We start from the raw sequence: 72,089 nt of genomic DNA on the forward strand, positions 1-72,089 counted from the left end.
CCAGAGCTCAGACCCACAGGGGCACTCGATGAGCTTGAGAGCCCGAGCTGCGGCCAAGCCATAATGTCCTCTATGCAGCTATCTTTAGCTCTCCAGCTCAAGCTCCAGCTCTAGCATGAGTCTGTCCAGGGCTGGGAGGCTTGCTTCCAGCTGAAGTGTAGACACACCCCACAAGCCAAGTGGATCTTGCAGTTAACACCCCAGTGAGCTGCATGGGGCAGTTCATACCTCTCAGAGCCAGTGCAACTGAGCTTAGCTCTGTTACTAGTACTGTGTCATCAGCTGTTCCCTGAACAGGCCTTTGCACACTCAGTTATTTTAGGCCTGGCCTACTCTACAAAGTTAGGTCTAGCTACTACATCACTCACGGTTCATGCCACGTCCAGTGTAGTTGAGCCGACCTAAGTCCCAGTGTAGACACCTCTAGGTCAACAGGAGAATACTTCAGTTGAGCTAGCTGCCATCTCCTGGACTTACCTGGAAGGATCTTTTCCATCACTGTAGTATGTATCTACACTACAGCAGCACAGTTGCATCATTGCAGCTGCACCCCTGTAGCATTTCTACTGTAGACATATCCTGGCTTAAATACACACAGTATGAATTCTATTGTGCACTTGTAGCCCAAGGTCCAGTGTACTTCAACAGCAGCCATGGGACCTAAAAGTTGTGGACTATAAGCTGCAGCATGTTGGGAGAACTTCCTGGTTCCTGCCAGGATGTACCTTCTGCCCCTCCCAGGAGGAAGTTTCAGCACTGACTGAAGCTGGGAGCATGAGCAGGCAAGCAGAGAGGAGGCTGCTGGTCTGTAATCCTGTTCTGTGCTTCCTTATGGAATAAAACCTTGTTCCTGGTGGTTTGTCTGAGTGGGTCTGGTCTGAGGTGAATACACACTGACACACAACGCAGAGCACACAGAGGAGCCTCAGGCCCAGTTTTCCAAAGTTGTGTAAAAAGTCACAAGGCAGACTTTCCCTATCTTGAACAACCTCATACTGGGCCAGTGAATAGGAGTGGGGCGACACACTCAGAGGTGGATGTTTGCAACTTTGGGGAAACCATCGCATAGGGAGTTGAAATGACTAGACCTAAATGTGGTGTACATGTCCATGTTATCTTGTGTGGGTCCAAAATGCAGTGGCTCTTGGCAGTACCAAATGCTGTAGTGCCATTCAAAGGATGTAGACAGGACTAACTGTTGCATCTGCAAAAAGCAACAAGAAAAACAACTAAACTAGGGGTGAGAATTCACAGGACAGGTGATAAAAGCAGAAAGAAGGGTGTGAATGAAAGAAAAGTATGGACAAAGAGCACCCTAGAAGAACAGAGCAGAAAGGCATGGGCTGTGTAAAACAGGTATCTCTTCCCTAATGTAAAGGGCTGTATTCAAAGAGATACTTTGCTATAAAGCTAGATAGAGCTCCTGATCCAGGGCCCCCCGCTTCCCATAGTGCCCTCATCACACAGGAAGTGCTCAGCACTTTACAGGATTAGGCCCCAATAAATCAGAGAGAAAATCCTGAATCTTGTTGGGGGGTTGCTTTCTCAGAATCCTTTTGTTGGTACATCTAACCTTCTTGGCAGCAAAAATGCCTTATCTTGCAAATTTCAGGACAAATCCTTCTCCTGTCAATAGTAATTCTCTCATTGCCTATGGGGAGTTAGATCAGAGACTGCTTCCACAAATCTGGCCTCTCTCCAGCTCTTCTTGTTTAGCTCTTCCTGATAACTAGAAGCTCTCTGGGCCAGATTTTTAGACGTGCTTAGGTGCCAAAAAATGCAGACAGGCATCTAGTGGGATTTTCAAAAGCACTTATTGCCTAAGGTCCACTAGATGCCAACCTGCATTTCTCAGGTACCTAAATACCTTTCAAAATCTGGCCCTTCGCTCACACTGAAGTTAATGAGAGTTAGGCACCTAACATGCTTAGGCCCTTTTAAAAATCCCACTAGGTGCCCATCTGCATCTTTATGTGCTTAAATACCATTAAAAATCTGGCTCTTTATCTCGATAGTGCTTCCTGATTTTAAGCCATTTATTCCATTCTGATCTATTTCCCTCTATCAGGAGTGCTAATTATCCACTTTCTCAGGCATGGGAAGCAGGAGCATTTAGCAAGGATTGAACTCTCTGTTTGACAGTTCTGGTGCAGCATTTTCCCCCCAGAAATATTTGCTCGTTGTGGGTTTTATAAATGCATGATGGATATACATTAGAGAGTGCAACCAAGGAAGAACTAAATAGCTTCTTTTTATCTATTTTTGCTTTATGAATCAATAGCTCTAGCACAGTACTGTGTTTTAAACACCTAGCAATGCCTGACACTTCTTTGAGTAGGGAGATCTCCAAATATTTGCTTGGTATTGTAAATACTGACGTCCTCTAAGCACAAAAATTGCATCACTTTATTCTCTCTCAGTGTAGACAATAGTCTTATTTTCCATCTTCAGAATTTTTTGCGGTCTTCAAAATAGTCTTGACAATCCTACACATAAATCTTGACATTTCTTTTCTAGTTGCTAAATTTTTCTCACTAAGCCTTGTTATTGCCTCCCTGCCCAATTTAACTTAGCGAATAATATGAGGAGTTCGATGCAAAAGGAACAAACAAAAAGCCATGGGCTGGCTTCTATATTATGCTCCAGTCTCTTTATGATGTACCAATCTGTGGGAACTCCCTATGGGGGAAATACCTCTGGCATGTTTTCTGATGATGCAGAGCCGGTGGAATACTCATATACCAGCTCCTCTCAGAGTCAGGGCGCAGGCAGCATTCTGGGGCAGGCGGTGCATGTGATCAGACTGTGCTTCACTCTGGCTATACTTAGCTGTGCACTGGTTCTTCAGGAGCTGCTACAGCTTGTTGTGTTCATGGGATACACCAGTGGTTCCCAAATTTGTTCTGCCACTTGTGCAGGGAAAGCCCCTGGTGGGCCAGGCTGGTTTGTTTACCTGCCGTGTCTGCAGGTTCGTCCGATTGCGGCTCCCAGTGGCTGTGGTTCACCCCTTTTCCGAGGCCCTGCCCCCACTTGCTCCATCCCCCCCCCCTCCATAGCTCGCTCTTCCCCACCATCACTCGCTTTCACCGGGCAGGGGTTGAGGTGTGGGAGAGGCATGAGGACTGTAGCTGGGGGTGGGGGCTCTGGTTTGGGGAGCCCGAGAGGGCTCCGGGCTGGGGGAGGGGATTGGGGTGCAGGAAGGGGGTATGGGCTCTTGGCTGGGGGTGTGGGCTCCGGGTTGGAGAAGGGGGTTGGAGTGCGGGGCAGGGTGAGGACTCTGGCTGGGGAAGCAGGCTCTGGGGTTGGGCCTGGGATGAGGGGTTTGGGGTGCAGAGGGGGCTCTGGGCTGGGGGAGGGGGTTGGGGTCCCGGCGGGGTTGGGGTCCTGGCAGCGCTTACCCCGACTCTTAGGAAGCTTCTGCCAGGTTCCTGCAGCCCCTAGATGCGTGGGTGTCCAAGGAGGCTCCGCATGCTGCCCTCGTGCCCGCAGGCACCACCCCTGCAGCTCCCCTTGGTTGTGGTTCCCGGCCAATGGGAGCTGCAGAGCCAGCACTGGGGTGGGGGCAGTGCACGGAGCCTCCCTGGCTGCCCATGCATCTGGGGCTGCTGGGACCTCGCAGTCACTTCTGGGAACTGCACGGAGCTACGGCAGGCAGGGAGCCTGTCTTAGTCCTGGGCCCCTGCTGTGCAACCGATCGGATTTTTAATGACCCGGTCAGTGACCCTTTTCAACCAGGCATTCCGGTTGAAAATTGGATACCTAGCAACTCTATGAATAGTACTGGTCCCAGTACAGACCCTTTGGGGACACTACTATTTAACAAGCGACACCTGTCCCCATGTTTCTGACTTCACAACCAGGACTGCAGTAATTCCTGAACAGCAGCCACATGGTATTAACTCATTAACCAGAAATGAAGCAAAAGGTAACTCTAAATGTGGTACCGATCCTGCAGGTCTGAGCTGTTTCCATCTTATTAAGTCATCCAAGGAAGTATCTTATGAAACAAACACAAGAGGTCACAAATATTGCATTTTTAAAAAAGTGTAATGCATTTTTAAAGTGACATTTCAGTAGTACATGCTTGCACTGTTATAGCTGTGTTGGTCCCAAGATATGAAAGAGACAAGGTGGGTGAGGTAATATCTTTTACTGGACCAACTTCTGTTGATGGAGGATACAAGATTTCTAGCTACCCAGAGCTCGTCTTCAGTTCTGGGGAAGGAAGCAGAATGTCTGAGCTAAATACAAGTTGGGACAGATTGTTAAACAGAAGGGGTAACACGTGGGACACGGGCTCTTGAAATGAGGGCAGTTGAGGGTTAGATTGTTATGCATAAATGGCTTGAAGTGGGAAATTAAGAGTAGCAGGCAGTGATTTTATATTTACATACATATGGACAAAACTTCCAACACTGCAGGCACCCAGTGGTGGGACCATGTGCTGTGGGAAGGGATTTTAGGGTTTTCCTCTCTCTGCTCTACATCCAGACCTGCTCCCCTCCCCACAGGGTCCCTAGGAGGGAGTTGCCATTGCAGGCTGGAGCAGGCAGGAGCACAGGGACCAGGCACCCCTGCCCAGCGTGGTCAGCAGCACAGGTTCCCTCTTCTCCCGTCCCTCCCCAGTGCTGCTGGGCTGCTAGGGGTTCATTTCAGTACTACCAGCCCTTGGGTGCTACTGCATCAGAGACCAGCCTCTCCACAGCCAGCTCTCTGTGCCCCAAGATAGAATGGGACCATGAACAGCCTCCCTTTGGACAAGTACAGCCCAGCTTGAGTTGGTGAACTGCAGCATAGGGAAGGCAACTGCTTCCCTCACTCTGCTTCTTTCCCCTCGCTGCTGGCTATGGCTTTCCATGGCACTAAGAGGAGCTGCTGCGGGTTCCAGCATGAGGGCAAAATGGGACCAGATGCTGGCTGAGCTCCCTCCAGAGCTCCTGCCTCTCCCACCCCTTTCCTTACCCCTTCACATCACAAGAAATTTGCTAGAAGTTACAGAACTGGGCCACGGTGGGTTACTTCAACAATCATCAAGGTCACTGGTCTCATCTCATACAAGGTTCAACTGACAAGTTTGGCATCGCCATGTCAACCAGCTGAGAAGATGCTCATCTCTGAGCAATATTACTCCAGAGGAGCCTTCAGATATGCGTCCTCTAGAGCCAACCATCATTACCACCTCCAGTCTCTGACACTACGAGTTCATCAAAGCTGCTACTCAAAGGGGATAACACTCCTGTCTCTCCAGGGGTTCATGCTGAATCAAAGTCACCAAAGACACCTGCCCCGCCAAGCATCCTAGAGATACCACAGTGCAGGTGAGAATAGCCAGGATGGCTGGACAAGTATTTTGCCTAAGGTGTCATGTGTGCATAGCAGGTGCTGTAGTTTTATGTAGGGGAATGCACTCACCCGGGGAGCTGCTGTTAGTTACCGCACGTTGCTGTCTGGAGATGAAGGGAATTGCTCAGGATTCAGTTCAGCTTCCTCCTGGCTAGGGGGCAGTTCATCTGTGGTCTTCCTGTTCATGACAAAAACAAAATAAGAGAGTTCATTATTACCGCTGACTGTGAGTGATTCACATGTGTTCCTCACCACACAAATACAACGGTAGCACAACTTTATCTTTCATAATTCAGAATGAGAACACAGGATGACACAGCTGACTGCTCCCTAAAGCAGAGAGGCAAACTCATCCCACCTTACTTTAAGTTGGTTCTCTGCAGCCTGGCTGCTGAAAGACTCAGATCACAGAGCTCCCTAGCCTGCAAGCCGGACCAGGAAACCCATTACAAATTAACGTTTTCAATACAACACACAGCAGAGCATAGGTTGCTCTGATTTGCACCAGGGATAGTCAGGCAATGACCACTGCCGAGACTATGAGAGCCGCACAGGAGGCTTTAAATCACATATACATTCCACCCCTACTTAGCACAGTTTGGCCAGAACAAAGAATCCAGCCCTCTGTGTTGTCAGTCTATTTCATTCAGATGTAGTAGTAGATTCCCACAGCCAGGCCTACTTATCTCTTTAAAGCAGATTTTTTTTTTAATCTAGGGCTATTATTGTGCTACCATCATAAGTCTCATAATAAGTCCATTGGTCCCATCTCTTACTCCGTGTTGTCTTTTGTGTGACAAATGTTGCTTACTTCTCACACTCATTTGACGAATCTTTTAACCAGCTCTTATTTGTATGTGCAGAATATGTGTTATGCATTCTGCTTTCCACCTCCACACCTCAGATCTTTCGCAACAATAATTTATATACTTTAAAAAAAAATGCTGTTAACCCTTTTCTAACCACAGCCACCAAAGTGGGAACAAGAAACATCAAGGGCTGGACTGCAGCTTTGCCATTTTACCTGTGCATAGGGTGGCGGTGATGCACTCACAGAAGGAATTGTGCCTCAGAAAGGTATGATTACCTCCCTGTTTCCCCCCTTGCTCTAGGGAATAATAGTATATTATTTGTCCACACCAGCAACACAGGTTGGTACATGATGGGGCGGTCATGATGGGTGGGACTGTCCTTACCCTGATACCGAAAGTGTGTAACCAAAAGGTGACCATGTCTGTCAGAGCATCACTAGCTCTTGCGATTTTATCATGAGTCCTATGATATTTGCTGTTTTTCTTAACGTCTCAACTCCTGGAGCCCTCTTGGTTGTGGAGAAAAGCTTGAAACATGAACCCCAAAGGCTCAAAACACAAAAGGAACCCAACATTTACTTTCATTGTTTTAAATCTCATGACTTTTAAATCTCATACGTTTTGGGGGCCTGACTCATGGTTGCTGACTGCTCGGGTTTGATAATACTGCTACCCACAGGGATATTATTGGATGAGTGGGAGACCCCATAGCCCTCACTGAAACCTAGAGGAACATTTTGGAGCGGAAAAGTGGCTCGCTGCTGTTGTTACTTAAACAGGGAGGACTGGGTAAATGGCTAGTGTGTGGTGGTTCAAGTTGAACAGAGCCCCTTCCCTGGCCCTCTCTCTTGCCTCACTGCAGGCAGCCAGAACAGTCCCCTTGTATAAAAACTACATCTCCCAGAAGGCAGCCTGGGTGCCCCTCCCAGCCGGCACGCTCTCTCCTCTTCTCCCTCGCCCCCTCCCCAACCTCCGGCAGAGGCTGCAGGGCGGCGGAACGTGGAGGGCTCCAAGTGCTTCTCTATCAGACTTTCACAGAGCAGCCTAGGAAATGCAACAATCATCCGCCAAATGGATGCAAACAGAAGAGAGAGGTAAGTGCGCCGGGAATGTGAGCATTCTGCAGGGAAGACGAGCTGCGGTCTGTGCAATAGGGCTGGGTTATCATGTCTGCACTTGGCAGTTAAAACCCTAAAAGACAGTACGTCTAAAAAGATGCTTTTATCAGTTGTGTCACCCAAATATACTTGAATCCAAATACTCTTGGATTATGTAGCTTGCGTTTTATAACTCAGTAGATTCCTACTTGGACAGTGCAAAGCCCCATGACTGAGCACTGTCCAGTAGAGATTTTTAAAACAAAAACAAAAAAACAAACCTATATATATATTTAGTTTGTAGCAGAAATTTCTTTAACAAACAGAGCATTTGGCTACAAGGTTTTTTTTGTTTTTTCCTTTTCTTGTTATAATTAATTAATCGTAGATGGAGAAGTAACATCCGTCTTTGAGTCATCAGTCTTTGAGGCATAATTTCATTCCAAATGCTCTTAATCAAACTGGAGATCTGCTATAGGAAAGCACTGCTTTCCCCCGGGATTATCAGATTTCCACCAGAGAATATAGATCCTGGATTACTGAGCTACATGGGATTTGCCTGTATCTTTCTAATTACATTGTGAATCTGAATTTAGGCTTCCTTTTTAAAAAAGAAGAGAAAAGAAGAAGTTGTGTGCTTTTTATAAATAAAATGATAACTCTGTGCTCTGACATTTTTATAGATGATAACTATGATTCTCCTTTTTTTTTTTATTTTAGATGGCTTATTGCCTTAATTGGATATTGGTGTCAAAGGTTGATTAGAGTCCCTAATAGATTTTGGATCTGCAAGAGGATTGCAGTTTTAAACACTTGATTAAAACAATCGCATTTGCTATTTTCCCCTTGAACAGTTGTGAGAGGAAGAATAATATATGATGTTTGTGTTACTTTCCTGTTGGTTTCTTAATGCATCATGAGGTGTTTATTTTACCCCTTGCTGTTTCATTTGCAGACTGAAAAGAAATACATGTCAGAGGGAATTTGTTTAATCATTTAGCAACTGAAACAAGCCATATCCCTAGCAAAAATATTGGTTAGTGGGTAGAACATTGCTTTGAGGCAACAACTCGTGTACCATGTTATCACTTGATTGTATTATTGACAGAGTTTCCTGAAGCATGGCTTAGATTAAAAGCCGCAGCTTGCTAGAGAGGAGTTCTGATGGCTTGTATGGAGCTTCTGTACCTCACCAAGAAGGGTAGGCGATCGGATCTGTGCAACAACGTGGACTGGAGTTTGCAGACCCCTCCCTACGAACAGCAGAGAGATGGGGACGATATGGGGGCTAGAACAGCAGCTGCGGTGGCAGCTCTCTGCTGCGATAGGCACTGCAAGTCTACACAAAGGGCAGCCACAGCAGGTCCCACCCAAGCACCCCTTTCCTCCACTCCTACCCCCTCCTTCTCCTGGCAGCATGCAGCAGCATCAAGCAGCATCCAGCCCTGCTGCCAGCCAGCTCACTTGGATGGAGAAGAGGAAGCAGAAAAGAAGAGAGCCTGCTGCTGTGCCCAGGAACTGGAGACATCGTTTACTTATATGGATGAAAATGTCAATCTGGAGCATACGAGAAATGCCCCTTCTTCTGTGAAGAGTTGCTACCAGGTTCCCCCTGCCCAGCATAGCTCCTGTACAGAGATCCCACCCGAATGGGCTCATGATCCTCCCTCCCTGATCGCTGAGGAAGAAGATGATACTGGATCAGAAGCTGCTTCAGGGAACTCTATAGACTATGGGTTCATTAGTGCCATCTTGTTCCTGGTTAGTGGGATTTTGCTAGTTATTATTTCCTATGTGGTGCCCAGAGATGTGACTGTGGATCCTAACACTGTAGCAGCCAGGGAGATGGAGCGACTGGAGAATGAGAGCGCTAGAATCGGGGCTCACTTGGATAGGTGTGTGATCGCTGGGCTATGTCTCTTAACTCTGGGTGGTGTGGTGCTGTCCAGTTTATTAATGATGTCTATGTGGAAAGGGGAGCTGTACAGGAGGAACAGATTTGCATCCTCCCAGGAATCTGCAAAGCTGTATGGTTCTTTCAATTTTAGAATGAAACCCAGCACAAATGATAATACACTAGAGTTATCATTAGTAGAAGAAGATGCATTTGCCATAGATAATTAGCACTGTCATGATTTTTAAGGCAGTATTTCTACAGGAAAATATGTTCTATTAAAGAAAACAAATACAGCTAAAGATAGGTAGTAATGCAGTTTAATTGCCTGGCAATACATGTCTTTCCTTAAACTCTGTAACTGAATGTTTGCATTATATGGACATTTGTTTTTTAAGGAAAACCTGCTGGGATAATGTAATCAATATAAATGACACTTTCTTATCTAAACCACTGAATAAAAATAAATTGGTGATAATCAGGTTCCCCAGATCTCCTTTATACTGTTTTTAAAATATTTCCCCCTATTTAATTTCTTCGTACCCAATACAAAACACTATCATCCTGCCATGTTTGAAAGCTGTTAATTATTGCAGCCTACATGAGGATTATTAACAGTCTGCTTGGTAATATAGTAAGGGAGAGACCAAGTCTGGCATTTAATCCCAGCAATTAAGGGTGACAGTTTTTTATACTTTCTTTTTTAAACTGACCCCTTTTTTTTCCTGACATGAAAGCCCAGAAAATACCAGTAGTTCATCATGTATTCATTGAAAGCACAGATGTCTAATTTAGAATTGTCCACCTTCCAATTCACAGACCTTCAGTTTTCTCCAAGTAATTGTATAACCAGTGATGATTATTAAAAATGTGAAGTATGGGTGTGGTGCAGGGGAGTGAATAGCTCAGGCCATGGGTAATAGGATAAAAAGGGCCTTTCACCTCTACATCAGCAGTTCAACTTTACTCCAGATCGGCAGTGACTGAAAATAGTTAACTTGTGATGGCTTTTTTGTGGCCTTTGTGAAATAAGTCTAGTTCCAAATGGACAGATGCCAGGGTAGAAAAACTGCCATAAATTGTCACCAATTGACCTCCTTGTTGGGAGTCTCAAAAAAGCCAAAGATTGAAAGAGGATGAAGACAGAAACCTCTCTTCCAACAGAGGTTTGAAGCAAGTTGTTGGGCTGTGAGTGTGCTGAGGCTGCCTGTGTCAGACCCGTTCTCTTGAAAAATAGATTTTAATCCACTAAGGCTGCCAACTGTGCACCTTTCACAACCAGTGACAAAAGAAAAAGGAGCTGCGTTCTACATGGGTCAGAGCAATAACTTTCTGTGCTCCACCAATCAGCAACCTACTTGATATTTTAAAATATTGACTTCTACAAACAATTGTCAGAAAATAAAGGTTAGATACCTAGCAATCAGACTGCCTGGGCACTGAGTTCATAGAGTGTAGTAGCTGGTCAAAGAAAGGTGATGTTACCAGTGAAGTCTGTGTAGCACAATGGCCAACGATTAAATGCTGAGGGAATTTACTTGGATGTCTGACATCTTCAATGGAATGCTAAAATAGATGTGATTTTTGTACCTTTGCTTTAAGGGAAAAAATGAAAAATGTTGTTGGTCAGTAGTATGATTTTTTTTAATATACACTGGTTAGGTATAAGCTGATCCACTGGCAAGACCAAAGAGTAGCTAAGGTATCTATCATCTGTTCACATTGTCCCTGACATTTTGGCCATGGAGTTTTAATAGATATTCATAGCTTGACTGCCACAGAATTGCCTGCCCCATGCATTAAAAAATCATGAATCAGCCCCCTCCCAACCCCCCAAAAATCATGACATTGGTTTAAAAATGGAGGATTTCATCTTAAATATTTGAGGGATTTTATTTGCCTTCTAAGATTTGAGCCTTTAGGGTGCCTTCAAGTCACATTTTCAAGCTTCTCTCCTCAGCCATGAGGGACAGAAATTTACTTTCTTTTTTGAATGAAAGTGGAGATTCTCATGAAAACACTTGACTCCAGGAGCTAGGGCTGGAAGAAAAACACCAAATAGCATGAGACTCCTGACAAAATAATCAGAGAGCTGGCAACACTCTGAGTACTATAGTTCTTGGGCCTGATTCTCCACTGCTTTGTGATTTTGCACTGGTGTAAATGACTGTAATAATACCTAGCTCTTATGGAGCTCTTCCTCCCTAGATCTTAGTGTGCTTTACAGAGGTGGGCAATATCATTATCCCTATTTTACAGATGGGGAAACTGAGGCACAGGGCATTGACGTGATTTGCTCAAGGTCACCCAGAAAACCAGGGACAGAGCTAGAAATTTAATGCTGGTCTCCTAAGTCCTATTCCAGTATGCTGTTCACTAAACCACGCAGTCTGCGCTCCACAGGTTCAGGGTAACAGAGAATCAGCCCCTCCTTGTCGGATTCTGGAGTCTAAGATTTTTACATTGTCACCTTGGAGACTGGCCAACAGGCTGTCAATTCTCAATCTTGCATGACTAGTGAAGATCATGAATGCAACCCTTTGCTCTCACATGAATAGTAACCCACACTGATAGTTGCACTGTCTTTGCAGAGCATGTTCACAGTAAATATCTGCTTTGAAACACAAGATGTTCTTATAAGCAGATTGACAACAGTTTATGACTCAAAGCAGGAAAGGGGGAAAATAAACTTGAACTGTGCTCTGCTAATGGGCCTTCCCAGGCTCTGATTAATTATGTCTGGTGATCAGCTTGTCTTCTATGGTCTTTCTTTTAATGCTGCCCCATGTGACTGGAGGGAGGATTTAATTCAATATGAAAAGTATGGAAATCCCTTCATTCGCACCTCTATTTTGGTGGGTAGCAGAAGGGCATGATGAGGGAAAACACTGAATAACCTATCGTTAGCTGGCCTATTATGCCTTTCCCTCTGGCTGATCATGAGACAAATGCAGGACTTGTGTTTGGTATTCACTCCTTTGTGGTTCAGAGAGTTGTATGTGCTTGCTCTGGGATTCCCCTCATACAAATTTATGCAGTTAAAGGTTTGGACAGCCTAAGAAATCTATTTGAATTTCCAAGGTGCCCACTGATGTAGCACCCAGAAGGATTGGAACACATTCCTGTCTTCCGCTGTTTGCATACTGCGTATCTGTAAGGAATGCCATGTTGTGCCGATGCTTTAATGTTGGCCCTGCAGAGAGCTGGCACTTCAAGTCTCAAGCCATGACTGCCCTTCTGTGGGTGTCTACACTGCACACTAAGTCCAGGCTCTGACTCAGGGTTGAGCCCAAGTCTGTCTACCCAAATCTGTCTGGCTTGGGTCAGCAAGTACTCAAGACATCAGTCCTAGGACCCTGCTAGGCGGGTAGGTGAGCGCTTGAGTCTCCCGGTGACTCTGGTCCAAGTCCTGTCATTTTGAAGTGTGGACACGTGTTAAGCCGCAGACCTGAGTCAGAAGATCTGCGTAGCGCTGTCTGGATGCACTAGCACAGCTATGAGACCCAGTCCAACAACTGTAAATCCAGGTTTACAATGCAGCTTGGATGCTCAAATATGGGCTTGGAAACACTGAGTCAACACGCCTATGTCCCACAGACACGGACTTAGCGTGCAGTGTAGACTTTCCTCAGTTTCATTGCTTGGCACTTATGGGAGCAGATTATAATGCAATTGTAACGAATGCACAAAGGGAGGAGTGTGTGTTTGGAGAGCTTGCATTCCTACAGCCATGTGGATGTGCTATCATTAATCCAGTTCTTATCAGGATTAGCTTTCTAAACTCAAAAATAACTCTCCTTATGTGGAGGTAGAAGCTGTTTTGGCCCATTGGAATCGGGCAGAATGGTAAGTGGAGTCACTGAGAATTAGAAGACATACAAGGAGGCTGCTTCCCCTGCTCATCTCTTGCTCCAATCTGCTACTGACTCATACTAGTAGCAGGTAACTACCCAAACAGTGCTGACTCACCGTGATGGTTGGAGGTGTGGCATTCTGTCCGCCCCTGCGCTGCTTTTTAGGGATGGCCATGGGAGTAGTGTGGGCCCACAGGGCTCACTTACCCCTACGTGTTCAGACCTGAGGGCCAGTGAAGACTCAGAGGGAAGATGGGTGGAGGATTACAACTTCCCCTTACACTGCTGAGTGAGCTTCTGAGGACATGATGTGGCCCTTATTGAGAAGCCTGAGCAGGCAGACCCTAACCAGATTTCTTCTACTGTTATTTGTCCATAGATGGTGATAGGGTGAAGAAACCTGTTTTTTTCCCACTGATGCTAGCCACTGTAGTGTGTCACACTGAGTGTGATGAGAGCCCTTAGACTGGAGAGGAGTCCAACTGGAAGTGCTGCACTCTAACTTTTCAGTCTTACAGTTAAAAAGTCTAAAAGAGAAGCTGTCAATTTTGAGCTTGGATGGATATATTTAAATTTATTTTTTAACTAAACATGTGTAAAATTGGAGTGCATATTATAACGGCAGGAAGATCTGAAAAAGATCACCAATTTTTGAGGCTATAAAGATCACACATTTTTGTAAGAACCGTGGCAGGCCTTATTGCAGATTATTAGCACTAGAAAAGAAAACACTCCCTTTATTGTCAGCATATTATTAAGTGAGACGTTTTCTGACACTTTGTAAAAGCATTTCACAGATCATGAGTGAATTATTTTAAAATGAGCCCACAGGTTTTCCATGAATGTTTTAGGCAGAGAAGCCAACAAAATGGTGTCTATGCACTGCACAATTGGGAGAAATCTGGAAATTTAAATAATATAATCTATGTGGGTTTTTTTTTTTTTTGCTTTGGTGTTACTGTATAAAGGGGAGGGGAAGCTTCAGGAATAGGAAATGCAGGGGGAGGTAGGAAACAGAACTATTCGGATTTCCCCATGACCCATATTGAGATAGGCTGGAAGGGGTTGGTGGTGATATAAATGAAGCCTGTCACTTCTAGATCGCTAGTTCTAGTAGAGTACAGTATGGTAGTGACCCAACAGTTCACAATGGACAAATGTTCACATCACAAAAATAGCCACCACAATTGGCACCCTTGCAGGCAGACTCAGCAGAGGGTCCAGGGATTGGCTGGGTGAAGAGAATGAATTATTGCCCCATTACAGACAGAAGCGATTTCTCCTGGTCTGATTTGAAGCACATTGATGAAGCAGCATGGGGGAAGCTTGCTCTCTTGTTCCCCATGCTGTACCTAATGTAAGGATTGATAGAAAACTTCATTCTTCAGGGATGTAAATCTGGCACTTTTCCTGAGGGCCAAATTCATTAGGGCTGGATCTTAGGAGCAGGCCTGAGCAAAGGGTATTGGTAAATTTAGGAAGAATTGGACTCAAACAATACCCTCCTTGCTGCCTCCTCACTCTAAGGGTACATCTATCCTGCAGTCAGAGATGTGACTGCAGTGCATGTAGACATACTTAAGCTAGCTTTAATTTAGCTAGCTCTGGTACCAACAGAAGTGAAGCCTTGTCAGCACAGACTTCATTGTGGGCTCGCCGCCTGACTATGTATCCAGGGTCCCGGGTGAGCTTGTATAGTATGTCCTGCAATCACCATCCAGCTGTAAATTGTTACCCTCTTAGGGTATGTCCTAAGAGGGTAATAATTTACTCCTGGTCTACACCAGCAAGAAATGATGATACCTGCTCCCCCTCTCCCTCGTGACACCTCAGCTGTGCTGGCCATCTGTGGAGTGGAGTCAAGACTCTGCCTAGTCCAAGTTACTCCCCACCTACCTGCTTACTCCTGTATGCTCAGACCCAAGTAGCCTGTTTAAGGCATTAAGAAATTCTTTCTTCCCCTTAGTTTCCTGCGTGGGTATGTGGTCCAGACCACGATCTAACCCTGAAAAGCTAAAAGGCAATGAACACAAAACTCATTAAAATATTAAATGGCCATTAAAACAGTCCCTTGCTGGTTTTTTAGCCCATCAATTACAGACATGTACTAATCATTTAGAAACTGAATAACCCCTATTCCCTCTACCCCTATAGACGATCACCAAAGAAAGAACTAACACAAAATTATCCTTAATTCCATTATAAGTTTTGGTAACCTTCCTGTTTTTCCACAGACAACCAGCTTTACTGTCTCACTGCCATCCTCTATAGACAGAAGAATTAATTTTAAAATCTCTCCTAGGAATCTCTGTTGGGTTGTTGCTGTTTTTAATATGTTTACAGTTTTTAATCTTGATAATCCTTTTAAAAAACTGTCTGTAATAACCAGTGTTTACCAAACAGGAAAGTAACTGATTTAATTTTGTAAATCTGCATTTTGAACTGCTAAAGACAGTGTTAGTTATTGTGAGCTTTTCAGTAGTGCATCTGATGCCGCCTTATAACAGTAATAGTGTTCTGTACAGGTATAGAATAAAAAAAAATTGCAACATTAATCTTTCGTTACTATTGTTTCTGACCTTTGCTGAAACTGCATATAACAGCGTTGTTTTCTCTCCATGCTGCCAAACACATCTGGTTAAAAGGATTGTTTTCAGTAACATTCTTCCTTCACACCTCTATTTAAGGCATGATCCCACACAACTCCCATTGGCTTGAGTAATGTCACTGATTTCACTGGAAGCAGGAGTAGACACTTAAGCCCAGCACAAACAGATGCACACTGACATGTAACATGGGTCATGCCTTGTAACATTGCTTCCAATAATTTCTGTGGCTTGCCCAGGCATGGATGTATGGCCCTATCCTGCAGCTTTTACTCTACTAAAAAACCAAATAGGAGTGCCACTCCTTGATTTAGATTCAAATTGGAGCAGGGACTCTTCTTTGTTACTTGTTTGTACTGTTTCCCTGTTTTCACCCAAGTGGTTAGTCAAAGTTTGGAGCCCTGAGGATATTCCAGTTGGGAGTAGAAATTGGTGATAAATAATTCTTTGATATAGTTTTATTTACTTACAAAGAATGCAAAGTCCTGTTTCTTTGAATGAAGAAGGAATCAAATAGCAGCAAACAGCTTCTTTTGCTCACAGCACCAAAAACACTCTAATCAGCCTGCACCCTTGACCCAAAAAACCTTTCCCCAGGTTTCTTTCAGACACTGTGCTTTCAGCTGCTCCTTCCAGCTGTCACTCTCCCAGTTTTTGTATGTTCTGCACCCCCATCCACCACTCAACCCATAACTAGGTTCCACCTAGCTCATAAAATGATGGGTCTGTGATCCTTGACAGGGGTTCCTGGCTTCTACTGCAATAGATACCATAACATTATCCCCTGGTGTAACTCTGACCTCAGGAGAATGGCACTAGGGTTACATTTAGCTCATTTTGTACATCCTATGGCAATTAAGGGTTAAGGAAGTTGGTGTATTTATAGATATGACAATCCATCAGCTTAAAGACCTAGAAAGCTTTTTAGTGAGAAACAAATACTAAGTTCACTTCTACTGCTCATCTAGCTCTGGTCTCCTTTTTACATTTGAAGGACTTTTCCTAATGTATGCTATTAAATGGAACTCTTTATTTTCTGGGCATAACTGCTCCAAGGTCGGAAACACTGCAGACTGCAGTGACGTGAGCTATCTCTTATTCCTGTCTGAATCAGCGGATGTTATTAATTTGCATCCTTTTAATAAAAAAAGGCAAGACAGAAATCTTGTCTTTGAAAAGAATCTGCTTAATATTTTTTTTTAAAAAATATGATACTTTTTTCTGGACACTTAGTCAAATAATGCACATTTTTATTAATTTTAATACCGTGACTCTGCAGAGATGCATATAATTTTCTGCTCACTTCTGGGAAGATTCTTCCACCTTTAAAGATGCTACTCAGCATGAGTATTCTGAGCAGTTCCATTGAAATTGGCTGGGCTACACATTTGAGAAACTGCTCACCAAACTGAGAAAGGGAGTTGCAATCTGACCCAAAGTATTTTCCAAAGTCTGTGGTCCAGTTTCTGCCACCTTTACAATGACTTGTACTTTACTCTGCATGGACTCCCATTGGAATGTAGGGGACTACTCAAGAAATAGCATAAATAGCATCTCCTAGCTCTTATAGAGCACTTTTCACTAGTAGATCTCAAAATGCTTTACAAAGGAAGCAAATATCATTATTCCTATTATATAGATGGGGAAAATGAGGCACAAAAAGGTGAAGTGATTTTTCCCATGGTCACCAAGTAATCTAGTGGCTGAGTCAGGAATAGAATCCAGGCCTCCCAATTACTACTCCAGTAGTCTATGAAAAGGGGTATCCTAAGATGCCCCTAAAGCACCTGAATTAAAGAAGAACTGCAAGTATTTGCAATTTTTATTAAAGTCTTCAGTTTTCAGAGCATGTGCAGCAGCAAACTCTTCCAAGCAAAATCAGCCCAAATCATTAGAGTCCTGCACGGATACAAAATTTGTATCCACATCCAATCCGCGATCTGCAAACGTGGTCCACGGATATCTACAGATTTGCAGGACTCTACAAATCATGTCTGGCTAAAGCTTGCAGTGAACTTCTAATTAAGTTTTTCATTTGTATTATGATAAACTTTTAATATTTCAAAAAAATCAATCTGCTTTCGTTCCAATAGTAAAACCTGCATTTTTACATGAGCACATAAAATTTCTCTGTTCTCAGAAGTCACTACTTTGATGGATTTGTACACAGGAAAACTCAGCTATTGTTGAATAAAACATTTCCAGAAGCAAAATTGATTAAGTCCCTTTTGTAGAGAGAAAAATCAGTTCTTCCCATTAAAGGTATCTTAAAATACGTTGTTCAGCTAGAAATGTAAATAAAGTTTCTTACGAGTCCCGTACTGCAATCTGTCTATTAACAAAACAAGACTGAGCTGGTCTCTTTATAATGAAAAAAGATGAGTTCGGTTCAAATCAAACATAAAGCAACATCTGCCAAACTAAGCAAAGCAACTGCACTGGGATATTAATAATGCCAAGTAGCTTTTTTGGTGTTTTGGTATTGCCTTCTTCAAGGATTAGCTGTGTACTCAGGAAGAATTGGTAAGGTTGGTGTTGCGTCCTAACTGATTAGGAGCTTCTGGAATGAATCACACAGATGCTGTATGTAGTTCTAAAGTAAGATTCCACAGATCACTGGTTGAAGCCTGGAGTTAAGGGAACACAGCATGCATAAATGTCTAAATGACAATGAGAACATCCCCATGCTACAGCAAGAGCTTCTCTTTCTGTTGGAGAGTATTGTTCAGCAAGTGAAAGAACAATGCTGGCATAAGCAATGGTGTAAATTTGACCACATTGGTCAACCTGTGTGAGGACTGCTCCTAATCCAACAGGTCAGGCATCTACTAAAAGTTCAGTTCTTTTTAGTGGAATCGAAATATGACATGAATATATCACAGGTAAGGGATTTCGTTAATTCCTCAAATGCATTTTGATGTTCATCTAATCAAACCCATATTTGGTCTTTCCTGGTTAACTCTCTCAGAAGCTGTGCGATAGTTGCTAAACTTGGAATGAATCTGCTACTGTAATTTGCAAGCCCTAGCAGGCTATGAACTTCAGTGGGGTTTCTGGAACTGAGGCGTGAGGAATGTCCTTCACTTTCTTAGGATCCACTGAGATGCCATCTTTGGAGATTATATATCCAAAAATTCTAATGTGGGTTTATTGTACTCACGTTTATCTGGGTTTAACATGAGATTCTGCTCCTGCAGTCATTCAAAAACAGCTGCTAGTAGAGTGTCATGCTCTTCAGATGTAGTGCCAAATACTAATGTCATCACTCACATTAAGAACTCCAGAGATTCCAGCTAGTACCTCACATATGGTGTTTTGAAATATTTCTGCAGCTGAAGAAATGCCAAAACTGAGTCATTTATAGCAGTGTAGACCCATGTGTGTCATGAAGGTTGTTATGTACCTTGACTCAGGATGGAGCTCAAGTTGCTCCCTTCAGATCTGCAATAATGTCACCTACAGTGTGGGTGATGTGTCATTCATGGTTGATAGATCAATTGGGTAAACACATATCCACACAAATTCAGATTTTGCCTAGTCGCTTTGGTTTCTGGGCCACTACTATAGGGGAGACCCCTGTTGTGGGGCCTTCCACTTGCTCACGGAGGTCAAGATCTTCCAGGTGTGCTAACTCTTCTTCCATTAGCTTTCTGACATGGAAAATAATGCATCTGTATGGTAGAGCTATGAGCTGAACCATGTCATCAATGTGTAATTTTTATTTCCTTTCTCTTCAAATTTCCTGTTTGTTTGAGCATGTCCTTAGGAGTTAATTTAGCCTGTTAGGCTGTACCATTTGGATCACCTGAATCAGTCCTCGCGCCCTTGCTGTGGCATAACTAATCAGTGTAGCTGTGATATTAGTCACCAGGTACACTGAACTGGTAACAGACCTATCTTAAATACAAAATGAGCTGAAAATACACCACAACTTATCAGTGAATCTGGATTTCCATAGGCACATACTTTTACTGCTGTCAGTTGTAAAAACGGTTTATGTGGTATGGGTTTAGACACACTTTGTCCTTCATATTCACGGATGCACCAGCATCAGTTAAAACTTCGGTCTTGTATCCTTGTATGATGATGTGGCGTCATGGCTGAACAATCACAGAATCACAGAACTGGAAGGAACCTCGAGAGGTCATCTAGTCCCAGTCCCCTGCACTTGTGGCAGGACTAATTATCTAGACCATTCCTGACAGCTGTTTATCTAACCTGCTCTTAAAAGTCTCCAATGATGGAGATTCCACAATCTCCCTAGGCAATTTATTCCACTGCTTAACCACTCTGACAGGGAGTTTTTCCTAATGTCCAACCTAAACCTCCCTTGCTGCAATTTAAGCCCATTGCTTCTTGTCCTATCCCAGAGGATAAGAAAAACTGTTTTTCTTCCTCCTCCTTGTAACAACCTTTTACATACTTGAAAACTTGTGGTACCTTAGAGACTAACAAATTTATTTGAGCATGAGCTTTTGTGAGCTACAGCACACTTCATCGGATGCATTCAGTGGAAAATACAGTGGGGAGATTTATATACATAGAGAACATGAAACAATGGGTGTTACCATACACACTGTAAGGAGAGTGATCAGGTAAGGTGAGCTATTACCAGAAGGAGAGTAGGGGGGAGGAGGGGAAACCTTTTGTAGTGATCATCAAGGTGGGCCATTTCCAGCAGTTCACAAGAACATCTGAGGAACAGTGGGGGCGGGGAGGGGAATAAACATGGGGAAATAGTTTTACTTTGTGTAATGACCCATCCACTCCCAGTCTTTATTCAAGCCTAAGTTAATTGTATCCAGTTTGCAAAATAATTCCAATTCAGCAGCTTCTCGTTGGAGTCTGTTTTTGAAGTTTTTTTTGTTGAAGAATTGCAACTTTTAGGTCTGTAATCGAGTGACCAGAGAGATTGAAGAGTTCTCTGACTGGTTTTTGAATGTTATAATTCTTGACGTCTGATTTGTGTCCATCTATTCTTTTACATAGAAACTGTCCAGTTTGACCAATGTACATGGCAGAGGGGCATTGTTGGCACATGATGGCATATATCACATTGGTAGATGTGCAGGTGAACGAGCCTCTGATAGTGTGGCTGATGTGATTAGGCCCTCTAATGGTGTCCCCTGAATAGATATGTGGACAGAGTTGGCAAAGGGCTTTGTTGCAAGGATAGGTTCCTGGGTTAGTGGTTCTGTTGTGTGGTGTGTGGTTGCTGGTGAGTATTTGCTTCAGGTTGGGGGGCTGTCTGTAAGCAAGGACTGGCCTGTCTCCCAAGATCTGTGAGAGTGATGGGTCATCCTTCAGGATAGGTTGTAGATCCTTGATGATACGTTGGAGAGGTTTTAGTTGGGGGCTGAAGGTGACGGCTAGTGGCGTTCTGTTATTTTCTTTGTTGGGCCTGTCCTGTAGTAGGTAACTTCTGGGTACTCTTCTGGCTCTGTCAATCTGTTTCTTCACTTCAGCAGGTGGGTATTGTAGTTGTAAGAATGCTTGATAGAGATCTTGTAGTGTTTGTCTCTGTCTGAGGGGTTGGAGCAAATGCGGTTGTATCGAAGAGCTTGGCTGTAGACAATGGATCGTGTGGTGTGTTCTGGATGAAAGCTGGAGGCATGTAGGTAGGTATAGCAGTCAGTAGGTTTCCATTATAGGGTGATGTTTATGTGACCATTGCTTATTAGCACTGTAGTGTCCAGGAAGTGGATCTCTTGTGTGGACTGGTCCAGGCTGAGGTTGATGGTGGGATGGAAATTGTTGAAATCATGGTGGCATTCCTCAAGGGCGGCATTTCCATGGGTCCAGATGATGAAGATGTCACCAATGTAGCACAAGTAGAGTACGGGCATTAGGGGACGAGCTAAGGAAGCGTTGTTCTAAGTCAGCCATAAAAATGTTGGCACACTGTGGAGCCATGTGGGTACCCATAGGAGTGCCGCTGATTTGAAGGTATACGTTGTCCCCAAATGTGAAATAATTATGGGTGAGGACAAAGTTCAGCCACCAGGTTTGCCGTGACATTATCAGGGAAACTGTTCCTGACGGCTTGTAGTCCATCTTTGTGTGGAATGTTGGTGTAGAGGGCTTCTACGTCCATAGTGGCTAGGATAGTGTTATCAGGAAGATCACCAGTGGATTGTAGTTTCCTCAGGAAGTCAGTGGTGTCTCAAAGATAGCTGGGAGTGCTGATAGTGTAGGGCCTGAGGAGGGAGTCTACATAGCCAGACAATCCTGCTGTCAGGGTGCCAATGCCTGAGATGATGGGGCATCCAGGATTTCCAGGTTTATGGATCTTGGGTAGTAGACAGAATACCCCTGGTCAGGATTCCAGGGGTGTGTCTGTGCGGATTTGTTCTTATGCTTTTTCAGGGAGTTTCTTAAGCAAATGGTGTAGTTTCTTTTGGTAACCCTCAGTGGGATCAGAGGGTAATGGCTTGTAGAAAGGGGTGTTGGAGAGCTGCCTAGCAGCCTCTTGTTTGTATTCCAACCTATTCATGATGACGACAGCACCTCCTTTGTCAGCCTTTTTGATTATGATGTCAGAGTTGTTTCTGAGGCTGTGGATGGCATTGTGTTCGCACGGCTGAGGTTATGGGGCAAGTGATGGTGCTTTTCCACAATTTCAGCCCGTGCACGTCAGTGGAAGCACTCTATGTTGAAGTCCAATCTGTTGTTTCGACCTTCAGGAGGAGTCCACCCAGAATCCTTCTTTTTGTAGTCTTGGTAGGAAGGTCTCTGTGGGTGGGTTAGTATGTTGTTCAGAGGTGTGTTGGAAATATTCCTGGAGTCGGAGATGTCAAAAATAGGATTCCAGGTCACCACAGAACTGTATCATGTTCGTGGGGGTGGAGGGGCAGAAGGAGAGGCCCCGAGATACGACAGATTCTTCTGCTGGGCCAAGAGTATAGTTGGATAGATTAACAATATTGCTGGTGGGTTAAGGGAACCACTGTTGTGGCCCCTTGTGGCATGTAGTAGTTTAGATAGTTTAGTGTCCTTTTTCTTTTGTAGAGAAGCAAAGTCTGAGGTTGTAAATGGCTTGTCTAGTTTCTGTAAAGTCCAGCCACAAGGAAGTTTGTGTGAAAGGTTGTTTTTTATGAGAGTATCCAGTTTTGAGAGCTCATTCTTAATCTTTCCCTGTTTGCTGTAGAGGATGTTGATCAGGTGGTTACGCAGTTTCTTTGAGAGCGTGTGACACAAGCTGTCAGCACAGTCTGTGTGGTATGTAGATTGTAATGGATTTTTTTATCTTCAGTCCTTTTGGTATGATGTCCATCTGTTTGTATTTGGAAAGGAAGATGATGTCTGTCTGTATCTGTACGAGTTTTGTCATGAAGTTGATAGATTTCCAATAAAGACTGGGAGTGGATGGGTCATTACACAAAGTAGAACTATTTCCCCATGTTTATTTCCCCCTTGCCCCCCTCCCCCCACTGTTCCTCAGATGTTCTTGTCAACTCCTGGAAATGGCCCACCTTGATTATCACTACAAAAGGTCTTTTTCCCCCCAGCTCTCCTTCTGGTAATAGCTCACCTTACCTGATCACTCTCCTTGCAGTGTGTATGGTAACACCCATTGTTTCATGTTCTCTACGTATATAAATCTCCCCACTGTATTTTCCACTGAATGCATCCAATGAAGTGAGCTGTAGCTCACGAAAGCTTATGCTCAAATAAATTTGTTCGTCTCTAACGTGCCACAAGTACTCCTTTTCTTTTTGCGGATACAGACTAACATGGCTGCTACTCTGATACTTGAAAACTGTTGTCATGTCCCCTCTCATACCTCTCTTTTCCAGACTAAATAAACCCATTTTTTCAATCTTCCCTATAGGTCATGTTTTTTAGACCATTAATCATTTTTGTTGCTCTTCTCTGGACTCTCTCCAATTTGTCCACATCCTTCCTGAAATGTGGCACCCAGAACTGGATACAAAACTCCAGTTGAGGCCTAATCAGAGCAGAGTAGAATGGAAGAATTACTTCTTGTGTCTTGTTTACAACACTCCTGCTAATACATCCCAGAATGATGTTCACTTTTTTTGCAACAGCGTTACACTGTTGATTCATATTTGGCTTGTGGTCCACTATGATCTCCAGATCCCTTTCCGCAGTACTCCTTCCTAGGCAGTCATTTCCCATTTTGTATGTGTGCAACTGATTGTTCCTTCGTAAATGGAGTACTTTGCATTTGTCCTTATGGAATTTCATCCTATTTACTTCAGACCATTTCTCCAATTTGTGTGAAGTATTTCTTCACACAACGCACAGTCAACCTGTGGAACTTGTTGCCAGAGGATGTTGTGAAGGCCAAGACTATAACAGAGTTCAAAAAAGAACTAGATAAATTCATGGAGGATAGGTCCATCAATGGCTATTAGCCAGGATGGGCAGGAATGGTGTCCCTAGCCTCTGTGTGCCAGAATCTGGGAATGAGTGACAGGGGATGGATCACTTGATGATTACCTGTTCTGTTCATTCCCTCTGGCGCACCTGGCACTGGCCACTGTCGGAAGACAGGATCGTGGGCTAGATGGACCTTTGTTCTGACCCAGTAGGGCCATTCTTATGTTTTTAATTTGTCCTGATCATTTTGAATTTTAATCCTGTTCTCCAAAGCACTTGCAACCCCTCCCAGCTTCATCTCATCTGCAAACTTTTAGTGTACTTTCTATGCCATTATCTAAATCATTGATGAATATATTGAACACACTGGACCCATAACTGATCCCTGTGGGACCCCACTTGACATAACTTTCCAGCATGACTGTGAACCACTGATAACTACTATCTGGGAATGGTTTTCCAACCAGTTTTGCACCCATCTTATAGTAGCTCCATCTAAATTGCATATCCCTAGTTTATTTATGAGAAGGTCATGCGAGACAGTATCAAAAGCTTTACTAAAGTCAACATGTACCAAGTCTACTGCTTCCACCCCCCCATCCACAAGGCTCGTTACGCTGTCAAGAAAGCTATCAGGTTAGTTTGACACAATTTGTTTTTGACAAATCCATGCTGACTGTTACTTATCACCTTATTATCTTCTATATATTTGCAAATTGATTGCTTAATTATTTGCTCCATTATCTTTCCAGGTACAGAAGTTAAGCTGACTTGTCAGTAATTCCCTGGGTTGTCCTTATTCCCTTTTTATAGATTGACACTATATTTGCCCTTTTCCAGTCTCCTGGAATCTCTCCCATCTTCCATGACTTCTCAAAGATAATCGCTAATGGCTCAGAAATCTCCTCAGTCAGCTCCTTGAGTATGCTAGGATGCATTTCATCAGGTGACCTGAAGACATCTAATTTGTCCAAGTAATTTTTAACTTGTTCTTTCCCTATTTTAGCCTCTTCTCATCCTACCTCATTTTCACTGGCATTCACTACATCAGATGTCCAATCACCATCAACCTTCTTGGTGAAAACTGAAACAAAGAAGTCATTAAGCACCTCTGCCATTTCCACATTTTCTGTTACTATTTTTCCCCTTCATTGAGTAACGGGCGTACCGGTCATTGGTCTTCCTCTTGCTTCTAATGTATTTGTAGACTGTTTTCTTGTTACCCTTTGTCTCTAGCTAGTTTGATATCATTTTGTGCCTTGGCCTTTCTAATTTTGTCCCTACATACTTGTATTATTTGTTTATAGTCATTCTTTATAATTTGACCTAGTTTCTACTTTTTGTAGGATTCTTTTTTGATTTTTAGATCATTGCAGATATCCTGCTTAAGCCAGGGTGATCTCTTGCCATACTTCCTGTCTTTTCTACACAGTGGGATAGTTTCTTCTTGTGCCCTTAATAATGTCTCTTTGAAAAACTGCCAACTGTCTTCTATTGTTTTTCCCCTTATACTTGCTTCCCATGGGATCTTACGTACCAGCTCCCTGAGTTTGTTAAAGTCTGCCTTCTTGAAATCCACTGTCTTTATTTTGCTGTTCTCCCTCCTACCATTCCTTTGAATCATGAACTCTATCATTTCATGATCACTTTCACGCAGTGTGCTTGGAAGACTTCTTTCTTTTGGGGAATACTGTGAAGACATAAAAGCCAACATCTTCTGTGGTGTCAGCTTCAAGCATGTTCACTCAATCTTGATGTCTTTGTCGAAAATTTAGCTTGACCTTTGGGGGAATACTATATCTACAGACTTTTGCTTAGCAGTTTTCCGCTGCTACGATATGAACCCCTTTGCTTGGCAATCACCTTGGTGAGGATATAGAGCTTCCAAATTTGTAGCATTTTACATTTGTCATCTTTGAGGTTGGAACCTGAGTTTTCCATGGTTGGTTACTGTCTTGAGAATGCCACAGTCGATTCCTGATTGAGTTCTTAGTGTGGAGTGCATGTGTTGTCTCTGTACTTGTTGGCAGGTTTCTTTGCTCTATTTGTTGAGTATGTATTTATGATATCTCATTTGCTTGAGCAGTGTCCTGACAAGTGTCATTTAGGGGTCTCAAATAATTTGTTTTCTCCGATTAGCTGGCAAATATCCTTGGCAAATATCCTTGTACTATCTCCCCTATTATCTCATGATCCACATTTGTGAACTCATATGAACTCGCAAGGCAATGCTGTCGGGGATAATACTCATCCATATTTTCCCTTTCTCACAGATGTGCTTGCTGGATTGTATATTGTTCATAGTCAACATTTGTATATGGTTTAAAGTATTTTGTGAGTGCTGTTTTTGATTTCTCATAGTCCTTCCTATAACTAGTGTTGGCAATGTTTTAAAATTACGGTGCACCTCGCTTCCTCCAAAGTGTAGGAGCAGAGCATGTTTAGTAGTAGAGTCATCATCCTTCATTGCAAGGAAATAGATTTTTTTAACGTTTCAAGCCAGTATTCCCATTTGACTCAGAGAGTGGAATGAGATTCATAGTCAGGAAATTCAGAGATGTTTGGAACATTTTTTTTTAAGTTAAGACTGCTGTCTAGCAAAGCATACTGTCAGGTTTCAGAGTAACAGCCGTGTTAGTCTGTATTCGCAAAAAGAAAAGGAGTACTTGTGGCACCTTAGAGACTAACCAATTTATTTGAGCATGAGCTTTCGTGAGCTACAGCTCACTTCATCGGATGCATACTGTGGAAACTGCAGAAGACATTATATACACACAGAGACCATGAAACAATACCTCCTCACACCCCACTGGTAATAGCTTATCTAAAGTGATCATCAAGTTGGGCCATTTCCAGCATAAATCCAGGCTTTCTCACCCCACCCCCCACCCCCGGGAGACACACACACAAACTCACTCTCCTGCTGGCAATAGCTCATCGAAACTGACCACTCTCCAAGTTTAAATCCAAGTTTAACCAGAACGTCTGGGGGGAGGGGTAGGAAAAAACAAGGGGAAATAGGCTACCTTGCATAATGACTTAGCCACTCCCAGTCTCTATTTAAGCCTAAATTAATAGTATCCAATTTGCAAATGAATTCCAATTCAGCAGTTTCTCGCTGGAGTCTGGATTTGAAGTTGTTTTGTTTTAAGATAGAGACCTTCATGTCTGTGATTGCGTGACCAGAGAGATTTGAAGTGTTCTCCGACTGGTTTATGAATGTTATAATTCTTGACATCTGATTTGTGTCCATTTATTCTTTTACGTAGAGACTGTCCAGTTTGACCAATGTAAATGGCAGAGGGGCATTGCTGGCACATGATGGCATATATCACATTGGTGGATGTGCAGGTGAACGAGCCTCTGATAGTGTGGCTGATGTTATTAGCATACTGTGTAGCTGTGGGAGATGAGGTAGACCCTGGATAGATTTGTTGTCACAACACCTGGTTAGCAGTATTCTGTGTATCCTGTTGTGTGGTGTTCTTTTTTGTTTTTTTTTGTTTTTAACTTAAGACAGATACGTTCAGGCTATCTGATACAAACCGGAGGATATGCCACGCTCAAAATGGCTGCCACAACACTTCTTGTTTGATACAGCAGAATATGCCACACTCAGAATGGTCGCCACTGCACTTCTTGGTTGATAGAGTAATGCACAATCACTACAAACTGCTGATTACAGCATGGCAGGGAGACTATTGCTTCTGTGGACAACGTTGTACAATCTAAAAATTCAACAGCTAGAAAGAGCTAGTATCTTTTTTTTTTCTTTTTGGTGTTGGTCTCTTTTGTTCATTTGTTTTGTTTTCTGGATCTTGTTGATCCTTGTCACAAGTGTTGTGTTCTAACTGATTAGGAGCTTCGGGAATGAATCACACAGATGCTGTATATAGTTTTTTAAAAGATTTTGCAGACCGCTGGTTTAACCCTGTAGTTCACCAAACACAGCATGCAGCTTCTCTGTTTGTAGCTCACCGCATGCCCCAATCAAAACCAAAACTTGAGATGGATCAACATGTTGGGGACACTGGGGCATGGCCACTAGGTAACTCGAGGGGATGGAAGACCACGAGTGTCGATGAAGCCCCCTCGCACTAGGCCCAAGTGTCCTTGGCCCTCCCTCCCGCCTGGAGGCACTCGCAGCAGCTCTGCGTACTAGGCCCAAGTGTCCCTAGCCCCCCCGCCTGGAGGCACTCACAGCAGTTATGCTGAGGATCTGCAACAATATGTTGCAGAGTCAGACTGCCTGAAACTAAGCAAGGCCAAACAGGGCAGATATGGAAGAAAAATGCTGAATAAAGCAGCTTTATGTATGGTTTAACAAATGATACAGAGAACAAGGGAACTAGCTGGGAACTGGATTGGCTGGCTATATGGATACTTAGGGCAGCTTGCTATTGGATAAGTATGCTGGGAAAAAGGATGTATAAAAGCCTGTGTAACTTCCTGCTTTGTGTGCAGGATTTGAGATTTTATTCTCCCTGTACCTTTTTGCAGCTGCAAATAAACTTTTCTGCTTCTCCACCCCGTTGTGATTATTGGATGTAGCACACCGGGTAACGAACCAACTCCAGCTGTTGTTTAGCCTCTCGGCACTGGGTGCCGGCAACAAACATGACCCAGCTGTTATACTCAGTACTCTAAGAGACCTGTATGGATCACTGAATGGATTCTCCACCAGCACTACAGTTGGTAAGAAAGTACCCAAGCTGTCAAAATAAATAAATAAATAAAAGGAGGGGAAATAGCAGAGTGATAGAAAGAATATGAAGAGATTCAGTTTCTGTTTATTGTCTTTTGATCTCTTGGACTAAAGAGCAATCTCAGAATATCTTCATCAGGAATTAGTAAAGGGAAGACCAAGACTTTGGGCCTCTCCTTCAGTAAGGTGCATCCAGTAGTTCCCCCACCCCAGGGGCAACCCAGAGAAACAACTGTAAGACACCAAGTCAGTTTTTTCCCTTGTTCTCCCCTTCCCCCACCTGCTTGCTCCAGGGGACAAATATTCTACATCAAGACAGCCCTTTACCAGGTGTAGATTTTTAATCCTGCACGAGTTCAGCAGTACTGGCCAGCCTGGTGAGGGGGAAAGGACCAAGACACCGCCCATTCCCTGCTCCATCTGCTCACTCCTGCCCCAGCTACACCCTATAGCGCGCACACACACACATACTAGTGATCCAGGAATATCTGAAGTAGCGTTTGCCCCCTTACTCCCCTGTGTATTGTTGAAAAGGTGAGTCAGGCTCCACTTTCAGCTCATTCAAGGATCGCCTCTGACCCTCCCCCACTTCTTCCCTTTACACCAAAGATGTCTGGGAATGGATTTACACAGTGGAAGTGCCCCTGTGCAGGGGAACTGAGACATCTCTGTCATCTGCATGAATGAAGACTCTGGCCCTGAGTTTTGAGCAGCGTGTTAGTTAATGCAATTTCACAGCGCAGACAGGGCCACAGTGTTGCTTTTTGTACCACAATGTTAATTTTTGATTAACCACCATGCCAAATGGTGCAACAAGATATAGTCCATGCTGAATTGCAGATGCAATCTCTCTAATCCATGCAATGTACAAGATTCCCAAAAATAAATAAAGCCAAATCACTGCATGTCCTCAGATGGCACTGTAGTCTTTGACCTTTCAAAACACAACACCAGTGTGGACGCTATGTTGAGAAAATATCGCTTTAGCTTGCCGAGTGCATCAAAAGAGAAAACAATACTTTGGAGATTTGAAACATCTTTTCACTTCAATATCCTGTGCTGCGGGGAACTTGAAGTTTAAGAGAGTCTCAGCAACAAAGGGGGTTAGAGACAAAATCAATATTTCACTATGCTGAAATGCTTCTAGTTCTGGCTGCTGTTTAAGTGGCTTGTACAAACCTTTCAAACCATATTGCCAACAGACTGAGGAATTATATTTGTAAAATGTTGGAAGCTAATTAATAGAGAGTTTAACCCCAAGAGCTGCGCAACCTGCCAAATCAGCTTCATTCATCATATGGCCCTGTCTTATAGACTTATTCTGCAGCCCTTATGTTGAGTTGTGCTCTCTCATGTGAGTAGTCCCATTCGATACAATGGGAGTAAGAACTGCAGAATTAGGTCCTTGCTGAGCCATTGCGAGAGTGGAGAGAGAGCAGTGACTGTGTCCAGCCCTTGAGCAAAGATGGAGGGATAAAAGGAACCGTTTCCTTTACACCCTCGCACAGAGACCAGGCAAGTTCCAGTCCTGGGGCTCAGGGAAGCATAAGGACATTACAGGGCTAGTGCCCTGAGCTACCCAAAAGGGATAGGGATGGGTGGAGAGGCGTGATTGCTGGATATCTGCATTTGGGAATGTGTACTGTACATTCTTAAGGGGTGCAGCAGCAGAAGCAGTGATTCCCAGCACACTGGGGAGCTCTCTGAGGCATACTGCATCCCAGAGTTGAGCTCCCGTTGGAGCCACGCTGTTGTACACTGAGGGTACGTGTGGGGAGAGCACTCGGGGGTCACATCCCCTCCACGCCCAGATTTCTGGGATACCGCGCCCGCCCACCCACCTCTTCCTCTCCCTGCGTTCCACCGGAAGGTTTTTTTTCTTATTTATTATGCTCCATGCAGGTTGCGGGGCGGTGGCGGAGGCTGTATCTGCTATTCAGCTTCCTGGGTCCCTTGGACTCCCCATAGTGATTACTGATGAACCTGGGAAGCTGAGCAGTAAATACAGCCTCCTCAGCTGCCCTGGAACCTGCATAGGGCCTCAGTGTTCTCCCCAGCTGCCACTGCTCCAGTCTCCAGCACTCCATCTCCAACCCCCTCTCCGGAGGTCCCCACTGCCGGCTTGCCATTGCGGCTTCTTCCTCTCTTCCCCACTCAGCCCCCTCCCTGCTGGGCACCCCCTGCTCGCTGTGTGGTTTTCCTCCTTGCCCCGCTCACCTCAGTCCCCCTCCCCTCCCCCCCAGCTCACTGTGGGTGGGTTTTGCACGCGGCAAGCAGGGGAGGGCAAGCATTGAGGTGGGGGGAGGAGCGGACGGAGGCAGGCATGTGGCCAGTGGGGGAAGGAAAGGATGTGGCGAGCAGCAGTAGGGGGAGCCAAGTAGAGACGGGAGGAGAGGAGAGAGACATGGCGAGCAGGCCCAGTGGGAGAGGGGGCGGGGCCTGAGGGGGAGAGGGGGTGGAGTGTGGGCGGGGCCATGGGCAGAAGATGTGGGACAGGGAGCTAGCATTCCCAAGCTGAAACTTCACTCCCCTCCCATGCTCCTTTCCCTGGCAGCCAGTTGTGCACCATCTTCAACATAGGAAAGTGGCCTGAAACTTTAAACAACTATACTTGATCATTATGTTCAGTTCCCCAGATATCAATAGGCTTCGGACGTTGCCATATCATCTGTGAGAAGAGGAGATGTACTACAGAATGCACGTTACAGGTAAAACTATTCTGTCTCAAATGGAAAAATATCTGTGTCACTAGTGCAATCCTTGCATTGATTGCTGGAACGAGAAGTTCCTGCAGACATGTCCTAAAGTCCTAAATATTTACAGCATTGATTTAAAGAGGTGTAAAGCGGAATGTATCCAAACAGCTCTCTTTTGGCTTCACAGCTGAGGTGACTCAAGATCATAAATTATTTCTACTTGTACTGCTGCTGCTTTACATTTTTATCTCAAAGAAAGCCGGAGTGCTTCCTAAACAATCTATATATAGGACCACTTAAATGCAACCACCTCTGGGACAGTGGGCAGCATCCAATAAATTCAGGTGCAAGCAGGAGAATTATGAGCTCAGTTACCAGATTAAACCTGTATCCTTAAGAGAGTCAAAGGTTCTTTCATTTCCACATGGAACTCATTTTACACACTATCCTCGGAGAGCACAGGCACCAGCTTCCTTTTTCCCCCAGATGTGCTCCCCCCTGCTCAGCCTCAGGCCCTGCCCCAGCTCCACCCCTTCCCCCCAAGGCCCCATCCCCACCCCACCTCTTCCCGCCCCCACTCTTCCCCTGCTCTGCCTCTTCCTTCCCAGTTCCGCCCCCTCCCCCGAGAGTACCCCATCCCCACTCCTCTCCCTCCCCACAAGTGCCTCCTGTACACCACGGAACAGCTGATAGCGGCCGCTGGGAGGTGCTGGGAGGGAGAGGGAGTAGTTGATCAGCGGGGCCACTAACGGGCAGGAGGCTCGGGGGCGGGGGGAAAGCTGGCTGCCGGTGGGTGCTAAGCACCTACTAGTTATTTTCCATGGGTGCTCCACCCCTGGAGCACCCACAGAGTAGGCATCTATATCTGAGAGATCTACACTTGAGGCATGATTGTAACTTGGACTACATGCTAACACAAGGGAGTAAGAACTCCCCTTTTACTTCTACCCCTTGTTCAGGACTCTGGCTTGAGTCACAATAAACAGCTCACCATAAACAGCATAGTCCTCAACTAAATTTCCTTGCAAGGACATCATGTTGAATTCAGGCAGCGGACAACCAATGTGGAAAGTGAGTATCGGAGTCAAGGGCCTTTATGGAAAATGCTCTACTAGCAGCTATATTCTGTTTAAAATTACTACTGAATTATACAAGGTTATGGTCAAGACAGCTGTAGCAACCCAACTGTAAACTACACTCCTTTTGGTACCGATTTCATAGCTATATGTAGTAATTCATATATCTGTATGTAACCCACCGGTCAGTCTGTGCCCAATCCACAGAGGATGTGAGTGTATTATAGCCCTCAGCTAGAGAGCCTGGCTCTTTAGCTCAAGCTGTAGAGGTCATGCTTTTTGGAGGTACCAATGTAATCTCTGGTGTTGGCCAAGATGGTGGCCACCACATGTATATAAAAGGTGAGATTTGGGCCAGTTCCTATTTTAATCAAGCCACTTTGGCCATCTAAAATTTTATATACATCTTTCCATTTGCAACTTGGTGAAAAGAAAAACTATTTTGAAAGAATAGAAAAAAACCCTCATTTTTTGTTTTGTCTAAAGACTGTGAATGAGCCTACTGAAAACAAACTAGTGGATTGAGGAGCTAGTCAGCACATTATCAGTTAAATAAAGGAATTGCATAGTATAAATCGCTACCACGAATAATTTACTGGGCTGCTAGACTGAAATTTTTTGTGCTGATCTGAATTTAATTACTTTGACTTTGACTGAAATGGCTGTTGCAGTACTGGAGATGGAGTTAGAATATATGTCAAAAATAATCAAAAAATTAATTTAGCAGTACAGAAGCAATTGTTTATGGGACTTTTGCAGCTGTTTATTTCTTTTCTACCATAATAAGAAAATAAGTTACCAAAATAATGAATTAGTCATTCCTTATACCAGTAAACCAAATTATAGTCAATAGCAAAAGGGATTTCTCATCTTGAAAGCAGTGGGATCTAGTCAAAAGATATGTTTCCTCAACATGTTCTGCCCTCACTAGGCTCCCACCCTATTTTTATTGTGACTGATGGGACAATAATTCACTCAACGCCAATGCTTTCCTGAGCTAGAAACTATGGCCCCAATCCTGTGTTCACTGAAGTCATTGGAAAAGATTTCATTGACACTAGTGGCAAGAGATTGGCCCTCAAATCTCACATTTGTATCACGCTAGAATAAAAGATCAATTAGTAGTTAATTTGAGGATACTCTCTGGGCATAAGGTAATCACTTTATGCCAGGTTCTCCCACAGGCTCAAAGCATCCCCAAGAACCTCACCTTTCTGTAACCCACAGTCACCTGGTTGACAGGGCACAGACTAGGAAGCATGCTACTTCATCATATGCTGTAAGGTTCTCTGGCAAGGGAGGCTTTGAAGGGACTGAGCCTTTGGAGCGCTCTCTCAATCACTGCAGATCCACAGCAATCCCTCTCCTCCCATCTCCACTGAATAATTTATACTGTCTAAACCACTGAAAGGAGACAATTACAAGAAAATATTTTCCTAGTGATTTACCAGAGAAGATTCTGTTTTCTGTAGAGGTGCTGTATAGAAAGGACATTTCTTCAGAGAGGTAAGGATGTATCTACATCTTCTAAGCATAGGCAGAACTTACCAGAAAATGCCTACCCCTTCCGAAACAACAATTTAGCTCTCTATCAAACTGACACCTGACTTTTTATTTAAGGTTTGGATTAGTTGGGCTAAGTCAAATGGATATAAGATCAAGTGGCATGCAGACCTGTGATTTTAGTCTGTTCGCTGTCCCTTCAACACCTCACTGTGGGGGGGAAAGTGGTAGCTTATATAGGGAATTTGAATTGCTGTGGACTTCAGATGCTTGGAATAAGAAATCCCCAGCATAGAATGACTGTGTAACGTGGTGGCTAAGTGTTCTATGTCCCTGCTCCAGTGGCTCATCCACACAGGATAAGAGCCTACTACTGCCAACAGCTAACACAGCTAACATAGTTACTCCTTTAGTTCAAGTTTTGGAGACCTGTGTATTTGAGGATGAAGGTCTCAGCTCCTATCCCCATTGTTGACTTGTGATACCTTGAAATGGAACTCCTTGTGGGGTGCAGGATGTTTATTGTTCAGCATCCTGCATGTCTATAAAGGGAGAGAGAAGATTTAGCCCAGGCCTCTGGAGCAAGACACCACCGATGGCAAAATACTGTGGGATGTTTAGCAGTCATGATGAGCAGAAAGGATTTCAGCTTTTATGGTCTCCTCTGAATGATTTGCCCATGGTAAACTGCATAGTACTCAGTTTATTGACCTCAGAAAGGTGAAGATTGCTAAACCTTGTTACCAGTGCCTTCCCTTTCTTCATTATCCACAGATTTTAGCTTTTCTTCTCTATACCCCAGGCCCTTTGCCTCACTTGATTCATTTCTCCTTATTTACTCTCTCCTCTCATTTTGCATTCTAACCTTCATTTCTTCTTCAGCCTCTCTTCTCTTGCTAATTCTATATTATTACATTACTTACTCATCCTTCACCATCTCTTTGCTAGTATGCATTGCACGCAAATCCTGCACTTATTGTATTACATCATACACATCTGCTATCTTGATGAAATAAGTTTGTTCCTTTTGGTTTATTAGCTAATTAAACTAATCATCAGTAGACCTTAAAATGGCTATTAGCTTCCTTTCTTTTGTAGCACCATTCATTTACCTTTTGTAGCAGTGGTAGAACAGAGAGGAACATACACACTGCAGAGAAGTTGATTTTCAGATGATTTTGCAAGCACTGAACAGTCTCACAATAGTAACACAGAAGTCAGCCTCAAGTATTTTATAATATTTGGGGACTTTATGTTGAGATAAGTATGAACCCCACTTGCAGTTTGCCAGCTTCTGGAGCTACAGACTAAGTGACTAGGGGGTGAAGCTTACCCAAGGGACTACAACAATAATGACTATGAAAGCTCTCTGACATAATTTCCCAGCATGCTGGAGTCAGGATGGGGACACAATGGACTAGGAACTCCTCCTGAGATCAATAGAGAGGTCTGCCTCAGGTGATATGGACAGCAGTTTGATGGGTCAGTGATGAGAAAGGGTGTCACTAACCCATGCAAGGAGAGAGGAGAAGGCACTCCAAGTAGCAAGTAGAAGGGAGGAGCCTTGAGACATACCTTGTGGGAGGGGCTACAAGTGAATGAAAAGTGTTGGTTGTGGAATGTCACCCTCGAAAATGAACAGAGGAATGGTGCACTAAGAAATTGAAATTCCCCAAAGGAAGATGTATTCCACACTTAAAGGTGTATCCTGCAAACCCTCAATTCCTACTGAATAAAGCTCTTTTCCTACTAGACTGCATTTAAATCTTTTTTAGAACTTGCTTGGAGGGTGGTACTGGGCAATGGTGAAGCCAGAGCACGATGTGCTTCAGGAATCCTCTGCCAGCGGAACACTCCCCAGGGGACTCTAGCTGATGTAACTTGGAGCTGCCGTTGGCTGCACTTGAGGTTCTGTGCATATGAATGCAATGTAATCTCATAAGCCGCTATTTCGATAAGAGCCACTCTCGTTCCGAGGAAAGAGTCTTGAATTTCCATTGATCACACAGAGCGTACCATTTCACTAATCAAAACAATTAGCCTTTAGAACCATAATATTTTTACAGCTCAATATCACAGTCTTTCTACAAAAGTGCCAAAGATCTCAAATGTCCAAGCACAGCAGAAAGGACCTTGGATTTTAACATCTGATGCAAGAAACACATAGAACTCAATTTAATCTACATCAGAAGTGTACATCAGTGAGTATTTTGAACTTGGAACTTGGCTTCCAACAAATGTCAAGACAGGTACATGTCATATTTTTTTTCCTCATATTTTGTTCTGAAATGCATAGATACAGATGTAGCAGCCAACATTTTAAAACTCATGTGTAGAGCAAAGTAAAAAATTGATTTTTTGGTTTGCTGACTGAACCTAAAAAATTCCCTCCAAAATTAATTTACTTTCAAACCAAAATGGATTTTTTTCCTTTTTTTTTTGTTTGTTACCAAAACAACAACAACAAAAATCAAAATTCTGTTCAGGTCAAGTGTGCCATTTTCCTTTTGTTTCTAAATGAAATGGTTCATTCCGAAATGAAATAGTTCAACTTTTTCAAAAAATGTTTTTGTATTTTTTCCAGCTGAAATTATTTGCCAAATTTGACCCAATTTCATGAATAGTTTGTCACTCCAAAACTGCATTTTGGGGGGCAAATTTGCTATTTGACTGAAAAATCTGTCTGCTTTATTCATGTAGTAAATACAAGTCAACCCAAATCATTTGGAGACATGAACAGTAGAGGTCTTTTATTGTGAAGGATAACAAGCAAAGGTCCCAAGAATCTACTTGCACATATCTGTCTCATAACTTTTTGTTTATTTATGAACATCATAAATAAAGTACAAACACCGGGCGCTTTAACACACTGTGATTTGTTTATCATTCTTTTATCAGCTTCTGAATGAAGAGAGTCAGCTACAACAAGCATAGATCACTTCATGCCTCCTATCAGCAGTGGCATTTCATTATTTTGCTTCTTCCTTAGCTTATAAATGTTGTCATGCACTTTATGTACTCTTCAAAGTGCATGAAGTGACTACATGATGAAATCTCACTCTTTCCTGGAAGTTTATAGGGGCATGCCCTTACTTTCTGCTGCAGAGGCCTCTGTGGCTTTTTTGAATTGATAAGATTTCCCAACTTTAAAATAAAAAAAGTCTAAGTTAGCAAATGGCAAACAATAAAATCAATAGCCTTCACCTGGATTTTTAGTGTGCATTAAAAAATATGAGCTAAAAATGAATTACTGTGTGCAACGTGGCTTGGGGTTTTTTTAGCCCACCAAAAATTAATGGGAGCTTTGCCAACGGCTCTGCCCCATATTCTGAAACATTTAACCATTCAAGAGGAAGGAATCTGTCCTTTATTGCTGTGAAACTAGTCATAACTCAGACAAAATTTTAGGGCTATTCTGATATTGCTCTGCTGAAACTCAGACTTTCTAATCTATGGTTGTTTAAAATGAAAATGCTGCAAATTATTTAAAATGAATCCTGATCTCCACCCCTCACCCCCTCTAGCAAACCAATCTCTCTTTTCTGGATCATTCACTGGGAACTAATGTTAGACTGACGGTCAGGGGAATACAGCAAAAAACCTAAATCTAAACTGAAAACAGCCTCGACTAGAAGTGCCCTGGTAGCTGGTGAAGTGCCACGAAAGCAAGAGATCCAGCTCACCCGAGTTTGGATTACCCAGGTTCTGAGCCAGGGATTAGAATCCAATCAGAATTAAAATTTGGTAATGATTAGGCAGCTGTTGTTCTGAGACCACTGCCTATTATGCTAACCGTTATGGTTGCTTTGTGTCCTTGCGACCCACCTGTCTGTCTTTCTGTATCCACCTGTTAACTCTTGTCGTGTACCTAGAATGCAAGCTCTTTGGGACAAGGATTCTCTTTGTGTTCTGTTTGCAGAGCACCTAGCGCAGATGGGGTCCTGGTCTATAACTGGGAATCCTATGCACTGCTGCAATACCAGTAATAACTATTAGTAAAAGAATCTGTCCCTTCTCTTTCCTGGAAATTTTGTCTTGGGGGTTGATGGCATCTGTCCCTACTGCTGGGCTAGATTCTGCTACAGATTGAATAGTACCTTACTCCACAAGTATTCCCATGTATTTTGGTGGGACTTCTCATGGGGGAAGGTACTAGTCAGCATGAGTAAGAGTGGCAGAATCTCACCTTCTGATAGTATTTTCAGGCATTGACACAGTGGTCTAATTCTGCCCTCTTTACTTATATTGACTTCAGTGGGCCAACAGAGTAAGATACTATCCAGGACGAATAAGGGTGGCAAAATCAGGCCCAATCAATATTGAGTGAATACAGTAAGTGATTTTTTGCTGAAAAAAAAAAGGTTTTTGCTTCTGTATTTTGCTTGTATGTAGTGGGGATGGTTTTTTTACTCATTTTTCTGGGTTTTGTATGTCTTCATGGTTGTGTCTATGGTTATAATATTTTCACGGTGTTCCTAAGTCCTGGATGTCAAGGATTTTTAATATAAATTCTTGGTTGCGTAATATGAAGTTATCCTTTATGTGCACGTTGTCAGCATTTCCCACCTCTGGCAGGTCACTTGACTTGTTAATTAATTATTTGCAGAGATGGGGGCATACATTGCCTACAGTAATTACACATTAAAAATTACATCAGTGCTGACAGGGGAAAAGTACAAATAAAAATAAAAATAAAACCCTAGTTCTAAACCAAAGGTACTTTGAATTTCTGACATTATTCTCTCCCCTGAATGTTACAGGAGCATTAATGAGTGACTTTTGTCTCTAGAGGCAAGGCTGCACTTACAGCTGCATATAGAGTACAGACATTGCAGTCTCAGCTAGCATGAGTACAAATATCAGTGTAGATGTGAGGCACTGCTTGGGTGAGGAGAATACAGATATGCCAGACCTCTGCGGTGTACACCCTATACAGCGCTCTATCTACCCAAGCCGTGCCGCCCATGTTTACACTGCTATTTTTAGCAATCGAGTGCCCTGCTGCCTCTCTGGTGCTGGAGCCTTTTCCCACCTCTGTGAAAGGCTTTGGCTGCATGGAAAGACTCTGGCAGCAGGCAGCCAGAGGCTTCCTCTGCCCCTGCCAGAGCCTTTCGCAGGCGCTTGTAGCTACCCACTGCAGCGTGGACATAGCCAGTCTTTCACTGTGGCATGTATCTACACATACCCTACATCCTGCCACAAGGGTAGACAAAGCGTATGTTTCTGGGTATTCCTACAGTTCTATTCGCAAAAAATAAATTACAATGCCCATCCAGGTCAGGATACATTCAAAGTTCTGGTGTCCGTGAGTCAAGAAGGCTGTTGATAAATTGGAGAGGACTCAGAGAAGAGCCAGGAGAAGGATTAAAGGATTGGAAAACATGCCGTATAGTGATAGACTCAGGGAACTGAATCTGTTTCATTTAACAAAGAGAAGGTAACGGGTCACTTGATCACAGTGTATAAGTACCTATGTGGAGAACAGAAATTTGATAATCTTCGATCTAGCCAACAAATCTATAACAATCTCCAATAGGTGCAAGTTAAATCTGGAAAGGTTTAGAATAAAAATAAAGCACAATTTTTTAACAGTGAGGGTAATTAATCATTGGAGCAACTTACCAAGGGTTGTGGTGGATTCTCCATCACTGGCAATTTTAAACCAAGACTGGATGTTTTTCTAAAACTTATGTTGTAGTTCATAAATTTGGAATTAATTCCCTGGAATTAATTTGGGGAAGTCCTGTGGCCTGGGTTATACAGAAGGTCAGACACAGGTGAGAGGTTTATTGTAGGAGTGGATGGGTGAGATTCTGTGGCCTGCACTGTGCAGCAGGTCAGACTAGATCATAATGGTCCCTTCTGACCTTAATGTCTATGGATCTATGATGACAGTAGTCCTTTCTGGTGGGCGAGAAATCTGAAATCTGTTACTTTCTGTAGCCTTAATGGTAGCAACTCATGGTGCTCTAGTGAACTCAGCAAGGAGCTGGGAACCATTGTGTTACCTTGAGCAAGTCATGTAACCTCTTTGCCCCCATTCCCCACATGTAAAAGTGAGCTAATATACTTGTCTGACAGGGGCATGCTGAGGAATTCTTACTGAAGATCAGGTTGTGGCTGACCTCATGGGTTCATGGAGAGAGAAGGAGGATACAAGAAGCCTCTTCATTGTAGTCCCTGTGCAAGAACCAACCACAATTGTTGCCCCTGTGCTCCCAAGCTACTACAGGCATGGTGGAGGTGAGGCCATGCCCTGCCTTCTCCTCCACACCAGGCAAGAAGAGCTGGCCAGTTGTGTAGGCGAGCAAATGCTTCATTTCCTGAAGGACCTTAGCAACAAGTATACCAGAGAGCCCCAGGAAGCACTGTCCCTTGCATTGCTCCTCCGGGGTTAATGCAGCACAACACTGCCCCCAATACAGTGCTGCCATTAAAAACCACAACAGAACCCGTCATGTGGAAACTGACTGTGCTAAATAAATTCATGAACTCTGTGCAATGAGCTGTGGTTCCCAGTCTAAAATACATAATCATAGTTGGCATTAATTAGTACCCTTGTTGGCAGTCTCAGCAGACAGGTGAAGGACTGAATGGGCATGGAGACTGAATTTGTCCCAGAGGTAGAACTCCAGCTCACAGATGTGGTACATTGGTGGGAATTGATGGGAAGTTTGCAATGCCACTGGTCCTGCAGTTATCTGTGCTATGGATCAGGTGCAGGGTCATCAGTCATGCAAAATTCATAAAAACTGTTAAGTTGTAAGAAATAAGGGTATCTAGTGTAATTAGGCAGGGGAGGAACATTTGTTTTTTGTCCTCAGTAGAAGTGGGGGAGCCACGAGGCCCTGTCCCTCTTTGTGGCCCTGCCCCCTCCTCCTCCCCTTCCCATGTCCTGCCCACTGCCCAGGCTTGAAGCTGGAGTCGGGCCATGTTAAAAGCCACCCAGGTATCCCGGGCCACTGTGGGGAGCCCTGGACCCTCGACCTTCCCTGGGCGGGGCACTGGAGTGCCCAAGAGCAGCCCCCGGCACATGTCCCCACCCCCAGGACATGGTGCCTGGGGCAGGTGGAGAGTATGGGGCTCCCCAGAGCAGCCTGGGCTCCTTGGATGGCTCTTACCATGGCCCAGCTCCAGCTTCAAGCTTTGGCAGCGGGCAGGGCCGGTGGGGGGGCAGGGATGGGGCCCTAGTGAAAGACTAAAGGCAGAAGATCCCTGCCTTTGATCTTCTGCAAAGTTCATGGGCAACCCTAAACAGCATCCATGCAAATCATGACAGATGCGGATACTTGATGCACAAATGGAAAGTTTAAAACTCTCCAGTGTGTGACTGTGGTCACCCAGATCAGACCATGGAACATATAATGACTCAATGCCCAGTTCAGAGATATAAATGAGGCATCACAGCAATACGCTCTGCTACTGCTTACGCAATTCTCTGGCTTAACCACCTGAATGTAAAATTATAGTTGTTAACTCTGTATCTACATCAGCCATACAAAGAAAAAGTGGGCAGGGCCTGGGGTGAGTCGTGACTCCTCCCTGCTACTCAACAGCCAGAGTAGTGGGCCAGGCACATGCAGGAAATAAGCTGCCCTATAAAGAGTGGGGTGAAGTAACTTACTCCCAAAGCAAGAGGGTTACAGGGAGGGAATGATGACTTAGAGGGGTGGCTTTGTGTCACAGTGTGTCCTGGGGCCTCCCAAGGTTTGTGGAGCTTATGCACCAAAGTTACTTGAGGCTGTCGCTAACCTAAAAAACTAGCCCGAAAAGAATAAAATAAACAAGCAATATAGGGTTGTGCACTTTCCTGCTGAAATGTTTGCGGCCACATGTGCCAAGAGAGGCCATGCGTTGGTACAATAACTGCGCAGTGTGGTTACAAAAGGCCAATTCTTTGTGCTATTGGCAAGGGAGGGTGCCAGCTCCCATAAAACAAATTGTGTCTGTTCAAACTCGTGCAGAAGCAGCAGGAGAAGCTGCAGTTGAGTGCTTCAACTGTCTGTACACTCTCTAGGGATAACTGACTGCTATGAAAAAGACAGTTCCTGTATCTCTGCAATGCAGCACATCTGGTGAGTGGGACAGGTAAATTAACCTTATTTTACTTACACCAGAAAAAAAAATCCTTAGGCCTTAGTCTGTGATTTTCCCCTTGTGACCCTAAGAGGACTTCAGTGCCCACTGGCAGAGGGCCCACCATATGTAACTCATATCAAGCCTGATACACACCTCCTGTACGCTGCTGTCATAGTATGTATCAAATGTAAACTGGTGATGCACTGGTCAGGAATATCACTGTGTGATGTAGGTAGGGTAAGCATGTAAAGAATTGTGTATGTGTGCTGGAAATATGTTCTGACAAGGTGCTTTGGTGGCAGTGCATAAATCAAGCCTGTCCTGGACAAAGGAATATGACTTCATCTGTCTGATCAGGTTGATTACAGGCAGAGGACAATGAAAGTATAGTTACATATAACGTAAACAAAGCAATCAAGCTAACAAGCAGCAGAGGAAAGAGCTTACTGAGGAAACAGCTCACTAGAGAGACAGATGTCTGCACCCCGAGGAGGTCTTCCTGGCTCTTGAGACAAAGACAATGGACTTTGGAAAATATACAGGGAGCAAAGACATTCTAGTCATCCATCATGTAGGGGACATAGGGACCAGCATCCTCCAAGCCTGCAAACAGTAGGTTATCTTGGCCTGAAGGGCAGGAGCTGCTGATGATTTGCTGTAAGTGAGAACCTGTCCTAGGCAAAGGCATAGCATGCTAGAATGATGTTTTAGGCTCTAGAAAGCCTGTTCTTTGTCTCTTGTTTGCAACCCTTTTCTATATCCTTTATTCTTGTCTGATATCAATTAAGTCTCTGATCTGTATTAATAAACTTACTGTTGTTTTATTATAAAACCATCTCAGTGCTGTTATATTGAAGTAAAAGTGAGAGTCTTCCACTAAAGTAACACGTTGGCATGTGCGCTGTCTCTTTGGAGGCAGCAACCATAATAATTTATGTGAGTGTCCAGTGAGAGGAACTGGACACTGCAGGGAGACGTCCCTGGGAACTTGGTTTCACTGAATGTTACCTGCAAGGCAAGGTTCAGACTGGCAGAATCTAAGGACTTTGCTGGCAAGGCAGACAGTCTAGAGTGTCAGGGGGCTAACACACAGGTTAGCAGTAGCAAAGCTCTCACTTGCTGAGGTGAGAGGTAATACAGTGTGTCACAGGATACTCTATTCACTACTAGGGGTGCCTCCTTGTAGCCACATCTGGGATTAGCTCCACTTGGGTCTGATGCCTCCTTCTGCGGCTCGCTGCATGCTCTGCCTTCTCTCTCTCACTCCCTGTGACTCAGGGTACTCTGGCTTCATGGCTCGGCTCTCCAGCCAAGTAACTTTTGTCTTCCCCTTCCGGGATATCAAAGTCTTTCCATACCAATGGTCTCAAGCAGTCTCCTTACGCACTGTCCTGATGGTACCACTTCCCCAATGACTGGTAAGGGAACGCGGGCCCACCCACTACTCTGGGTTCAAGTCCAGGGACCCTGCACCTGGCAATTGTGGTCTGGTTTCCCTCAGATCCTGCTGCTCTTTCCCTGAACTCCTTCCTACAGCTGCTGGTTTTCCACTCCTCTGGGTGTGCCAGCTCTAACTCCCTCCTCCCAGGAAGTAACTGCAGACTACTGAACTTGGCCGCCTCCAACACCCCTCCCAGGGACTCAGGGAGTGAGTGCAGATACTTCCCTACAGCCCCTTTTTGTTGCCAGCTTCCTGTCTTTAAAAACCCAGCCCCATGCCTCCCCCAGCTGAATTTCATGAGCACATTAGGTAGGTTGCCAGGTGTCTGGTTTTCAACCAGAAAGTTCAGTCGAATGGAGGACCTGGCAGCGACCGGAAACTAAAAGTCCGGTTCCTGGAGTAACCGCAATCAGCCTCCCTGCCAAGAGGGTGGGAAGAGCAGCAGCTGCTCAGCTGCTGATGGAGAGAACTGGCTGGCTCGCAAACCTGGCTCCAGCTTCTCCAGTGGAAAGGTAAGTTTTGGTGCTGGTGCCGCCCGGTGAGACATTTAATGAATGCTCCTAAGACTGGAGTTTTTTTCTACATGATTTTTCTGTGGAGAATTTTGTTGTAGAAAGGAATCACGCATGAGAAAAAAGTTTTCCAAAAGGCAAAGAACAAACACTTCTTTTAAACCTCTCATGCTCCACCAGCTTGCTCTGTATCATTTTACCAGACTCCTGAAACATCATGTTCCTTTCTTCAGGAGAACATGGCTTGGTTCTATTAACTCTCTGAAGGACCTATGCCTTTGTATAGTCACAAATAAACAATATTCAATTTAAGCCCCTCCTCCCTGTGAGGAAAGGGTTCATGAGACTGAACCAGTTGGCTGAACCAGAAAGAAGGCCTAGCTAAAGCAGGCTCTCCTGTTAAACTACAATACCTCAACTGAACTTGAGGAAACCTTCTGTTGATCTTAGGTACCTTGACACTGAATCCCTGGTCTTGTTTAATCCCAGGAGTCCAGCCACATGAAGTTAATCACAGGTGTAATAGAGAGTAGTAGCAGGAAAGGAGCTGGGAAGGAGCTATACAGCATTTGGCTTCACAGTCTGTTTTTACTGCGTAGCACTATGCAGTGCAGGAAATGATAATCACAGAAGTGAGCTAAGGAACAGTAATCAAAAAGTAAGTTAAGTAATAAAATGTGTTTAATAAAATAAGACACATCTGTCAATTCAGTGCTTTGCTCCCCAAGGGCCAAAGTAATACTCTGTAGTGAACTACAGTAGAGGCAGTGGTTTTTTCTGTACTGCAGAGTGACTTGTAATGAGAGCATTTTTTCATGAGTTTGCATTAGTCTGTAATTTCTGTTCATTCCCGTAAGTTGAATTCATGGAGTCAAATAGCACTTGTATTTGAATGCTGATTTGAACAATGTAATCAACCTGGTGGAGCGGTCTGATGCTCTCCTCAAGGAACCCAGAACCATCAGACACTGTGTGACAGGGGTGTCCACCTCATACAAGGCCTGAAGAGGTAAATTAGGCCAATTAACCTGTAGGCTGCACCTGGAGGAAAGCCAGGGAGTGCTAAGGCCTAATGTTAGAGTTGCCAACTTTCTAATTGCTGAAAACCAGACACCCCTGCCCCACCTCTTCCCCGAGGCCTCTTGAGTCTAAGTTCTAAGTCTCATGACTCAGCACCTTCATCATAGAATCATAGAATATCAGGGTTGGAAGGGACCCCAGAAGGTCATCTAGTCCAACCCCCTGCTCAAAGCAGGACCAATTCCCAGTTAAATCATCCCAGCCAGGGCTTTGTCAAGCCTGACCTTAAAAACCTCTAAGGAAGGAGATTCTACCACCTCCCTAGGTAACGCATTCCAGTGTTTCACCACCCTCTTAGTGAAAAAGTTTTTCCTAATATCCAATCTAAACCTCCCCCACTGCAACTTGAGACCATTACTCCTCGTTCTGTCATCTGCTACCATTGAGAACAGTCTAGAGCCATCCTCTTTGGAACCCCCTTTCAGGTAGTTGAAAGCAGCTATCAAATCCCCCCTCATTCTTCTCTTCTGCAGGCTAAACAATCCCAGCTCCCTCAGCCTCTCCTCATAACTCATGTGTTCCAGTCCCCTAATCATTTTTGTTGCCCTTCGCTGGACTCTCTCCAATTTATCCACATCCTTCTTGAAGTGTGGGGCCCAAAACTGGACACAGTACTCCAGATGAGGCCTCACCAATGTCGAATAGAGGGGAATGATCACGTCCCTCCATCTGCTCGCTATGCCCCTACTTATACATCCCAAAATGCCATTGGCCTTCTTGGCAACAAGGGCACACTGCTGACTCATATCCAGCTTCTCGTTCACTGTCACCCCTAGGTCCTTTTCCGCAGAACTGCTGCCTAGCCATTCGGTCCCTAGTCTGTAGCTGTGCATTGGGTTCTTCCGTCCTAAGTGCAGGACCCTGCACTTATCCTTATTGAACCTCATCAGATTCCTTTTGGCCCAATCTTCCAATTGGTCTAGGTCCTTCTGTATCCTATCCCTCCCCTCCAGCGTATCTACCACTCCTCCCAGTTTAGTATCATCCGCAAATTTGCTGAGAGTGCAATCCACACCATCCTCCAGATCATTTATGAAGATATTGAATAAAACCGGCCCCAGGACCGACCCTTGGGGCACTCCACTTGACACCGGCTGCCAACTAGACATGGAGCCATTGATCACTACCCGTTGAGCCCGACAATCTAGCCAGCTTTCTACCCACCTTATAGTGCATTCATCCAGCCCATACTTCCTTAACTTGCTGACAAGAATACTATGGGAGACCGTGTCAAAAGCTTTGCTAAAGTCAAGAAACAATACATCCACACCTTCTTGCTCAATGACACCAGCTTCCTGGGAGGGGGAGAATGAACACTGGAGGGGAGAGTGCAAACCATAGCAGGAGGTGGGAGAGGAGCAAGTTGGGGAAGAGGTGGGGCAGCGGTGTCTGGTTTTCAGCAATTAGAAAGTTGACAACTCTAACATTAGTCAATCGGGAAGGGTTTTAAGCTAAACCGAAAAACACTCTTGCAAGAGCATCCGCAAGAGTGGGAGAGGGTGTAGCTTTTCTCTATAGATAAGGCATTAAGAGGGAAGTGTTACCTATTGAATTGTCAACCCCATGTTCAGCTCACAGAGGTCTCCGTGGATGTCTCCCATCTAATGACACACCAGGCCAATCATACTTAGTTGAAAAGTTCTGAGAAGTTAGTGGCTGGAGGTAGCATGACCACAGGGAGCTAATCTCCATGGAAAGTTGACTCAGAGTGTTCAGTTTTGTGCAGTATCATGTAGGCAGAAGTCAAACTCCTAATGATTTGCAGTCTAACACTTCGAATGCTGAGAATGAATCAAAAAATCGTTTTGAAGTTTTTATAAAGGAAGTCACCTCATCAGATATTCAGACAGCAGTTATCACAAGGCTGGTCTACACTACCACAGTAAATTGATCTAACTTACGCAACTTCACTCACGTGAATAACGTAATTGAAGTCGACGTAGTTATATCCCCTTACCACGGTGACTACACTGCATTGTGTTGACAGGAGAGCGTCTCCCGTCAACTTCTCTTACACTTCTTGGGGAGGCAGAGTACATAAATCGATGGGAGAGTGCTCTCCCATCAATTTAGTGTGTCTTCACCAGACCCACTAAATCGACACTCGCTGCATCGATTGCAGCAGTGCCGATCTACTGGTAATTGTAGACATGCCCTCAGAGGTGAGAGAAAAGCAACAGGGAAAGCAGAAAAATAACAAAGTAAGTTGGCAAAACATCCCCTGTGAACAGTAAAATGTTCACAGCTTTGTGATGTTCCCTACAACTTGTATTAATTCACAGGATGCAAGTTATAATTTATTGTTGTGTGATGCACAAATGTGCTCATATTTCTCAAACCTGTCACTTACTTTATCTAGGGCAAAAACAGAATGATAGAAGCTAGTGCTAGAGCTAAATCATCCAGTGCATTTCCTTGAAAATACAGAATGGTTCCCTTCAATACTTCTTCTAGTTCTGTGTCCAGTCTAGTTTTAAAGGACTCAAGCAATGAGGCTCCCAATAGCTATTATATCTTACTTCCCGGGAGTTTTTTTCCTAACACACAGCCTACATTTTCTCTATCTTAACTACATCTCATTATTCCTAGTCTGATACCCATGAATTATACTGAATAATTCCTCTCCTTCCTTCTTGTCTATATCCTTCAGATATTTGTAGAGGTCCCTCTATTCCCCCAACCTTTGCTTTCCCCTGAAATGAGTCCCTCCAGTCCAGGAATTATTTTTGTTGTTTCCTCTCAGAGCTTCTTCAATGTGTCCATATTTTCCCAGTAATGACTTAATGCTAGCTGGCAGGTTTAGGCCCAGTTCTAACCCGTAATTAACACAGCTATAGAGGTACCATTCTGACTGTACTCACAGCCTTTACCTCTTACTGAAGCCCAAATACAGCAGCCTTGACTCAATGAAAATTATTATTCTGGAGCTGCAGAAACAATCACAAAGACTTGTTCTTACCAAGGAGCAAATCTGTAATGACAGCCTCTTGTGGCATTTTGTTTTGTGACATTGTCATAGATAGTGAAACCTATCAGCAATTTCTTTTCTTGTTATGAGTCTGTCTCCAATTATACTGAGCTGTTTTGTTCCACCTTTATCACCTTTAATAAGCAGTGATTTAAGACAGGTTTCACTGGAGACACAGAATCGAAGTGTGCTCAGATACGACTGTGATCAACAGCAGTACAAAACCCTAAGATAGGTGATATAAAACCCAGAATAAGGAGAGAGGAGAGAACAAAATTTAGACTGTTTTCCAGAAGCAAAAATCCTATGTATTCCATAGACAATGCTCCCGCTAGAGGAAATTTCAATGTTAAAATCACATGTATTGTCCTGTTTAATATAAGCCATAAAACATTACTGAGGTGTTAGTAGCATGCAGGTGTTGGTTGTTTCTGATGGAAACAAACCAATGGAATTTGGCTGTCATGTTTACCACAATAGCCACAGAATCTCTTGATCTCCTTATAGGCTTAGACTGGAACTCACATCCACATGCTCAGCATTCATTCTCTTTCTCTTCCTAAAAGCCAAGCCCAGGAAATGTAAAAGAAAATGGGCTTAATTAATGCCAGATTTGAACTATTAAACCCATTAACACAGGACAATTTAGAGTTTTGCTCTCTGGGAAAATAGTTTGACTCCCCCATTTGTGTGTGTGTATGGGGAGTGGGGTTACACGTGTTTTGGGGTGTTTTTTTACTCTGATTCTGGGAGCCAAGGACAAAGCAGAGCAAGGAGTCAAAAGGGGAATGGGAATCAGGAGGCCAGCAGATAGCTGCTTCCCAGCATGTGGTAAGAGCTTGCTCCAGTTGAATTCAATGGAAGATGACCAATAGTGTGCAGGAGACTAGAGTTGGAAGTGGAAAGAGTGGGAGGGTGAACAAACACCAGCAGTGTCCCCAGATAGGAGAGAGTGTGAGCAACAAAGGGGCAACTGTAGAGCTACAGTGTGGCTACACAGGGAACCAAATTACAGGGAGAACAAGAAGATGGAGGGTGAGAGAAAGAAAGGGGGTCATGATCAGCATGTGCAGTGTCATGACAATGCACTAGCATTCATTTGTTTTCTGCTGTGTTACAGATCTAATGAGAGCCTGGCCTGTTGAACTTCAGGCCTCGATGTTTCCTGGATTTCAGCAAGGAACACTGGTCAGGCCTGGATTTGGTTTTGCTTCCTCCTCTGACTCTGTCTCCGCTGGAAGAGAACTTAATGTAACAATGGAACCTCACCTCCGAGCAAGCCTTTCCAAACTGACCTCAGGTGAACCAATGACTCTGCTATCATAGGAAAGAGCCACAACTCTGGTCTGGGAGTGGACAACAATCACCATCCACTTACGACCAAATTGGAAAGAGCAGCTAGACTAGACTTTCCATTTCCCACTTGCTCTCTTCTCTTTAATCTGGTTTTACTTGTCTGTGTTGGTTGAGGAAACTGACTGGACAAAATGTGCAGCTGGGATTGTACAGGAATGGTAACGTTAACATTCCATCACTTAATAAAAGGGTTATGAAACAAAGCTGCTTTTGTAATTCACCATTTTTCCTGTACACAGACAGTCTGGTCCAAAGCCCATTGACGGCCATGGAAAGACTCTGACCAACCTCAGTGGGCATTGGACTGGGTCCTTAGTAAATAAAGCAGAAATAAAGGAAACATTGTATGTGGCAGGCTGCAAAAGAGACTGCTAAATAATCCATAAACCACAACTGCAGGAGAAGGGGAGGAAGAAGGCGGGGAAGCAAGGAATGGGACGAAGATTGCTAGAGGTGAAGCCAGACTGCTGGGGCTGATGTCACCCAAGGCAAGAAAATCGTGGCAAGTAGTTAGGTACCGGGAACGTGCCCTTTATTGTAGACCTGGGCAAAGTTTGCCAGGATGGAGTGGTATTGGGGGGGACAGGTTCTAAATGTAGCTCATCCCTAATTCCTATGGAACTTTTTCTATCCGTATTTACAAGCAGATCTGACTTACTGACCTTCAGAGAACTATCATCTAATTGGCTGCATTACTTTAAGGACCCAAGTGTGAAAATTATGGCAGTGTTCATAAGTCTTTCCAGAAATACCTGTCCTTTGTTTCCATGTACGTATACACCTGCCCCTGCGACACACTCAGCCAGACCACAGTTGGCATGCATTTATTTGGCCACTGTAAAATGCTGTTCTGAAAGCAGAAGCAGTAGTTGATCGTGATAATATTTGGTACAGCAAAACCAGCGAACACAAATCCCAGGCACTGTAAAAATTTATATTGACCCTAATATTATATAATAAAATGGCAATAATTCTGTTCCAATGTTGATTCCATCCATTAGAGGACGAGGTTGGTGATTATTTTAATACATTTATTTATTTATTTATTTAATACAATATATTTTCTCTCAATTCCATTTAGCAAGCAAAAACAAGGAGCCACCTCAACACAGATGATGTTTTATCTGCAAATGTTCCAGCAGGGGGCAGCATTTATTCATTTGTGGAGCAAGAGTAAGAAAATGCCTTTTTAATTTTACTGAGTTTATCTCAACACAGCTTTTCAGCTGGGAAAAAATGGCATCAGACTTCTAAGGTTGATATAAAATATACAAAATGCTATATTATAAAATGTTTACAGCTGGATGGACAGCTAGCAAATGTGAGAGACAAAGGCGGGGATGAAAGGGTTAAAGCCCTAGCTCTAGACCTTCCTTGTCCTGTTCATGAGCATGATGCTGCTTTGAGCATGGCTTGATAGTCAGATTAAAGTGACTGGCTGTTCAGATTCAGTGTCAGCAGATGACCCTGATCACAATGTTCCCATTTCGGGAAGCATTTTCACTGCAGTGTTCACAGTGTTCTCCTTGGTTCAAGATATATTACATCAGGGATCAAATATGCTAGTGAAAATCCAAAATAAACTCCAAATAATAAAGAAACATTGTATTATTATCCCAGACCCCAATAATATTGCTTGTTTCTGCTACAAGAATAATAAAGTTCTTCATTCATTTAGACCACTGTTACACTGTGTTTTTTAAAGCTTTCTGTGGAAAGCAAATTTTTAAAATTGGATTGTTTCATATAATGAATTAATTTTAAATCCATGGTGGTTCACAGTTCAACACCTTCAAATGACACAATTCCAATCATCATTATTTAAACCTTGAGATAATCAAGGTATAATCCATTTTGAAGAAGAATTCTTCAGCTGTTGTAAAGTACAGGAAATTTATTTTTATAAACACATTTCTAGTTTTAAAATACATTTTTTTTAAATTACGGGTATCCTAGCCAAATTTGAATGTGGGTTATTCACACCTACCTATTTAGATTCCCTCTACAATTTCAACTAGGCCAATATATTTCTTTATTCCCTAAACTGTTGTGTAGCGTTGCTGAATCTCACCTCACAGATGGCTGCATTTCAGTGAGGGGTGGATTCTTACCTATCTCAGAGTTTGTGAAGCTTAGTTAGAACTATCTTGTACTTTCACTCTGCCCTATACTGATATTTTAATATGTGTGTCACAAATTAGACTACATTGATTTTCAAAGACCTTAGGGATTTCTTTTTTCTTTGTAGCTTTATTACGGGGCGGAGTCAAAGTTATTTGGATGCCTGAATTGTGTATTTCCATACTGTGGCATGTCTGGATTTCTTTTAACTATAACCTCAACTCTGACGTTCTTGGGTTTGTAATACACGGTTCTGATATAAATAAAGCATCCCTGTAATGTTTTTTTACCCTTACGTTTCTGATAAGTACTCTCAACCTTAACTCTATTTTAGTGCAGTTTTGGGTCTAGGAAGTTTCATTTTTGTTTGTTTTAATAATTTAAAAATGGATATATAAACACTAGATAAGAAACCCAAAGATGGTGCACTATTTCTGTTGATAGGAAGATATTTAGCATCAACCTTAAATCATTTTTTAAAATTTCAGCTTTCAAGGCCATATTCACTAGTACACTAGGGCCATGCAAAGGGGGGGCACAGAGCCCCTCTGGCTCTGCGGCTGGGGCAGGGAGAGCAAGTTTCTTCAGCCCCAGGGCCACGGTGGGGGCAGAGAGCTCCTTCACCTCCGGGCTGCAGCAGGGAGAGTGAGCTCCTCTGGCCCTGGGGCCACAGTGGGCCACAGAACATGCCCCTCCAAAAAACCGTCAAATTTAAATTCCTGTGCACGCTCCGGAGTACACTAGAGCAGTGCAAAGCATCCAGAGAGCACCAACCAATAAAGCTAGATTTGCAGCTGCTTTGCATCACCAGAACAGTGCAGCAGCCAAAGGGTTCTGTTGAGTATAACCCTTAACTTGCAGCTGACTTGCTGGTTTAGAGGGCTGTGTTAGTGATATTGGTATTAGATGAAGGAGGTGGAGGAAGCCCAGTCCCAAAGTTCCAATGTCTCTGTTTTTTAAAGGCTTCCCCTGCTTCCCACAGTTTCCCCAGCCATGTAGCCTGAGGGGGCAAATCTTCAGCTGCTGTAATTTGTCATAGCTCCAATGCACAATGGAGTCAGCAACGCTAAGAGGAGCTTTCCAAGCACTGATTCCCAATCAAGTTGCAATCACAGAATCTTTAAAGATTAGTGACAGATGGACCAAATAATCTACCAGTGAGATCACTTGTCACATGTACAGACCCCATCATACCACTAACAGCAAAAGGGGAGGGTAAAAAAAGGGAAGATACAAGCATTCAGTTAGCACAAAATTGAGATACTGAGAAAAAAATTAATCAAGGAACCAAATAACATGAAGAGAAGAAATTCTTGAATTACCTATACTTCAACGTAATAGCCTGTATAACAAACAGGAGGAATTGGAATTGCACATTTATGAGCATAAACTCAATCTAGTTGGTATTACAGAAACGGGGGGGGGAGGGGAGGGAGGATTTGGACTATTGGAATGTTAAAATCATTATAATCTAACATTATAAACTATTTAGGGAGGATCAAGTGGGCAAAAGGAGAAGGGAGTGGCACTCTACATCAAAAATGGCATTACCTGTTTCTGACTCACTGATAACTCAGAAGAAAATGATCTTGAATGCTTATGGATCCATGTCTTAACAAATAAAACATAAGATGGGGCATTAGTTGGTATCTGCTATAGACCACCAAATCACACTAGGGTATAGGATGACCACCTCCTTATGCACTTGTCTATAGCATATAGGAAAAAAGCTTTATGTGATCATGGGGGACTTCAATTTGAGTGACATATGCTAGAGATCTCATAAGGTCAGTACTAAAACATCTTTAGAATTTCCAAACATAACAGATGACAATTTCCTAATTCAAAAAGTGTTGCAGTGAACAGGAGGATTTCTATATTAGACCATGTCCTAACAGATCAAGAGGAACTGATCAGAGAACTAAAAGTTAAGAGTAGCTTAGGTACAAGTGATCATGACTTGATCACATTTATAATGTGAAAGCAGAATAGAAGTCCAGATGAATAATATATGGTGCTTTAATAGGGCCAATTCAATAGATACAAAGCTGCAAACAATTATGAGCCAAATCAGCTGGGAGGAAGAATTTAATCAGAAAAAAATTGAATGATAAATTAGAATAATTTAAGGACACCTTTCTAGGTGCCCAAAAAACGCCACAATCCCACAAATGTGGAAGTAGGCCATGCCAGTTAAAAAAAAAAAAAACAAGCTGGTTTAGAGGGGAAATGAAGGAAGCTGTATATAATATATATTATATTTTACAGCTGCCCTTCATTTATACACACACATCCCAAATGGAAGAAAGGGGAAGTTAATAGTAATGAATATAAATCACAAGTTAGAAATTGTGTAAAATTGATAAGAGAAGCCAGAGGACAAAAATCTATGGCCTGGCCAGTTAACAAAGGAGTTTTTAAAATTTAATAGGAACAAAAAGAATCTTGAGAATGGTACTGATCTAATACTACATGGAAATGGTACAACAAGCAATAATAATGTAGAAAAGGCTGAAGTGTTCAATAAATATTTCTCTCTGTATTTGGGGAAAAACAGATGATACAGTCTCATCATACGGTGATGATAACACTCTTTCCATTCCACTAGTATTTCTGGAGGATGTTAAACAGAAGCTACTAAAGTGAGACATTTTTAAATCAGCAGGTGCAGATAACTTGCATCCAGAGATTTAAAAGGGCTGGCTGAGGAGCTTGATGGACCATTAGAAGTGGGAAAGTTCCAGAAGACTGGAAGAAAGCTAATGTTGTTCCATTTTTTTAAAAAAAGGTAAACAGGATGACTCAGGTAATCATAAGCCTGTCAGCCTGACATCAATCGCAGGCAAGATAATGGAGCAGCTGATATGGGACTTACTTAAAGGAGAATAATGTAATTAATGCAAATCAACATTGGTTTATGGAAATTAGATCCTGTCAAACTAGCTTGATATATTTTTTATGAGATTACAAGTTTGGATGATAAAAGTAATAATGACATAATATACTTAGACTTCTGTAAGGCATTAATTAAAAGATTGATTAAAAGACTAGAAAAATATAAAATTAACATGGCACACATTAAGTCATTAAAAACTAACTGACTGATAGATCTCAAAATGTAACTGTAAATGGGGAACCATCATCGAGTGGGTCTGTTTCCAGTGGGGTCCCAGAAGGATCTGTTTTTGGCCTTCTACTATTTTACTGTTTTTATCAATGACCTGGAAGTAAACATAAAATCATCACTGATAAAGTCTGCAGATGACACAAAAATTGGAGGAATTGTAAATAATAGTCACAGATTCAGAACAATCTAGATCGCTTGGTAAACTGGATGCAAGCAAACAATATGTGTTTTAATGTGGTTAAATGTAAATATATACATCTGAGAACAAATGTAAATATATACATCTGCGGTCATACCTACAGGATGGGGGATTCTATCCTGGGAAGCAGTGACTATGAAAAAAGATTTGGGGGTCACGGTGGATAATCAGCTGAACATGAGCTCCCAGTGTGAAGCTATGGTCAAAAGAACTAATGTAATCCTGGGAATCTTGAGTAGGGGTAGAGAGGTCATTTTACCTCTTTATTTGGCACTGGTGTGACCACTCTAGAATACTGTGCCCAGTTCTGGTGTCCGCAATTCAGAAAGGATGTTGATAGATTGAAAAGGGTACAGAGAAGAGCCAGGAGAATGAGTAAAGGATTTGAAAATATTCCTTATAGTGATATACTTAACAAGCTAAATCTATTTAGATGAACAAAGACAAGACTAAAGGCTGCCTTAATTACAGTCTATAAGTATCTACATGGGGAGCAAATACTTAATAATGGGCTCTTCAGTCTAGCAGAGAAAGGATCACATGATCCAAAGGCTGGAAGTTGAAACTAGATAAATTCAGCTGAAAATATGGCATATATTTTTAATGATGAGAGTAATTAAGCATTGGAACCAATAGTGGATTCTCCATCACTGACCATTTTAAATCAAGATTGAATGTTTTTCTAAAACATCTGCTCTAGGAATTATTTTGAGGAAGTTCTATGACCTATGCTGTATGCGAGGTCAGACAAGAGATGATCATGCTAGTCCCTTCTGGCCTTAGAATTTAGAATCTATGAAACACTTAATCATTACCATCAATAGATTTTAAACATGCAAATTAACTGTGAAGTAAGGGTGGTGATTGCTTAAGTTACCTCTGATGCCACAATTGCCCCACATAAGAGTTACCTGAGGTAACTCTCAATTGATAGGATCCTGTTGTAGTTTCTCTAATCTATACAATTAGATACAACAATCCATTAATAACAGCTTAATTGAAATCTAACGTATTTCAAATATAGCCTATGCACAAGATTTCAATGAGTTTTAACTACATGGAAAGTTTGAAGAGTCTGTGGTATTCTGTTATTAAGATTATTTGGGACAAAAATAAAGACACCTAGATGCTAAATTTCTTAAAGGACCCTATTTTTAATTATTTTTAATTTACAAACTATTGAACAGATTTACTTGTAAAATCTCAGTAAATTAATTTTGTATTCAAGGAGTACATTCTGTATTTGTGGGGCAGACATGCTGTATTTTCCCTACAAAACAAGGAGGCTGAATTCCTGCTTTACATGCCAAACAGAATTCAACATTAACTATGGGGTTGTGACTACAGCCTTCGATAATAAGCTGGATGCAGTACTAGTTTGGATCTCAGATCCTTAGCCAACTGCTTCATCTTGCCTCCTATGGCATCTAGTTGTGAGGCAGTTATGAACTTTCTAATGCCAGATTCCCAAGCACATTTTAATTTAGCTAACGTTCTTTCAAAATGTTCCATAATTTATCACTGTTGCCAGTCTGTCATATTTCACTATACCTCCTGAAACCTGGAGTAAGCTTGGCAGTTCAGGAGCTGCCAGTGCATTAGGGCCATATTGGGTCATGTGAAGAAGTGTTGTCTTCTGGAAGTTTTTTCCCAGAATTTCTTTTTTAAAAACAGCTTCTTAGAGCTGTTTGTAGCCGTTACAACTAGATAAGGTTTCAGAGTAACAGCCATGTTAGTCTGTATTCGCAAAAAGAAAAGGAGTACTTGTGGCACCTTAGAGACTAACCAATTTATTTGAGCATAAGCTTTCGTGATCTACACCTCACTTCATCGGATGCATACTGTGGAAAGTGTAGATCTTTTATATGCACAAAGCATGAAAAAATAGCTCCCCCCACCCCACTCTCCTGCTGGTAATAGCTTGTCTAAAGTGATCACTCTCCTTACATTGTGTATGATAATCAAGTTGGGCCATTTCCAGCACAAATCCAGGTTTTCTCACCCCCCCCCAAAACAGCAGGAGAGTGGGTTTGTGGGGGGGGGGGGTGAGAAAACCTGGATTTGTGCTGGAAATGGCCCAACTTGATTATCATACACATTGTAAGGAGAGTGATCACTCTCGATAAGCTATTGCCAGCAGGAGAGTGGGGTGGGAGGAGGTATTTTTTCATGCTTTGTGTGTATATAAAAAGATCTTCTACACTTTCCACAGTATGCATCCGATGAAGTGAGCTGTAGCTCACAGAAGCTTATGCTCAAATAAATTGGTTAGTCTCTAAGGTGCCACAAGTACTCCTTTTCTTTTTACAACTAGATAAGAAACTCAAAGGCTCATAATGCATCTGATTTGTTCACATTAGCAACATGTAGGCCAAGTATATACAGTAACTCCTCACTTAAAGTCATCCCGGTTAATGTTGTTTCATTGCTGATCAATTAAGGAACATGCTCGTTTAAAGTTGCTCAATGCTCCCTTATAACGTTGTTTGGCAGCCACCTGCTTTGTCCACTGCTTGCAGGAAGAGCAGCCTATTGGAGCTAGCTGGTGGGGGCTTCGCAGCCCCCCCGATAAGCTCCCCACTCCCCTATGTTCCCTGTGTGGCAGCCGCCCAGCAGGCTTGCAATTGCGGGCAGTTCAGCTGTCCCTCCCCCCACTGCCATGAGCTGCTCCTGCCCTCTAACTTGGAGCTGCTCCCGGGAGCCCCCTGCTTGCTGTGCAGGGCCGGGGGAGGGAAAGCCCTGTTGTGTCCCCTTCTCCCCTGCTCCTGCCTCCCCGCTTACCCCATCTCCATGTTGGCTGGGGGGGGACACAACAGGGCTCAGGAGGGAGGGAACTTGCTGGCCGCATCTGCTGTCTCAACTTGCTGATCTACTTAAAAAGGCAATGTACTTAGAGTGGGGTCAGCGTACTTAAAGGGGAATGCACATCTCTCTCTTTCACATGGTGTGCGTCTCTGTCTCTGTCTGCCATGCTGTCTCCCCTCCCTCCAGTCATGCTGCCTTATAGAGTGTGAGGCTACATTAACAACAATGTGTTAACCCTTGGGGGCTCAGCCGAGAGCTAGTTCATCATTTAGCAGTAAGGCATTCCCTGGGAAATATCCCCCCTCTTCCACCCTCTAATTTCTCCACCTCAACCAAGCTTCACAATCATCATTGCTGTGTATAGTATTAAATTGTTTGTTTAAAACTTACGCTGTGTATGTGTATATATATATAATTTTGTCTTTTGTCTGGTGAAAAAAATTTCCCTGGAACCTAAACCACCCCCCCACCCCAATTTACATTAATTCTTATGGGGAAATTGGATTCGCTTAATATCGTTTCACTTAAAGTTGCATTTTTCAGGAACATAACTACAACATTAAGCGATGAGTTACTGTATTGACTTCCATAGTAACTGCAATATGCTCAGCACCTTTGAAAAATCAAGGTATTTAAATATGGATTGAGGAGCCTAAAAGATGACATCTATTTAGGAAAATCTTGGCCACAGTATTCAACAGAAATCACTTTCACCATCTTCTGTCTCTCCCTTACAGCTGCAAATACCCAGTCATATTTTCAGCTCCAGTTCACAGAAACAATCAAACAGATACATTCAGCACAATGCAAGTCTATCTGGGTGTAGCAAAGAGGCCTGGCCTCCTTCAGAGATTGACAGCGAGGGAGGGTCAGACATCCCTGGTGGGCGGAACCAGGAAAGCCACACCCACCATGCCAGAAGCAGAGGGGTGGGATAGGAACAGGAAGTATAAAAGGTGGGCCCTATAGCTCAACTGGGCTGAAGCTGCTGAGGGAGGCAGATGCTTCCACCCTGCTACAGGAGCCAGAGCCTGCTGAGGACTTCTACTGTCCCAAGGACTCATTCAAACTGCCTGAGCTACCAGACACATCCAGTGCTGAGGAGCAGCTGGGATTACTGTTTGCAGTGTACTCAGGGGAGATGGAGGACACCCCTGAGATCCAGGTACACCCTGAGGGGAGGGAAGGAAGTGGCCCAGGGACAGCTGACTAATGTCTGGCTGGGTTGCTGCCTGAGTCTGGTCCAGCGTGTTGCGGCTGGATCCCTGCTGACCCAGTGGCAGAACATTCTGCCACTGTTAGGGCCCTGGGCTGGGGATGCAGTGGAGTGGGTGGGCCTGCATCCACCTACCCTCTGCCACCTCACCTCTGGGGTGACATCCTCCACACCTTTGGCCAGGTGGCCTGTGTGAGTCTATTGTCTGCTGAGCTAGGATGCTAGCCTGTGCTGGACACTTACCCCTTGCTTCAATGCTCTAGCCTGTGCTGGGCGCTCACCCCTGCCTGAGGGCTGGGACCCTAGACTATGCTTGGTACCCTGCCCTGTCTGAGGGCCTGGGTTCCCAGATTATACCTGGCTTTACCCTGCAGGAGGATTGGTCTTTAGACAGCTTGGTTCCCTGCCAGCCTGAGGGCTTGGTCCCTGAACCACTCACTGCTCTACCCTGCTGGAGGGATCGAGCCCTGAGACTGCTGACTTCCCTGTTGTCTTAAACTGTGCTTACATGGGTGTGACAGCAGAGAGGCATGGCCTTTTTCTGAGATTGACAGTGAGGGAGGGACACACATGCCTACACTGGGGTATGTCTACACTTCAATTAAACACCCATGGCTGGCTCATGTCAGCTGAGTTGGGCTCGCAGGGCTGCAAAATTGTGATGTAGTTGTTTGGGCTCAGGCTAGAGCCTGAGCGCTGGGATCCTTCCTCCTCCACAGGGTCCCAGAACCTGACACACTTGACAAACCTGACACGGGCCCAGGTCAGCTGACACAGGCCAGTCACAGGTATTTATTTGCAAAATAGGCATACCCCAAGTAAACCTGCTTTCCTTCATTGGGTTGAATGTATCCAATTGATTCCATTTTTGTTTGGCAACATGTCAGTCAAGAGCCCGCTGGAAGAAGCCAGCTGGAAAGGAAGAAGAAACCAAACAAAACTGAAGAGAAGAATTCTGTGTATTAGCTCTAGCTTAGATAGTACCTAAATAATTGTTATAGTATAGGCTGTCGTGTAGCGTAGGCTGTAGACTTACAGCTTGATTTTCCACTCTGTCACTTCATTTTCCAGCAGTGTGACTCCACGATCATCAATGGAGCTACACCAGCCTGAAACTGGAGGAAAGCAGTGGAAATTCAGGTCCATCCGATTTTTATGCATCGAGTTACTATAAGGGAGCACACATGGTGAACATAATAGATGAACAGAGAGAGCACATAGGGGAACCCAATATGTTGGGAGAAATCATGCCTCACCAATTGATTAAAATTCATATCAACAAACTAATCTTTTGATGGTATCCAGTGGAGATAGGGTACTTGGACTTTCAAAAAGCCCTTGACAAAGTCCCTCCAAAAACTTTTAAGCAAAGTAGGCAGTCATGGGATAAGAGAGAAGATTCTCTCATAGACCAGTAACTTGTTAAAAGATAGGAAACAGAGTTAGGAATAAATGGTCAGTTTTCACAATGGAGAGAGGTAAATAGTGGGGTCCCCTAAGGATCTGTCCTGGGACCCCAAAATGCCAGATGAAATTCACTTTTGATAAATGTAAAGTAATGCACATTGGAAAACATAATCCCAGCTATACATACAAAATGATGGGGTCTAAATTAGCTGCTACCACTCAAGAAAGAGATCTGGGAGTCATTGTGAATAGTTCTCTGAAAACACCTGCTCCATGTGTAGCAGTAGTCAAAAAAACGAACAGAATGTTAGGAACCATTAGGAAAAGGACAGATAATAAAACAGAAAATCTCATAATGCCACTATATAAATCCATGGTATGCTCACACTTTAAACTGCCTGCAGTTCTAGTCACCCCATCTCAAAGAAGATGTATTAGAATTGGAAAAAGTACAGAGAAGGGCAACAAAAGTTATTAGGGGCGTGGAACATGAGGAGTGATTTAAAAGACTGGGGCTGTTCAGCTTAGAAAAGAAACTACCAAGGCGGGATATGTTAGAATGGGGTGGTGGAAAGTGAATAGGGAAGTATTATTTACCCCTTAACATAGCACAAGAACCAGGGGTCACCCAATGAAATGAATAGGCAGGAGGTTTAAAACAAACACAAATACCTTGTGACATTGGGCTGTCTAGTGCAGGGCAAGTGCACCCTGTCTCCCTTAGGGTGACACCTGCGTCTACGTCACCTGTATCTATGTCTCCATAACCAGAGTCAATATACTCATCTCTGTTAGTGGGGCAATGAGGTCTAATGGCCAAAGTAGATGTATTAGCCTTGCTCAGCAGGGCAGTATGGCCCAATGGACAGAGTCAATAGATCCTTCCTCTTGGCAGGGCAGTAAGGCCTAGTGGCTAGGGTCAAAGGATTCGCCCCAGTTTGCTTGGTCACAAAGCCTGGGATCAAAATCACTGTATCCGCCCCTGTTAGCAGGGCAGGGTGGCACCCGGGCCAGAGTCAAGCTCAGTACCAATGTGGACACAAGAACAAATGGATATAAACTGGCCATCAGGAAGTTTAGACTTGAAATTAGACGAAGGTTTCTAACCATCAGAGGAGTGAAGTTCTGGAATAGCCTTCCAAGGGGAGCAGTGGAGGCAAAAGACATATCTGGCTTCAAGACTAAGCTTGATAAGTTTATGGAGGGGATGGTATGATTGGATAGCCTAATTTTGGCAATTAATTAATCTTTGACTATTAGTGGTAAATATGCCCAATGGCCTGTGATGAGACACTAGATAGGGTGGGATCTGAGTTACTACAGAGAATTCTTTCCTGGGTGTCTGGCTGTTGAGTCTTGCCCTCATGCTCAGGGTTTAGCTTATTGCCATATTTGGGATCAGAAAGGAATTTTCCTTCAGGGCAGATAGGCAGAGGCCCTGGGAGTTTTTCGCCTTCCTCTGCAGCGTGGGGCACGGGTCACTTGCTGGAGGATTCTTTGCACCTTGAAGTCTTTAAACCACGAGTTGAGGACTTCAGTAGCTCAGACATAGGTCAGGGGTTTGTTACAGAAGTGGGTGGGTGAGATTCTGTGGCCTGCGTTGTGCAGGAGGTCAGACTAGACTATCATAATGGTCCCTTCTGACCTTAAAGTCTGAGTCAATAGGTTTGCCCCGCTTAGCAGAGCAGTAGGGCCTCATGGCTGAAGTCAATTAAAACCGCCTCAGTTCGCAGAGCAGTAAGGACTAGTGATCAAAGTCCATGGATTCGTCCGCATCTGCAGGGCAATAAAGCCTAGTGGCCCCAGTCAATGGATTCATCCCTGTTTGCAGGGCAGTATGGCCCAGTGGCCACAGTCAATGGCTTCACCCTCGTTCATAAGACAATAAGGCCTAATCGCCACAGTCAATGGATTCACCCCCGTTCGCAGGGCAATAAGGCCTAGTGGCCAAGTGGCCTCAGTCAGGGTAGGGGGCTGCCACTCTCAGAAAGGGGGGTAATGGTGGTCTGAGTAGGGGGGCCTGGGCCCTCCCTCTCCACTGGGCCCTAGCCCAGGGTCCTGATACTGGCAGGACCACGTGCCACTGAGTAAGCAGAGGTGGGATGGGGTCTGACTGAAACACACTGACTCAGTACTCCGGTTCCCCAACCAGGCCACTATTTGTTTCCCCTGGGCTGCTTCCTACCGTGTTTCTCACAGCTGAGGCCTCGGCATCTTGGCTGTCTCTAGGTTCCCTGGGCTTCACTGTCCCCAGAGATTCTGGACTCTGCGGGGCCTCTGTGGGTAGCCTGGCATCTACCTGGGTTGTGGTGTCTCCAGTTCCCACGGCCTCTGGCTTTGGCTGATCTTTGGCCGGAGCCCGCAGCGTGTGTCTTTCATTGCCAGCAGTCTGCACCAACTGCGCTGAGCTGCTCCCTTTTATACTGGTGCATTTGGAGGATGCCCAGTAGAGTTGAGGGGGCATGGCTTCCTCAGCCCACAATGTAGGGTTAACCCCTCTCAGTACGGGGCGTGTGCTCCCCGTCATACACCTCTTCACACAATGCACAGTCAACCTGTGGAACCTGTTGCCTTGAGATATGAAGGCCAAAAATATAACTGGATTAAAAAAAGTTAGGATAGGTCCATCAATGGCTATTAGGCAAGATGGTCAGGGGGATGTTCCTAAACCTCTAACTGTCAGAAGCTAGGAGTGGAAAACAGGGGACAGATCACTTGATAAATTGCCCTGTTCTGTTCTCTGAAGCATCTGACACTGGCCATTGTCAGATGACCGGATACTGGGCTATATGGCCCATTGGTCTGACCCAAGTATGGCCATTCTTATGTTCCTATGTTGCTTAGTCATTTACTATCTATGTTCCACAATCGGATGCTACTAACATTCAATAACGACACCACACATAAAACCCCTTCAGGACAGACGCAATATAACGCAGCTTCCCAAAACAATGGACCTGTATTGATGGTTGTCTACAGCGAAATGGTATTAAATGATGTGTACAGTTGCTACACTAGGGCTCTATTCTGCTCCCTTAGAAGTCAGTGTGAATTTTGCCACAGATTTGGCTGTAAGCCATATCAGGCCCTTAGTTACCACTACAGATTTAACATGTGCGTAGTTGTTTTAGTGTAAGTGTATCTGTCTGCAAGTAAGACTATGTATAGTGCACTTCAGAAGGCTTGTTTGGAATTTATGGGCCAGCTGATGCTACACTATTGAACGAACAGATGTTCCAGTGATTGAACTAGACATCCAGAGTGATAAAATCAAAAACCTCACTTGGTTGACTAGAACTTGACTCACATATCTTAGTCTTCTAAAATATTATACTGCTAACCTGCCCTTCCCTGGCCTGTAGTTTCCATCCACATAAAACAGATGAGAAAAATCAATTAGTGTCCAGTGTCCCCAATCATTCTTTTAAAGTGGTTGCTGCTTTAACCATTTGTCCTGTTTAATGTGCATGCTGTCGTACTCACTGGTCCTGTAAAAGTGCTTTGCTTTCCACACCAGCTACCCTGAACATATTAAACATCAGGAGAAGGAACTTAGTCATGCTTTAGAATATGCAGATGCTAGTTAACCCTAATAGATTATACCATTTGTCATAATATTGGGCTTGACCCTGCCAACAGGTGCCTGAGTAACAATGTAACTACTTGCATAAGTAAGCTTACTCACCTGAGTAACTGTTCTCTGGATCAGGACAGTAGATATTAAGGAATATTAATTTGATGAAAAGTGAAGTGATTTTTGTTAGCACCTCCAAGGTCTTGCAGATTGCAAGAGGGGAGGGTCACAAAGCCCAAACATCTATACTGAAATTTTTAGCCCTGTAGCCCAAGTCATGTGAGCCAAAAACGACTGACCCGGGCCAGCCGTGGTCATGCTGTGGGTCTCTTATTCCAGTGTAGATGTACCCACAGTGAACAAAGACCCAGTCCCTACCTCTAAAGAGTTTACAGTCCAGACTGACCATGACAGGATACTGACAAATAGAAGATGGAATACACAGAATAAAGTAAAGGCATCATTTGAGCAGTACACAGCACACCCATGCTATTTCCTAGGGTTGTTCTTGTTTTGTTAAATTCACTTTAAATGATAAAATTAGACAGAAGGTTGTTTGAGTGATTATGGGACACACTGATCCTCCTACCAAGTATTTACACTGTACGCAGCACAGTGGTATTCAAGCACCTTACAACTCCTGGTATTTTTCTGAATACAACCCAGAACCTCTATGCTGCAATCTGATCTGTGTCTGCGGTTAGGGGCTGCCCATGAAGAGGCCAGCTGACATCACTGGGAGCTAGCCTATACAAGAATCTCTGCAGAGGCACAGCTCTCCCATCGGCATAAGTACTCCACTTCCCTGAACGGCGGTAGCTATGTCGACAGACGAGCTTCTCCCCCGACATCACGCTGCCCACACTGGTGCTTGGGGAGTGTAACTTACGTTGTTCAGGAAGGTGGCTTTTCCACACCCCTGAGTAACTTCAGTTACACCGAAGTAAGCACTCGAGTGTACAAGCCTTGGGATGCTGCACAGGAGCCTGCCCGCATAGAACCGATTCCAGGATTGGGCCCAGCAGAGAAGTGGCCTTTTCATTTTGTTTTGCAGCAACGTTTCACTGTTTTGACTCCTATTCAGTTTATCTCCTGCAATAACCCTCACATTCTTCTGTCTGCTAAACTATATCTAGCCAATATTCCCCCCCGATTTTATATTTGTGCTTTTGTATTATTCCTTCGTATGTGAACCACTTTGTACTGGCCTTCACTGAACCTCATTGCATTGATTTCAACTCATAGGTCCAGTTTGCCAGCCTGATACTGTAATTCGACTGTCCACAGTATTTTCAGTCCCTCCCAGTTTCACTTCACCCACAAATTGAAACCTGCTATTGTCAATGAAGCAAATATCATATAGTGACTTTCAGTTGTTTGGAAACAGGCAAATATATTCAGTCAACCACATGATGTACAAAAATATCTTCACTCTTGATTCAGTGGCTCGCTAGTCACTCAAGGAGTTTGTTTTCTAGCATCTTTACTGATGGAAGGGATTATGTGAGAAGAAACTTAGAGGGACCGTGCACTATGGAACTGGCAGAGCCTGATGGATCTATTGCTAGCTTTGACACAACTCTCCTTTACAAATACAGCTACCCTTGCCAGTTTTTCCTGTTGCCAGCAAGTATCACTCGGAATGTTATTTCCAAGGGGGGGAACGGACTGTGAGAAGGAAGATGAAGATTTAAAAACGTAACTCCATTTTGTTACCGGAAAACGGGATTGCTTTGCTTGCAATAGTTAAGTAATGACTACCAAAGAAAATGCCTGAATATAGTTATCTAGTGACCAATTAAATCCTGTTGATTTGGGTGTCACAACCAACACTTACAGTTAAGGCTGCCACAAACCAGGTTTTGCTGAGGCCTGTATAATAAATAATAATATAATATTATTAATAATGCCTGGAACTTATATAGCATTTTATATGCTCAAAGTGCCATGCAAACAAACTAATTACCTTTGTGTAATGATCACACATACATTTGTTTAAATATATTTTCACAGCTGTCACTATTAGAGCAATGAACTTGTGTATACATATACCATATTTTTGCATTTTTGGTTAGTTTTGTTTTAAATATTATATGTTTCTCTGTGTGTTTACTCAATTTATTTAAAAATGGAGCTCTGGATACGAGCACATAACTTGTATGTTATCATTTAGGACCAATGTCTAAAATCCTCCCAAATTCATCAATTTTAGGATCCTCCCACCAATGCTACTTATTGCAAAGGATGGGGCCTCTTTCCTAAAGAGGCCTGGGAGAAAATGTGTCGTCCTGATGATCAATAAATTAGGGTTCTGGGACTGTCACAATTGCAGGGCTAACTGTACCACTGTCCCCTTTCTGGTCTCACTCAGACCACCCAGGCCTCTTGGGCCTCTAGCCCTTCCAGGTATGTTTACACAGTCCACAGCAGTGAGCTTCCCAGCCCAGGTCAACAAACTCGAGCTGGATCCAGGCAACTGCCTGGGGTGCCAGGCTCGGGGGAGGGGGCGGACTCAGGGTGCTGTTTTTGTTGTTAGCAACAAAAAGGAAAATAGAATGTTTCAAGTGAAATGTTTTGGGTATTCCAGATGTGGATTCATTTTTCACTAACTTCCTAGAATGTTCTGGACCTTTGCAGAATCTCATGGAACCTTCCAAACTTTCTGTCGTGAAATGGGCTACAAATGCAATAAAAATAAGGTAATCAAAAGTTTCATAAATGTGTGTGGAGGGGCATCGAAGACACTCCTTGCCTGAGTGCCATTTAGTCTAAGGCCAGCCCTGAGTGGGGCTTGTGTAGTGCTCAGGCTCTGAAACCTAGGGATAGTAAATAAGATCACAGAGCCCAGATATAAAGCAAGAAGGGATGCTAAAAACTCTACAAACTCATCCCCACGAACCCACCCCAGGGACCTTCTACATACTTCCCAAGATACACAAACAAGGGAACCCAGGAAGATCCATCCCATCTGGCCACAGCACTCTTACCGAAGGATATCAGGCCTTACAGAAACTATCCTCAAACCACTCACCGCACAAAGGGGCAGCTTTCTCCAAGACACAACCCACTTCTTTCACAAACTCTGCAATGTTAACAAGCTCACTTCAAACATCATCCTTTACACCAGGGATGTCACCTCCCTATCGATGATGGCATAGATGCCTGCCTCAAATATTTACAAGACAATGGACAACTCTAAGATATCCACCCCAAACACATCACCAAACTCATCCATTTCATCTTCACCCATAACAATCTTACATTCGCTGACAAACGTGTTGTCCGAAGCATGCGAACAGCCATGGGTACTAGGATGGCTCCCCAATATGCCAACCTTTTCATGGGCCACCTTCAAGAAGAATTTCTGGATAAATGCACCATGAAACCAGTGATATACCTGAGATATACACTGATGATATTTTCATCCTCTGGACAAATGACTTAAACTCCTTCATAGATTTCCACCAGAACTTCAACAACTACCACCCAACCATTAAACTCTCTCTGGAACACTCCCACACCAGCACCTACTTCCTGGACACCATGATCAGCTTCAGCAATGGAACAACTATATACAAGAAACCCATGGATCACCACACCTATCTTCATAGATCCAGTAACCACCTCTGTCATAAATATAAAGGGAAGGGTAAACCCCTTTGAAATCCCTCCTGGGGAAAAGCTCCTCTCACCTGTAAAGGGTTAAGAAGCTAAAGGTAACCTCGCTGGCACCTGACCAAAATGACCAATGAGGAGACAAGATACTTTCAAAAGCTGGGAGGAGGGAGAGAAACAAAGGGTCTGTGTCTGTCTGTATGCTGGTTTCTGCCAGGGATAGACCAGGAATGGAGCCTTAGAACTTTTAGTAAGTAATCTAGCTAGGTATGTGTTAGATTATGATTTCTTTAAATGGCTGAGAAAAGAATTGTGCTGAATAGAATAACTATTTCTGTCTGTGTATCTTTTTTGTAACTTAAGGTTTTGCCTAGAGGGGTTCTCTATGTTTTTGAATCTAATTACCCTGTAAGATATCTACCATCCTGATTTTACAGGGGGGATTTCTTTATTTCTATTTACTTCTATTTTTTATTAAAAGTCTTCTTGTAAAACACTGAATGCTTTTTCATTGTTCTCAGATCCAAGGGTTTGGGTCTGTGGTCACCTAGGCAAATTGGTGAGGCTTTTTACCAAACCTTGTCCAGGAAGTGGGGTGCAAGGTTTTGGGAAGTATTTTGGGGGGAAGGACGCGTCCAAACAGCTCTTCCCCAGTAACCAGTATTAGTTTGGTGGTGGTAGCGGCCAGTCCAAGGATAACGGGTGTAATATTTTGTACCTTGGGGAAGTTTTGACCTAAGCTGGTAAAGATAAGCTTAGGAGGTTTTTCATGCAGGTCCCCACATCTGTACCCTAGAGTTCAGAGTGGGGGAGGAACCTTGACAACCTCAAACACACCAAGAAATCTGTTATCTACATCCTGGCATTCAGATACCACAGAACAGGCTCCAAGGAAAAAGGTCAAGATACACACCTTAACACACTCAAAACCACCTTTACCAAAGAAGCACACATCACCAGAGAAGTAGATCACATCATGGAATGGGCCACCCAAGTACCCCAAGAGAACCTGCTTCAATATAGAAATAAAACCCCCTTTGACTGCACATCCCTAGTTGTCACCTATCATCCCACACTGGAATTTATTCGCGGTATCATCAAACAACTACAACTCCTCACAAACCAGGACACACCAACTCAAGGCGTCACCAGACCCTGCTCGCACAACAGATGCAAAACCTGTAGAAGTATCTCCATTGCTACAATGATTAACATCCTTCACAACACACCTTTCAAGATCCATGGTCCTACACATGCCTAACACAACATGTGGTGTAGCTCAACTGATGCACTAAATGCCCAAATAGCAACTACGTGGGTGAAACCAGACAATCACTCTACTCTCAAATGAACTGGCACAGGAAAATGATAAAAGACAAAAATACCTTATCACCTGTGGCTGAACACTTTTCACAACACGATCACTCTATATCTGACCTATCAGTCCTCATGAACAACACTGGCAAAAGAGGAGCCTGGGAGCTTAAATCCACTACTCTGCTAGACAGTAAAAATCTGGGACTGAATATAGACATTGCATTTATGGTTTATTACAACAATCTATAACCCACTAATAACCTCCTCAGGCTGTTCCCCCCCCCCTTTTCACCCTATGACTGGAGGGGTGTTAATAGGCCACTTCACCTTGAATTATCCCTTGAAATATGTGTTAGCTACTTATGCTAAACAATCTGTTCCACTTTGTATTTAGCTGTAATACTCTGAGTACATTTCCCAGCCCTGAAGAAGAGCTCTGTGTAAGTTCAAAAGCTTGTCTCTCTCACCAGCAGATCTAATAAAAGATATTACCTCACCCACCTTCTCTCTCTAATATCCTGGGACTGACACAGCTACAACACTGCATACAGCAATACCTTCATGTTAAATTTCATTATTTAAAAGGGAAAAGCTCACCAGACATAGCTGGTAGCTTAAAGATCCCTAAGAGAGCAACACAGGCAAAACTAACGCAGAGAAGATCTCACATTTGTCACCCACAAAAACAACTCTCCACTCCTTCCCTGAACACCCAAAGGAGTTAACTAGCTTGCTCTGAATTTGAGAGATCTTATCCTCAAGGTAGAATGAACATTTTTCCATAGCAAAAAATATTCAATTCCATTTCCAAGTATAAAGAGCCATTAATACCATTGTGGATTGTATTTGTTTCCTTGATGTATTTATCTTGGATTTAAAGGATAAATATTAAGAAGACATTGAAAAAAATCCAATAAAATAACACATTTAATGACAAAGTCACTCTGATTGTAATCAGGCACTGAGTCATCTGATATCAGGCAACCCAAAGCAACAACCAATCTGGAGGACTGCTATATGTGTTGGTCACACAAATGGACATTGATTTTTCAATAAGCTGAAAGCCAAAGCCAACATCGCTCCTGTGATAGCTTTTCTCGTGAGGGATGTTTTCTCGCTCATGCTTGGCACCAGCTCTTCTTTCTTACATTACAAGAATTACATGGGTGAACTGGAGTGGAAAACATCAGATCATTGGGTCATGTGATGAATAAGGCAATTAAAGCAATTAGATGCACAGTTACTGAGTTTTATCTGTTTTGCTTTATAAAATAAAATTGTAAGTAGTGTTCATCTTTCTCAATGCACCTGACAACCCCAGATTTCAGATGTACATATACACTTGTGTCATTACACAGTATGAAATCTGTTTATATGCTCAGGACAGTAAAGTTATTTAGGATAGTCAAGATTAGAGAAGACTGCAAGGAACTTCACAAGGATCTAACAAAGCTAGGTGAATGAGCAGCACAATGGCAATTTAAAGTCACTGTTGAGAAATGCCAGGTAATACACATTGGAAGAAATAATGCAAACTATTTGTACACATTAGTGAGTTGTAAATGAACGGCAACAACTTCAAAGAAAGATCTGAGATGACTTTGCTCATGTGCAAGAATGGTCCAAAATAAGACAAAATATTAGGATATATAAGCTTATATCTGGCACCCAACACCATAAAATAAACAAATTAAATTAACAATTTACCTCAGCCAGACAACAAATAAAACTGGAAAAACTCCAGAATAACCCTTCACCCTTCCCCCCGCCCCCCCCCAAAAAAAACCCAGTCTGAGGATCATACCCTCATCCTTCCCCAAAAACCTTATCAAACAAATGGCAAATCCATAGCAACATGAAATTTAAAACTCCCAAACACTTACTGGCATGAGTTAGGAAGAAATTCGCCTTAAGAACAGATTATTCCATAACTGTCTACTAGGATTTCTTGCACCTTCCCCTCTGAAGCATCTGATACTGACTGCTGCATTGTCAAAAAATATGATACGAGACTAGATGGATGAGTGGTCTGATCCAGTATGACAATTCAGATTGTCATAGGTCTTATTTCTGTGTCTTGTTACTAAACAAACAAAGTCACTTAACTCAGTCACAGGAATCTCGGAGTTTGTGTGTGTATGGGGGTGGGGGGGATGTGAGAAAACCTGGATTTGTGCAGGAAATAGCCCAACTTGATTGTCATGCACATTGTGTAAAGAGTTGTCACTTTGGATGGGCTATCACCAGCAGGAGAGTGAATTTGTGTGGGGGGGTGGAGGGTGAGAAAACCTGGATTTGTGCTGGAAATGGCCCACCTGATGATCACTTTAGATAAGCTATTACCAGCAGGACAGTGGGGTGGGAGGAGGTATTGGTTCATATTCTCTGTGTATATATAAAGTCTGCTGCAGTTTCCACGATATGCATCTGATGAAGTGAGCTGTAGCTCACGAAAGCTTATGCTCTAATAAATTGGTTAGTCTCTAAGGTGCCACAAGTACTCCTTGTCTTTTTAATTGAAAACATCCATTTCAAACATGTCTTCCTAAACTTTTCTGTTCTAATTAACATAACCCTAATCTCCTCTTCTTTATTGTTGCAGTATACTTCATGGATTTCAGGGCTGATGTGACCATTATGATCATTTAGTCTGATCTATGTAACAAAAGCCATAGAATTTCACACTGATTCCTGCATCTTGACAACAGCTTGAGGTTGAACTTTCAGAAAGACATTCAGTCTTGATTTACCACATCCCTTGGTAACCTATTCCAATGGTTAATTACCCTCACTGTTTTAAAAAATATCACTTTATTGCCCATCTTGAACTTTGCTCACTCCAGCTTCTAGCCACTGGATCTTGTAATGCCCTTGTCTGCCGGATGCGTACCACATTTCTCCCTGTGTAGGCACTGCAGACCATGATTTAATTGCCTGGTAACCTTCTCCTTAATAAGCTAAATAAATTGAGCTCCTTTAGTCTCTCACTGTAGGGATGTGTTTTCCCAAATGCAATCGTAGCTCTTCTCTGAACACTTTCCAGTTTTTCAACATCCTTTTTAAAGTAGGGACATCAGACCTGAACACAGTATCCACGTAGTGGTCTCACCACTACCATATACAAAGTAGTATCACCTCCTCCATCCTGCTTGCTATCCCCCTATTAATATATCTACAGCATCACATTGGGAGTGCATGTTAGTTGGATATTTACAATGACTTTTTCAGGATTCCTTTCAGAGTTGCTGCTTGCCAGAATACAGTTGCCCATTCTGCAAGTATTGACTACAGTCTATGGAGTGACAGAGCGAGGAGGCAACACTGCAGCTAGCTGTATACCTTT

The 72,089-nt window shown here is 43.5% G+C and overlaps 1 protein-coding gene across 4 annotated transcripts; it reads left to right on the plus strand.

Moving 5' to 3' along the window:
* Window positions 1–7,146: 7,146 nt before the first annotated feature.
* On the plus strand, window positions 7,147–49,568 carry TMEM74 (transmembrane protein 74). Of its 4 annotated transcripts, XR_012157109.1 has the most exons (5): window positions 7,147–7,249; window positions 28,501–28,644; window positions 31,283–31,362; window positions 40,011–40,172; window positions 49,130–49,568. XR_012157109.1 is itself a non-coding variant. In XM_073330317.1 (4 exons), exons 1-4 carry the CDS (start codon window positions 7,207–7,209, stop codon window positions 49,133–49,135), a joined length of 273 nt encoding a protein of 90 aa, XP_073186418.1. In that variant the 5' UTR covers window positions 7,147–7,206; the 3' UTR covers window positions 49,136–49,568. The 4 variants fall into 4 exon arrangements, 3 of the variants coding, with proteins under 3 accessions (XP_073186418.1, XP_073186417.1, XP_073186416.1); XM_073330317.1 differs by lacking the exon at window positions 40,011–40,172; XM_073330316.1 differs by lacking the exon at window positions 49,130–49,568 and having other exon boundaries at window positions 40,011–40,852.
* Window positions 49,569–72,089: the final 22,521 nt, after the last annotated feature.

This window comes from Lepidochelys kempii, chromosome 2 (assembly GCF_965140285.1).
Source record: "Lepidochelys kempii isolate rLepKem1 chromosome 2, rLepKem1.hap1, whole genome shotgun sequence".
NCBI classification, from domain to species: domain Eukaryota; kingdom Metazoa; phylum Chordata; order Testudines; family Cheloniidae; genus Lepidochelys; species Lepidochelys kempii.

Excerpts from the sequence above, each read along its gene's own strand:
- TMEM74 (XM_073330315.2), top strand. The coding sequence starts at position 8,417 with ATGGCTTGTATGGAGCTTCTGTACCTCACCAAGAAGGGTAGGCGATCG.